This window comes from Henckelia pumila, chromosome 1 (assembly GCF_033568475.1).
Source record: "Henckelia pumila isolate YLH828 chromosome 1, ASM3356847v2, whole genome shotgun sequence".
NCBI lineage: Eukaryota > Viridiplantae > Streptophyta > Magnoliopsida > Lamiales > Gesneriaceae > Henckelia > Henckelia pumila.
In genome coordinates, this window is record NC_133120.1 from 83,426,004 (window position 1) to 83,497,461 (window position 71,458).

The following is a 71,458-nucleotide window of genomic DNA, read 5'->3' on the forward strand; positions in this document are numbered from 1 at the left end:
TTTTACAGTAATCATCTCAACTTTCTCATTTTCTTGCGAATTTTCCTCATGAACAGTTTCTGGAGGAACCAGTGTTGTGTTTGGTGTTGCAACATCAGGAACAACACTGTGTTCTTTGGAGGAAATTTCCAGCAAGCTTTCAGTATCATCTTCAGCAGTTTTTCCCTTGAGATCTGCACCATCATCAAAAACAACATTAATAGATTCCATCATTGTTCTGGTTCTAAGGTTATACATCATATAAGCACGACTGTTAGTAGAATAACCAAGGAACAAAGACTTATCACTCTTGGAATCAAATTTTGCTAGGTGATTTCTATCGTTCAAAACATAACACACACAGCCAAATATATGAAAATAATTAAGATTTGGTCTCTTTCCCATGAGGATTTCATAGGAAGTCATCGAAGTTCCACTTCTCAAATAAACACGATTGGAAATATGGCACGCTGTGTTCAATGCTTCTGCCCAAAATCTTTTGAAGATATTTTTTGAGCTCATCATCACCCTAGCCATCTCCTGCAACGTTCTATTCTTCCTTTCGGCAATTTCATTCTATTGAGGAGTTTTTGGGGCAGAGAATTCTTGTGAGATGTCCTTCTTATCACACAAAGAAGAAAACAATGAGTTCTCAAATTCCTTTCCATGATCAGTTCTAATCCTTGCTACAGTCAAAGTATGTAGGTTAGTAATCTTGGTAAACAACTTCTTAAAAACACCAAAAGTGTCTGATTTTTCTCTAAGAAATCTTATCCATGTAAAACGAGAAAAATCATCAACACATACCAAAGAATACTTTTTACCTCCATAACTTTCGACTTCCATGGGACCCATCGAATCCATGTGCAAAAGTTCAAGACACCATGTTGTCCCGCAGTGTTGTAACACGGGATGCGCAACACGGGTTTGCTTACCTTTTTGGCATGCACCACAAACATATGGAACACCAGTCTTTAGATTTGGAAGACCTCTGACAGCTTCATACTTACTCAGATTCTTTAAGGTTTTGAAATTCACATGTCCAAGTTTTTGGTGCCATAGACTAAACTCATCAACCTTTGAGTGTCTACATGCCAATTCTTCACCGAGTTGGTAGCAGTTATTAACTGATCTTGTACCTGTGATAACACAACGATTAGCATTATCAAAAACTTCACAAGTATTCTTATCAAACTTCACATGCAAGTCATCATCACACAGTTGACTAATTGAAATTAAATTTGCATTAAGTCCTTCAACGTGTAAGACGTTATGAAGCTTTGGAAACCCTTCCACATTGAGTGTTCTTTTGCCAACAATTCTTCCCTTTGCACCACCTCCGTAGGTCACTCTACCACCATTTTGTTCAAGATAGTCCGTGAGGTGATCTTTCAAACCTGTCATGTGCCGAGAGCTTCCACTATCAAAATACCACTTACCTGCAGTGTTAGCTTTCAAGGAAGTATAAATAACAAAACATCTAACATCAGGCTTTTGTATCCAAACTTTCTTCACAGTGGGCCTCTTTCTGCCAGTGTTGCTCTTGGTGTTGGACAACACGGAGGGTAACACTTGCTTAGATTCCCACAAAACATAGTCATTTTTAAGCTTACGACAAAAAGGCCTGATATGACCAGATTTGAGACAATAGTGACATACAAAAGGACGCTTCCATTGTTTTGGCTTAGGAACAGAAACATCCTTTTCAACAATGAGTTTCTTACCTTTTGAAGCAGTTGAAGGATAGTTCAAGGAATCATTTCCTTCCTTCACAAACACTGGTGTTTTGGAACATTCACCAGTTTCAAAAACACTTTTTTTAAAACCAAGTCCAAACTTATCATTCTTACCCATAGTCAAAATGGAATCAAGTTTGCTCGAACTGGAATTAAATTTATCAAGTGTAGTTTTTGCTCTTTCAAGTTCAGAATTCAGCAACCCTAATTCCAGATCTTTCTTACTCATGAGAATTTCCAGTCTAGCCACAGCAGCTTTCAATTCAGTATTCTCTTTTGTAAGAGTTGTGTTCAACTGATTCCTCTTGTTCCAATCACTGTATAACTCTTCATAGAGTTTTTGAATACCTTCTAGAGTATAAGGATCAGCTACCTGTTCTTCATGATTGCTGGAATTGTCAAGGTTAGAAGCAATAAAGCAAACAGATTTTTGAACAGTGTTGCGTCCAGGTGTTGCAACACCGGAGCCAACACCGAGAGGATTAATCTGAAAAATTTTCTTACTCTCCAGTAAAGCAGTAAAAGATATGAGATCTTCCTGTTCAACTTTTTCTTGTTCTTCTTCAGAATCATCATCACTCAGAGAAACATTCATACCCTTCCGAAGGCGATTTGCGCATTCATAAGCATAGTGGCCATATCCCTTACATTCCCTGCATTGAACATTATCAAAATTTTTTCTTGAGGACTGATTCTTACCTTCATACCTTTGACGAGGTCCTCGAGTAGCAGCAGGTTTTTGAGGTTTTTCTGACTTAGGCAGTCTAGGAAACTTTGAGGGTTGTGCATTTTTCACATCCTTCTTTTCTTTCATTACCTTGAGATAATCAGTAAATTTCTTCGAGATCAAGGCAATAGAATTTTCCTCAAGATCAGAATCCTTTACATCCTGTTGAACTTCAGCAAAATCATTGTAAACTTCATTAGATACTTGAAAAGTAATTGACTTACCTTTCGAGTCATCTTCGGCTTTCAACTCCATCTCATAGGTGCGAAGAGAACTAATTAACTCATCCAAACCCATTATAGATGTATCTTTTGATTCATCTATAGCACAAACCTTGATGTGAAATCTTTTGAAAACAGAACGAAGCACTTTTGATACAAGTCTCTCGTTCGAAATAGGATCACCAAGAATAGATGCTTCATTCGCAAGGCTCTTCAACCTTCCATTGTATTCCATGATGGTCTCTTATTCCTCCATTCTCATTTTCTCAAATTTTGAAGTTATGAGACGCATCCTTGTCTTCTTGACACTAGCCGAGCCTTCACAGTGGGTTTGTAGTTTCTTCCAAGCATCCCTAGCACAAGTACAAGTACCAATTAGATTAAACATGTTCATATCAAATGAAGTGAACATAGCATTAAGATCTTTAGCATTATAAATAGCCGTTGTATTCTCATCGGTTGTCCATTGTGATCTTGGCTTTGGTCCTGGTGCATCATCATCTCTCATGGGTGGTGTCCAACCGTCAAGAACATGCTGCCAAGCCCTGGACTCAATGGATTGAATATACATGCTCATCTTTAATTTCCAAGGGCCGTAGTTTGTCCCATCCAAAATAGGTGGACGTATTGCACTTGTGTACGGAGTGTCCATAACTAACCTGTAACACAAACCAGGAACTCACTTAGTAAAGTCAAGTGGTGGCTCTGATACCACGTGAAAGAAACGGTGTACGTGGTTGTTATGTAAAATAAGGTAGTGTTGTACTTCGTGTCATAACATCAAAGACAACACAGTGCAGCGGAAATTTAAAGCGAAAATAAAACACAAGTAAATAATTTTGCACGAGTATAAAAACTCGTGCGGGTGCCTTAGGGCTAAATATTACTAGTAAACGTAAGATCAGTCTTACAAAGCAATCCTAGTAATTTTACGAAAAGTCATTAAATCCTAAATTTCTCAACAAGTTGAGAAATCAAACTTGCATCCTAAATAAATCAGAGTAAAAACAATAGATGCAACTCCTGTGGCCTAAATTTGAAGAGACACAAAATATCTTCGAACAACACTATTCTCACAGTGTTGTCTCTGATGTCTTCAACACGAACGGCAACACGGGGACATGCAACAACGAAGGTTGCAAACCTTGCTTCAGAGTTCTTCAAATTCTTCAACAGAATTCTTCAGAGTATGCGCTGTGAATTATACGTCTGAAGCTCTCTTTTTCTTTGTGCGTGAAAATCTTCTTTTATAGATAAGCATCCAAGTCTTGAAGATTTCCTTTGATAGAGTCCTACATGAATAAGGAAACAAACTTTAGTAGGAATAAACTCTATCAAATCTTATAAATCAAATCTAGATAATATCGGTTTATATTATATCAACTAAACACCTTATCAAGACATGATTTAAACTTGGCAAATATATAATTTAACATAATCGTGATATACACAATATATTTACCAAATATCATAACTTGTCTAGAAAGCAAAATCTTTTAATTTCCAATTAATTAGGGCCGAAATATTCAAGGAATAAAATTCCTTTAAAAAATGAATCATTACGAACTAACAATCTTAAATATTGAAAGTTTTAGATATGGTTTGTGAGAGTTTCTAATAGCACGTTTTTCAATTTTTTTTCTTAACAAAATTTTGTTAAGAAAAAACTGAGAAGTTTTTCTTAAAAATTCCCTTAAATACTACCTTAGTAGTCTAGGATTTTACATTAAATGATATGCTTCTGATTTCTGAATCGGTCAAAAGATTTAAGACAAATCTCATTTTCTCCAAGTACTTTAAGTAATTATTAATGCTAAGACTAGTAACTGCAGGGGGTTGACATTTATGGCCCGATGGAGTTCTCGATACAAACTAATGAGTCGATTACATGACATGATCCTTTCGACTCAATATGCGGAAACAGGCAACCACACATATTCCAGAATTTGGAAGAAACAATAGCTCAGTTTATGTAATATGTAGCAAAATGGTGATAGTGTCGGAGAAATTTATATTAGCTTATAATTCTCTATCTAATCAAGCTAGGAAGGCAAGAATTACTACAGAACCATATCTTTTGCCAAAAGAACATTCTAAGAAATCCTTCTTCAAGGTCACTTCCCTGTACAAAACTGCAACTTTCTTTGTTCTAATATTCGTTTGAAATAATTTTGTAGCATGAAGTCAATATTTAGCGGGGGTGAAAATCAAGGATCAGATGACATAGATCGGGTTCACTTCTGAATCGGTCTCGGATCGTCTCCAAGAATTCGTTCCATGCGTCGAAGACTTCTCTTTCTTCCTCACCCTTCGTTTCCTTCTTGACCTCACAACATAATATGTCATAGCACTTAGAACACTTGCCATTATAAATCCCCCAATTGTTGTAACAAGAATAGCAGCCCATTTATAATGCCTCCCCGTTACTATATAAGACGAGGCGATAAACGCCACCGTCGTGCAGACTGAGGCCAACCACATTAACTTATTTATCACTTCCACAACCCGTCTCTCGGATTTTACCTCCCCTCGAACGACAGTTATTTGTACGACGACGACAGCTAAGGATGTGAATAGTGCCACTGCGTTTGATATGAAAAAGACTTTGAAAGATGGGCTGCTCACTTTTACAGCAACCCCATTATCGTCGTCGCCTCCAGGGACGGTGAAAATGGCAGCAAAAGCTACTGTGGCGAAGAGAACGGCGACCACGGTTACTGAGTTAGTAGCATTATTGATTCCATCTCTGTGGAGTTTCCTAAGCTCCTTTGCGATGCCGTTTACGTTTTTGTTTGTTTTACGAGCTTGTTCGAGCTGCGTATGGATGTCTCTCTTGATTTGTGAGACGGTTTTTCGAATCTCATCACGAGGTTGGTTCAGTTCGTTGGCTCTGACAGCACCACATCTAGTCAAGCACTCTTTAATTTCGAATGTGTCTTCTGATATAGAGAGCCCTTCTGCTATGTCCAGAGCAGTTTTATGATCTCTTGTTAACGCGTTTACGTTTGTGTCCCGAAGCAGCAAGAGCTCATTAACAATCTGCCAAAAGTGAAATCGAATTATTTCTTAAGCTCAAAAAATACCAAAAACCAGAGAGTAAAATTCCCTAATGCATAACTATGAAGTATGTGCAACTTTCATTAAAATAAAAACATATGTGCAACTTTCAAACATGACGAACCTCAGCGCGCTTTTTCCTGGTGGCAATATGCAAAGCAGTGTTCCCAAATTTATCTGGAAGCATCACGATCGCTGCGTCTGCCTGCAGAAGTATCCTCACCACAACACAATTAACACCTTTAACAGCCATGTGCAGGGCAGTCTGCCCTTTCTTATCAGTTCTTCTAGCCAGTTGAGGATCCTTCTCGAGTAAGGCTTGAACAACATCTACATGCCCTTGACGGGCGGCTAAGTGCAAGGCGTTTTTACCATTGGATCTTGAAATTTCTAATAAGCTAGAATCCTTTGAAAGCAATTCATTGACTACCGCAAGATGCCCTTTCGTTGCTGCAGATATGAGAGGAGTTGCATTCGATTGAGCCACTGTTTTGCTGAGCTCCGGATCGTGATGTAGTAGCATCTTGACAATATCTTCAAGAATATCAAACTTGTAATTAATTCAAGTAAAATCAGCATTCACAGCAGAAAACCAATATCAAATATGTAATAACACCAAGTATAATAAAAGAAGCAGTGGACGCGTGGTTGTGTGATAGGTATTGGGGCTAATCTCACTACTTCAATTTTCATGAGTTATAAGTTAGTTCAGTTATTAGAAAACACAGTACCAGAACCTAAAGATTTCATCTATTAAGTCACATTCATAAAATCAAGGCACATGACATTCCAATGAATCTGATCATTACCATGATGGCCTTGACTAGCTGCAATGTGCAACGGATCAAAACCCGACCGGTTTTTGAGCCTTATCCCTTCACTTGTTGTATAAGGCAACAATTCCTTTACCACAGAAGCAAAACCCTTCTCCGCAGCCGTGAAAAGCGCTGTTTCCCCTAATTCATTAACCTCATTCACAACAGCAGACCTGATTTCTGCTACCTCAGCATCAAACTCAGCTCCACTCAGAGTTTTAAGCATCTGCTCATTGATCTCACCTAGTACCTGCCTCACTGCTGCCACATCACCCTTCTGAGCCGCCAAGTGGAGTTCGGTGTCGTTGTGCCGCCCGGTGACTTGTTTGACATACTTCTTTTTGCCCGACTGGTCCATTCTTTTTCCGGAATTTGAAACGACCAATGCTTTACTAGAATTCGAAACGACCAATGCTTTTCCAGAGTTGGAAACCACCAGAGCCTTACTGGAGTTTGACACCGTGAAAGACTTGCTGGAATTCGATACAAATAAGGCCCGTGCACGAGGCGAAGGTGAAGGGGATGGAGATAGAAACTCCATATTTAAGCCCATCTCTAGATCCCTCTCACCTGTTAACATCATAGAAATACTATCACAATCCACTCACATACACGAAGAATTCTGGGTTTCTCATATAATGGCCCAGTTTCTGAAGACTGAATCTTTTTGATCATTTAAGATTCAGGGAAACAAATAATCATTGAATCAAAAGACAGAAACTCGTGGAATTTCCTTACTACTTACAAAACCCAATCCATTACCCATTCAATTAACTAGAACAATTAAGACAACAAAAAATTTCTTGACCATGAATCACATGACCGGAAAAACAAAACGTGCAAAAGAATAGCGACAGGTTACCTCCTTCGTAGATGGCAGCAGCCATGATCGTATGGAATTATACGTCTTCTCGTGTTGTCTTTATTTCATTTTCTGTGGCCAAGATATTTTTCTTCTCTCTGTATTTATTTTGAGGCCGAGAGAACTGTGATCGTAGGCATGATCGGAGAACAGAGATTCAGGCAGAGGAATCGGCGAATGGCGGAGGAGATAGGGAGGCGGTGGCGGTGGCGGAATGGGAGGAGGGAAGGAAATTTAAATGGATCGGATCCGTATTGGGGACTGGGTTCGTTGTCCTTTTTCAACTACTTTTTGAAATTCGTTCTAATTTATGTTTCATTCAAATTTATGTTTAAATGATAAAAGAATTTCATTTTTAAAATATTTTCTTCTAACCCCAATTAGGGATTGCATGGTCGGTTAAAAAAAACACTATTGTATTTATAAAAAAAAAAACTTGATAGAAAGATTTATTTTATTCATCAGTTTAAGTCCATATGCACAACCTGTTGCAAAAAAAAAAAAAAAAAAACAAACATTATTGTATGACATTTGAATTAGACCACGATATTACATATTTATAACAACTAATCAGAGACGATCTACAAAATTCAATTAGAGAGAGTGAAATAATTTATTTTAATATTCATTTATAGAAAATATATAGATCGTAGTTGATATGTTTGTACGAAATAATAGATACTGTTTCTAATTTTATTATAACAAAAATATAATTATAAAAATCTAATTTTAAATTTAATACAACAACAACAATAATAATAATAATAATAATAATAATAATAATAATAAATTAGTTTTATTTTAATTTTTTTATGTTATTAATATAGGAATTAGATATTATATAATGGTTGTATGACAGTTTTTAGATGGTAGTTTAGCAGTCACTAGTAGAATTTTGACATTTTACTTCGGCACAAATTACTTCGGCAATTATTAATTACGAAGTAATATGTGATAATCAACTTCAGTAATAACGCATGCGAAGTAAAAAGATAGATTTTACTTCGGAATTTACAAAAACACGGGCTTCACTTAACTTTTGGGAAAATATTACTTCGGCATTTTTTTTTTCAATGAAGTAAAAATTGAGAAAATAAATTTTTTAATGATAAGTGGTGAAGTAATTGTTTCTTTCTTTCTAACCTTTACTTATCTAGCTCTCAACTTACGATGCGTAAAAACAAAGCAACTTAGTCTCCTTCCTTTCAACCCTAGCGCCGCCGATACAACTCCAGCCGTCCACCACCGCCCGGAGCTGCTGCCAACGGAATAATTCGAAAGCCCAACGTATGAATCCTTATCCTTTCTTATCGATTCAGGTTTTAAATATTTTTGATGATGTTTCTATTTTTTCACATGAATTCAGGTTTTGTTTTGTTTTTGTTTTTACATCAATACGGATTTTTTTTTTATTTTGGTTTTCCATGTTTTAAAAGATGTTTCTTTTTTTTTTGTTTCCTCGAAGAAACTAAAAATAAGCTAATGATTCTCACATTAATTCCTCAGTCATTCGAAGAATTAGCATTACTGAAGATTCATGCGCTTGAGGCTGTAGTGACTATTAGGTATGGTCCTGTGCTTGAGGCTGTAGTGATTATTACTAAAGAATTAGCATTCAAGCAAGCAAAACAATTTGAATGTCTTTACATCAATTCGGGTTTCCTTTGTTTAATTTTTTTTAAAAAAAAATTGTTTCTTTATCTCTAGTTCGCCAAAATTCAAAATGCAATTGCATATATTTAAAATTTTATTAAACCCTTGTTGCACCCCTGAATTGTAAACAGGGGAAAAAAAAAAAAGGAAAAAAATAAAATGAACCATTCACGTTTCTTTCTTCCCAAAAGACAAAAAATGGAAAGCTGAAATTAATTTTATATTGTGGATTGATAGGCAATTTTGATTATTCGTTCATGTTTTGGACTAAAATCTAAACTTTCATGATATCAATGTTTATGACCATGTTTCTTAATGGTTGAAGTTGCCTTAATATGTGTAATATTCAAATATATTTTTCTAGAGTTGTTGTGACAAACTGTGGCTGTGACTTGTATATAGGTCCACTCCATGGGATTCCATACGGGTTGAAGGATGTAATTGTTGTACCCCATTACAAGAGGACATGAGATTCTAAATCTTTTAAAACTCGAGTTCTTGAATTGAAGCTTGGGTTTATAAAAGGTATGTGAGTATAGCCCACAATATATAAGGTAAGACAGTCATTCTAACGTATGTGGATGATGAGTGCAGGCTAAAATCTGTTGGCGCTGTTCTTCTTGCAAAGCTTGTGACTGGATCACTAGCATATGATGATATCTGGTTTGGGGGTAGCTGGTTCATCTACTGGACCAGCTGCCTGCACCTCAGCTGGTAAGTCTTGGCTGGAAATCTGTGTTTTGTGTGCTTTTTTGGCAATGGTAGAATTATTCTAAAAAAAACTATGAATTGAAGAGCCCGAAGAAGCCAAGGACTTTATGAACAAACTTTAATGATTTTATTTGTGCCCAAAACTGATTGTCTTTTATGTATATACGAGCATCCTGTTATCTTTCTTATTTGTACACATGTGCTACTGTGCCAAGTCATATTCACTAGTTTATTTATCCAATTTTCTGCTTGTTTTTTGTTTGATTTTTTTGTGCTTTAGTTAATGTTTGAGTCTTTGAGATATGTTGTGTCATCGTGCAGGTATTGAAATATTCAACTCCAGAAGAGAACTAAAGCTAAGGTTAGTTATTTTCAAAATTTCATCCTCCGTTACTATTTTCAAATTTTCAAATTTTATTGTGAGATAATTCAAGTTTGGAAGTTGTACATTTTAATGGTTAAATAAGGTTTTATTGTGCGAATTTTTGAAGTAATTTGCAAATTGTTTTTGAAGCAACAGAAGCTAAGAAGAATGTAACATGTAAAAATGGCTTCCTGATTTTCTCAACTTTTGTGGCTGACTTTGTATTGGTATAACCGTATAAGTATACTTTTGGTGACTTGTGCTCTAACGAGATATAGATACTTCTCATTTAATATCTTGTTTTTTGCTCCTTTTATCATCTTTTTTTTTTTTGAATTTGAGTGCCACTAACAATGCGTGAAAAAATACTGTGAATTGAAGAGCCGAAAGAATCCAAGGACTTTATAAACAAACTTTTGTGATTTGATATATGCCCAAAATTGATATTGTCTTTTATGTATACATGAGCATCATGTTATCTTTCTTATTTGTACACATGTGCTACTGTGCCAAGTCATATTCGCTAGTTTATTTATCCAATTTTGCTGCTCTTTTTTTGTTTGAATTTTTTGAGCTTTAGTTAATGTTTGAGATATGGTGTGTCATATTGCAGGTATTGAAATATTTAACTCCAGCAAGAACCGAAGCTAAGGTATATTATTTTTCGAAATTTCAGCCCGCGTTACTATTTTCAAAATTTAAAATTTTATTGTCGGATAATTCAAGTTTGGATGTTGTGCCTTAGAATGGTTAAATATAGTTTTATTGTGCTAATTTTTGAAGTAATTTGCGAAGTTCAGAAAATTTTGTTCAAATAAAAACTGTTCTCGTAGGTGCGAACAAATTTTTAATTCACATTGTATTGATACAGATAAGTGTAAATGTAAATGCCATAAGCTTAGTTATTACGATATCGTACGTACGATAATAGGATTAATTTCCAGCTTTTACTTTGCAACCAAAAGTATTTATTCTTGATTTTGAAATTAGTTTTTCTGTATTTGATCTTGGCTCAGTCATATTTGAATTTAAAATTATTTTTTGGAACTATTCCTAGATATTGAAAACTACAGATGATTAGTTTAAATATTTTTGGTCTTTTAACATTAGAACTTTGAAACTACAGATCATAGTTTCCCACTCTAGTTAAAGTACATTACACATTTCCCATAGCGCTCATAGCGCTCAGCCTCTTCAATTGAGCAACAACATATATTATATGAGTTAGAAGAGGATTTTATTTCCTTGTATTGGTTCTTGATCCACTGCACTTTAAATCCCACTTCCATCTTTTTTTCATTAAAAATAGCATTGTTACGCCACTGCCAAATCCACCAACTTCTTGGTGCCTCCCTGCAGCAGCTTGGTTCTCTTTGGATTCACCATTTCCTCCCATTTTTGTTTTCCTTTTGATGATCCTTGTTTTTTGGTGCTTAATTGGTTTGTTTGATGCTTTTGAGTTTGGGAGAGACTAAATGGTGGTGGATATATAGAACACCAAAACCCAGTTCGAAGAGATAGTTGAAAGTGAAAGTTTACATTAATTATGATCCATAGTTTTTACATTTCAGTTTGCAACTTTGTCTTTAATTTTTTTCATTTTAGTTTGCAACTATGCCCTGTTGGTTTACCCGTGACATTCCAATATTTTTTTACATTTCAGTTTGCAGGAACCATCAAGAATCAATGTTACAGCCAAGATCAATTTGATCAAGTTAGAAGTGAATGAAGTGAATTTGTCTACTCCTATGTAGGTGCTTAAATATGTCATGCACGTTGGGATAATACTTTCTTTTGTCTATGTGTACACGTTTTGATTTGTGGAAATATGTGTGGATACATGCATAATTTTGAGTTATTTTGGTGGATGTACTTTGGATTTATGCATGTCGTTTTGGGATGAATTTATTAATCTTATTAGTGTATTTTTATGTTTCAAAAATATATTTATGGCATTATTGTATCTAAATTTTAAATTTAGAAAATGTGTTAAGAATAAACGAAGTAAATCATTATATTATACTTCGATATTAATCAAAATACCGAAGTAAAACAAATTCTATTACTTCAGCAATTTCATTAATAGACGAAGTAGAAGAATTCATTTTACTACGGTAATATAGAAAATTAACGAAGTAAAATATATTATATCACTTCGTCTGTTAACAAAATTGATGAAGTAAAAGCTATTCTATGGCTTCAGTAATTTCATTAATAAGTGAAGTATAAGCATATGTTTGACTTCGTAACTTATGAAATGAGCGAAGTAAAATATATGTTTTTACTTCGGCACCGGTCCAATTCTGCCTCCAAAAAATGACTAAAGACTTCGGTAATTTAAGGTATAAGGCTTCGGCGATTCAGCGAAGTAAAAAAGTACCCTATTACTTCACGTGACACTACTTCGGTAATTAAGTTCCTACGACTTCGGTTATTAACCGAAGTCTTAGGCGATTTTTCTACTAGTGAGTTATTTTGTTATGCAAGTAACGTGTATAATAACTACAATTGATGTATTATTTTCAATTCAATTCAATAAAATTTTCTCTCTTATTTTCAAGTTTATCTCCTTGAATCTTAAGAGTTTTCTGATATTCATCAATGATGATCTTTATAATGGTTGTGCTTAATTCTTAACATGGTATCAGAGAATTTTTCTTCCGCATCCAATTTCATATAGATCATCATTTTCCTAATTTTCATTCATGGCGAATACTTCATCGATGATTGGATTCAACGATCCGCTTTACTTACATCCATCCGATTCTCCAGGTGTCTCTTTGGTTCAAGATCCACTCATTGGAACCGAGAATTATGGTGTATGGAGTAGGGCAATGTTGTTGGCTCTCAGAGCAAAGAATAAACTTGGATTTATTACTGGATCTTGTCCTCGACCGGCAGATACGCATCCATCTCTGCATCAATGGGAGAGATGCAACGCTATTGTCCTTTCTTGGATTATGAGTTCTGTATCCAAAACTATATTCAGTGGCATCATTTACTGCACTGAAGCATCGCAAGTTTGGGCCGATTTGAAGGAACGGTTTGATAAAATTTGTGGTTCCATAATCTTCTCCTTGCATAGAGATATTATGCAACTTTCACAGGGTTCTTCTTCCATTTTAGTTTATTTTTCAACGATGAAAAGATTATGGGATGAGTATAATTCTCTAGTTACACTCTCTTCTTGTGCCTGTGCCAGTGCGAAATCACATCTCGAACATGAACAACAACAAAGAATTCTTCAATTCCTCATGGGATTGAATGATAGCTATGGAGTCATTCGAAGTCAGATTCTCATGATGAGTGCTCTACCATCTGTAAACCAAGCATACTCCATCATAAGTCATGAAGAATCTACTCGACATGTGTTATCTTCTCAGCCCATCGCCGATATACCCGCTGCCGCATTTTATTCTTCTTCCCTCAAGAAATCAGATTCAATATCGTGGGAGAATTGTCACATCAAAGGCCACACCAAGGATAATTGCTTTCGATTAATTGGTTATCCACCTGGTCATAAGTTGCATAAGAAGTTTACCCAAGTTAAATCTTCAAAATTCCATCAAAGAAATTCCAAGATATCTGACCATAATACTGTCATTGATTCGGTTTCATCGTCTATTTATTCTGAAGATCCCAAGCCCTCAACTTTGATGCCTCATACATTCACTGATGCTCAGTATCAACAACTCTTAAAACTTTTGGATATTTCACCTGCCTCTACTGAAACAACAGCAAATTTTGCAGGTAACTTCACGAGTTTGATGAGCATATCAGATAATAATTCATGGATTTTAGACAGTGGTGCAAATGCTCACATTGCAAGTACTTTAAGTTGTATGCAAAATCCTCAGTCTTGTGATTCCGCCACTGGATCGGTTAGGCTGCCAAATGGTAATACAACTCCTGTCCTTTCTAGTGGTTCAGTCTCTTTATCACCCTCTTGTAATCTCCATAGAGTTCTTCATGTTCCCGATTTCAACTTCAACCTCTTGTCCATTTCACAGTTTACCAAAGACCAAAAATGTTTCGTAGTTTTCTATCCACGTTTTTGTTTGTTTCAGGACCTTTTGACTGGGAAGATCATGGGGATTGGTAGACAAAGGCATGGTCTTTACTATCTTGTTCGTTTTTTGTCTGCCTCAGAATCTGCTGGACATAGTAATCTCAAATGTAGTAATCAATCAAGTTTCTTTTCTCATTGTTTGGACTCCTGTAACCTTACTGCTCATAACAACATCGATATCGATATATGTCATAAGAGATTTGGTCATTTATCTGTCTCTCGGCTGCAATTTTTACCCTTTATTACACAAAAAAAACTCTCCAAACACTGTAGTGTATGCCCTATTTCGAAACAGGCTAGAACTCCATTTCCTAAAATAAAAACATCAGCCTCTCCTCATGCTTTCCATCTTTTACACATTGATATATGGGGTCTTTATCACCATGTTACGCATGATGGTTTAAAATATTTTCTCACTGTGGTCGATGATTTCTCGAGATGTACTTGGGTATTTCTCATGCATTTTAAATCTGACACATTACAGATTTTAAAACAATTTTTCACCTATGTTTCGAAGCACTTTGAAAAGCCCATTAAAAACATCCGGACAGACAATGCTGGCAATTTTTTTAACACCTCCTGCCGTTCTTATTTCGCATCTTTGGACATCATTCATCAAAACTCATGTCCCTACACTCCTCAACAAAATGGCTTAGTTGAAAGAAAACATCGTCACATACTAAATATTGCTCGAGCAGTAAAATTTCAAGCATCGATTCCTGACTCTTATTGGGGTGAATGTGTTTTTCATGCTGCATATTTGATTAATAGAACACCCACTCCGTTATTATCCAATAAGACTCCTTTCGAGGTCTTATTTAACAAATCTCCTTCATATGCTCATTTAAAAGTTTTTGGATGTTTATGCTATGCCTCAAATCTTAAGCACATCCATAAATTTGATGTTCGAGCGAAGCCATATGTTTTTCTTGGTTATCCACTTAATCAAAAAGGTTTCAAACTTTTAGATTTATCCAACAACGAGTTTATTGTTTCTCGAGATGTCATTTTCCATGAGGATATTTTTCCTTTCTCTTCACAACATTCAGATAGAGCCATCTTTCCAAAGTCTCCAGTTTTTAATATTGATGATATTCCATCTTGCTCACTGAGTAAACCATCACTTCCACCTCACCATACTTCTATATCACCATCTCTTACTCAACAATCCATTCCAAACACTAGACATTCTACCAGATTATCGAGACCCCCAATTTGGAGCAAAGACTATATTTGCTCTAATACTTCTTCCATCCCTCGTTCATCTACACCACATGATATCTCAAATTCTATCTCTTATACCAATTTGTCTCCATCATATCAATCTTTTCTAGCATCCATTTCTCATATTTCCGACCCTAAATCCTACCATGAAGCATCCTTGGATCCTAAGTGGTGTGATGCCATGGCTGCTGAAATTGCTGCCTTGGAGGCCAACAAAACATGGGAAATAGTTCCTTTGCCTCCGGGAAAGAAAACCATAGGATGCAAATGGGTTTACAAAATCAAGTATAAGGTGGATGGAAGCATCGATAGATTTAAAGCCCGCTTGGTAGCCAAAGGGTATACTCAAAAATTTGGAATTGATTATCATGATACATTTTCTCCGGTTGCCAAGATAGTCACAGTCCGCTTCCTACTAGCTATTGCTGCCGCAAAGAGTTGGTCTTTACATCAAATGGATGTGACCAACGCATTTCTTCAAGGTGATTTACATGAGGAAATCTATATGTCCATACCTCAAGGATTTGATAACCAGAGGGGCAATCATGCTTGCAAACTTCTCAAATCTGTTTATGGTTTAAAACAAGCATCACGACAATGGAATGCAAAGTTTTGTCAAGTTATGAGTCAAGCTGGTTATGTCCAATCATTGCACGATCATTCTCTTTTTTTGAAGAAGCAAGGCGACTCCATTACTATGCTTCTACTCTATGTTGATGACATAGTAATTACTGGAAATGATGTTGGAACAATTACTGCTTTGAAAGAATTTTTACATAATCGCCTTGACATCAAGGACCTTGGGACACTTAAATATTTCTTGGGCATTGAAGTGGCTAGATCAAAAACAGGGATTTGTTTGAATCAACGCAAGTACACATTGGAATATTACTATCAGATGTTGGAATGCTTGGTTGTAAGCCGTATGATACACCAATGGAGCAACATTTGAAACTTACCAGTCTCGACTATGATCAAAGTAACAATTTTTCCAAGATGACTTCTGATTCAGATTCTTTATTAACAAATCCATCAAGCTATCAACGATTGATAGGAAGACTCATTTATCTCACGATTACTCGTCCTGACATATGTTATGTTGTACAGAACTTAAGCCAATTCATGCAGTCACCAAAACAGTCCCTCATGCGTGTAGTTTTTCGAATTCTCGGTTATCTCAAGAAATCTCCAGCCTTGGGTATTTTTCTCTCATCCACAAGCGATTTACAGCTCTCTGCCTATTGTGATTCGGATTAGGGCTCTTGTTTAATGAGCCGCAAGTCAGTGACTGGATTTGTAGTTAAACTTGGTTCCTACGCCATCTCTTGGAAGTCAAAGAAATAAAATACGGTATCTCGTTCATCTTCCGAAACCGAATATCGATCCATGGCAACTACAACGTGTGAGATCACATGGCTACGTGGCCTTCTCACTGATATGGGCTTGCATTTTCAGACACCGACAGTCCTTTATTGTGACAATCAGTCTGCTATTCATATTGCGGCAAATCCTCTTTATCACAAGCACACAAAGCATATCGAAATTGATTGTCATTTTATACGCGAAAAAATACGATCGAATGCTATCACCACTTCACATGTGCCAACACATCAGCAACCAGCTGATATTTTTACAAAAGCCTTGGGATCTGACCAACATCACTATCTGTTATCCAAGCTTGGCATATTAGACATATTCCTAGCTTGAGGGGAGATGTTATTAATATAGGAATTAGATATTATATAATGGTTGTATGACAGTTTTTAGATGGTAGTTTAGCAGTTATTTTGTTATGCAAGTAACGTGTATAATAACTACAATTGATGTATTATTTTCAATTCAATTCAATAAAATTTTCTCTCTTATTTTCAAGTTTATCTCCTTGAATCTTAAGAGTTTTCTGATATTCATCAATGATGATCTTTATAATGGTTGTGCTTAATTCTTAACATTTTATGAAGAGAGATATGCAACCGCTATTATTCGAGTGTAGTAAAGAAATCTCCGAGCTAACATAATAATGGATAAACCACGTTAATGAATTAAATAAGTCATATACAACAAGTTCGTGCAAAAAGTTGTTCGTAGAAAAAATTGAACTGTTACATGTTAATCAAATGTTGATTTATACTACCAACTCAAAGAGGTCTTAACACACTTTAGTTTTAAATATAACAAAATACCAATTTGAAATTTCTGGAAAATATACAACTTTCCCGTGCGAGACGCCGAGATGTGTATCCAAGTGGCCATTGACGTGCCTCCGATCAATTAATTTAAAATTTATTTAATAAATAAACTCTTGAAAATGAAAAAGAATAAAAGGATATTTCATCATTCATTATTATTCAATCACAATCAATTAATTAACCATCGTCCAAATGGGAAATCGCCATGGCCATTTCTCGAATCACGGGCACCGACGAAACCCAAACCCTACAATTCCCCCTTCTCAATTCGAAAATTTAGCTCCAAAACCCTCCACTCCAGCTACTGCGAATTCGAACATGGGCTTGTGTCTGCCGTACGGCCACGTGGATTCCAGCTTGCGGGCTCTTGCTGGGCAAGCTGAGGGCTTTGGCCGATTCGCCGTCGGTGGTCTGCACGGCGCTGTTTGTTGTGTCAGCACTCTCGCAGGTGAGATGATATCATAGAGGTTGGAATTTTATTGGATTTGGATTTATTGAACATATTCTTTTGCTGCTGATCGCTTCTGGAACTTGGTAGAATATGGCTTTTGGAAGTTGGTTCGTATAATGAAGATTTAAAAAATGTAATTTGAATTATTGATTTAAAATTTTAGATGAATTGAAAAGTTTGACAAAGAAATGAATTCACTCTGTGGAATATTGTTGAGAACAACTCCGCCATTGAAATGTGGAAGTCAAATTATTTGAATTACTTTGTTAGCATCTGTCATGGCTTTTCGTATGAGTGCTGGTCTGCTGGATCCTGTGGTTCTTCCCGTATTTCTTTACGTAATTTTGGTTATTTTGCTTTCAGTTTTCAATTGCATTTCGCTAGTCCTCGTTGGGCGAATTCCAATTTTGATAATGACCAATTATTTGCGGAATGTAACATGATGACATGATATTATTTGGAAAGTAAGGAGAGATTGTCACCAAACAATGTGAAAAATTGAGGATTGGTAATATTAAGTGTCATCGTGTTTCTAGAAGAATTTTGATTTGGGGAAATGTAGTGTGTCGATATACTAGTATATACAGTTGTTGGTGCCGTGCTCCAATGTTTTAAGCCTTAATGAATAAATAGGAATTTTCATTTTTATCCCTAAACTAAATGCTAATTTGCTGAGCTGGTATCCTGACTTCGCATCTTTTTTATAACGATTTTCTTGTTTCTCAACCCAACTCTATGTGTTTCTAGATGACGGACCTGGTTCACTTCGGGATGCATGTCGTAAAAAAGAACCGTTGTGGATCATCTTCGAAGTTTCAGGCACCATCGAGCTCTCGTCTTATTTAAACGTGTCGTCTTATAAAACCATTGATGGGCGTGGTCAAACAATTAAACTCACTGGAAAAGGTTTGAGGTTGAAGGAATGTGAACATGTAATTATTTGCAACCTTTTATTCGAAGGAGGAAGGGGACACGATGTTGATGGTATTCAAATTAAACCCAATTCAAAGCATATCTGGATAGATCGATGCAGCCTCAAGGATTACGACGACGGGCTGATAGATATTACTCGAGAAAGCACTGATATTACCATTTCTCGGTATTTATGAATTTTTTGAACGACATTCGATTATATTTTATTGTGACACGTTCTTGACTTCTTTCATTTCCCACTTAGATGCCATTTTGCGAGTCATGATAAGACCATGCTTATTGGTGCGGATCCTTCTCATATAAATGATAGATGTATTCGGGTCACCATTCACCATTGTTTCTTTGACGGGACTCGACAGCGACATCCTCGTGTCAGATTTGGGAAAGTGCATCTGTACAATAACTATACTAGAAATTGGGGAATATATGCTGTTTGCGCCAGTGTGGAATCACAGGTGTTGAATTGCTTGAATATTTTTCTGAATATGTACATTGTTGTACACTATTTACTTACTAAACAGTTTTTTTTCTTTTTGCACTACATAAAGATATACTCTCAGTGCAACATATACGAAGCTGGACAGAAGAAAGTGGCCTTTAAATATTACACAGAAAAGGTAAATGTGATATTTATTTATTTATTTTATCATAATGTGATATTTATTTTAGTTCATGTAGCTTTGCATAACCTAACCCACAACTTGTATTTTCTTCTCTTTTACCTGTTACATTTTATGCTTCATGAAAAAAGTGATATTTTTTCGTGAAGTTGGGTGCGTCTGTTGTGTTCTTTTCTATTTTATTATCCTGTGCCTTTATACCTTCACTAGTTTAGTCATTTTCTAAACATTTCATTACAGATCCATTGTGTATCGTCCGTGGTTAAAAAGGGTTATCGCAATGCTTGTTCAAAGATCAATTTTGTTTTGGGAAGGTTGCTCATTTGCATGAACAAAAATGAAGCTTAATTTTGACACCATTGTGTTTTATCTCTGTTAAGTTCTTTCTCTAGTCGGTAATATGAACGACTCTTCATGTTCTGTGTGTTAATGAAAGTTCTCGGGCTTGCTCCACAGGCAGCTGACAAGGCGCAAGAATGTACAGGCTGCATAAAATCGGAAGGTGATTTATTTCTCCCCGGTACTCAACCAGGCTTGACTCCTCTCCAAAGCGAGACGAGCGTATTCCATCCCTGCGAATTTTACGAGACCTGGACCGTAGAAGCTCCTACTGCTGAAATGAAACATTTTCTCCAACACTCTTCAGGATGGCGGAACATCCTACGACCTGCCGACTTGGCTTCTTCATGAGCTTATGATGTTTATATACGTGTGGTTTTGAACTGTTACATTTGTTGTTTATATAACAGCAGCAACACTCACTTACTGTTTTGTTGTCAGAATCTTGAACATAATAATGATAATAAAATGTAACTTTTATGTCGGTTGAAAATTGGAGAAAAAAAGTGAGTAATGTGGATGCACTAATTTTAAATTTGTAAGTAATGAGGCCAAAATTGTTGAAAAAGAAATAACTTGCTAAACAAGGTACAAGGATTTCATCCAAGAACTGAATTGACCAATTCATATGCATTGACTTTGCCTTTCTATGAGTAATTTTGGCAGGTACGGTCAAGGAACGTGGCATAATTATTTTGCTACAGCTGAACCAGTAAACGTCATTTTGGTAGAGCTAGACAATCAAACCTTATACATTTCTCCAGACTAGAAATTTTGCGGAAGAGAAGGTAATTGCCGTAGAAGAAGTTGTGTGAGAAAAGCTTGCTCTTAGAGAAATAAAATGCATGCATGTGTGACCAAAGAAAATTAAAGTCAGAGTCCAGAGTAAAGAAGCAACTCAAGTCTTGAGAAGAAGTGATTAATTAAAATGCATGAATGAATAACTTATTGGTTTCCGGTGGTTGTAAGCTGCCGATATCGTGCCAAACAAAGGACAAATTAAACGACTTGCTCATTGACTTAGGTAATGTTTGGAAAAGTTACTAGTAAACACTTCTTTATTGTATATTAAATCTTACTGTACAAAAAATTCAATAAAATAATTTAATCTATTGAAATCTCACGACTGCGATAAAATAACAAAATCGTACGATATTATTGTTTGTAAATATCGTTATACACGATATTTATCGTACATATAGCATTATTTTTTAAAAAATCACTATTTGTGGGATGTATTCCGATATATTTCAAATTGTCGGACCATAAAATGGTTTCAATTTCAATTAAAATTATATTTCCATCGAATGCCATTTATACCTCGAAATTTCGAGACTTAAAATTAAATGTACTCTCAGACCTCAGTTAGATAATTGCTAAGATATTTTATTCTTTAGACTCGGATTTACCTTTTTCTCGACATGAAACATTGCACAAAAATTATAAAGAAATATAATTTTATGAACTTTCAATTATATAGTATTTAAAATATCTCAAAAAATTATAATTTGAAAATATATAAAATAATTACACGTGATTAATATGTCTGACATTCTTAAACACCGCACTTTAAATCATGTACGGACCTAAAAAATAATAAATAATCTAGCTACCTTTTCAACGAGCTGCATGCTGCCTCACAGGCACAGCAGATGAATTAAATGACAAAGAAGCCCCTAGTTCAACATTACCAAAGAACAAATCCGACAATCTATGCCCCACATCATCAGGGGTAAATCTGACCAGGACCGCCGAATTCCTATCCCCGTTCATGGTACGCACGTGAATGTCATAAAACTCGCGATACGAACAAAATATCTTTCTCCCGAGTGACTCCTTGATATCGTCTCGTACCCGGTTATCGGTCACGACGCAAAGGGACTGCTTGCTGCAAGCCTCGTCAAACGTCAAGTTGAAGGTCTTGAATGTTTGCTTGACTTGTTCGAAGCTGGTCACGGAGGATGGATCCGACGGCAGAGATTCGATGACGTGGCTCCATCCCAGACGCTCGTAGCTCGCCGCGAACTGCTTCACTTTGCATTCGTGCAGCGCAAGCCATTTCTCCCCGAGCATGTGTAGGAGATTCGACTCGCGCACCTTTACGACGACGTATTGGAGGTTGTTCGCTAGGAATAGATAGGATAAGGAAACTTCTTTGTAGAACTGGGACTTGGTGTCCAGTTTGCAGAGTACGGCCAGGACGATCCACGCGATTTTGACCGAAATCGGCGGCGGCGGAGGGTCGTCGGGATCGGTAATGAGACCCGAGTATGATTCCGGTAGTAAGTTAAGTTCAGGCGGTGGTGATTCTTGGAAGATTTCGTTCAGTATGTTGCGGTGATCCGCGAGTAGTGATAGATAGTTCATCGCGTTGATTGTTAGGTCGTGAATTCCGGCGCCGGCCGTCGGTGTTTTGGACGATTCCTTCTGGATCACCGACTCGAAGTCGTTCAACGCTGCTCTCACGTACTCGTTGAGGGGGGAGAGTGAATTCAGCGCCTTTGATTTGATGTTCGCCGTCGAGTCGAACGAGAAGATGGACTCGATCTCCGGCAGGTGGTTGGATATCGCGGCGTACATGTCGAGTGCTCGGAAAACTTTTTCCGGGAATTTCCTGCTGTTTTTTACGATGTTTTCCGGGAATCCAAACAAAATCATAGCTCCTCCCCTGGCGACTTCGGTGAAGCAAGACTCTCTGATGGATTCCGAGCTGGCGAAAACGTGATCGCAGAGCATCCTCTCTCCGTCGAAGAGAGTCTTGACTGCGGTTTCCAGAGCATTGAGCCAACTCTTGATCCGTAAGTCCAACGCTTCCCAATTCATCTTACGAATGAGGGAAGGGTTCGATATTTCAACTCCGAGCCTGTAAATACCTTCGTCTACTATCGATTTACGAATGATTTTGTACACTTTCACACACTCCTTTCCGTAACCGCAAGAAATCATGCATTCCGCGATCAATCTCAAATCCGCCATTGCGATTCTGGAGGCGTCTTCAACTTCAGAAATCGACCGGTTCGCGATTCTGCTATGATCGTCGTCGTCTTCTTCTTCACAACCAGACGTGCTGGCCGACCTAGTCGAAAACCGTGACGACCGGGTGGAAACCGATTCAGGATCCAGATGAGCCCGATTCATGGACAGAATCTGGTAAAACTCCTTCTGCAGCCTTTTCATGGCGATCTGCATCAGATCCTGCGCGCGCACCAGCTTCTCCGGATTGGTATTTTCCATAACCACGAGTCGCATTGCCTTCTGCAAATTGTTCACCCATTGGATCAACTCCCCTGCTTCCCGGCGACTCTCGTAGAACATCGAAGTGACCGCGACGATGGTGGTGGTCTCAGGATTCCATTTCATGATGATCGGCTCGGCCCTCCGGAGAGTCCGGCTCATGACCGAATCTGCGAAGGTCAAGCGAGAAGAAGAGGATCCGAATGGGAACCGAGAAACGGAAGATGAAGAAGAAGCAGAGTCTTCCAAGGAACAACACAGTTTTCTCATTTCCCTTCTCTTCTGTGGGGATGAAAGCCGATTTGTGTTTTCATCCTAGCTAGATAAACCTCTCGTCTGCACAGTAGACTAAAACATCTTATTTCAAGGCCGCGTCCATGCTATAAATAGAGCCATAGACGAATATTTCAATGCTAGCATATGAGTAGTGACATATAAGTAGTGTCTGTGTGCTACCTTATATAGACGCTACTAAAAAGCCAATATCAAACAGCTCATAAACAGAACCGGTTGGATTGATAACACCGAATTCCAAATATTTTGATGTATAAGGTGAAAATGGGTGCATCATATGTGGAAACACAAATTTCAGAATGCATATCTATATATATTTGCACTTGATTGTATGGACATGAAATAATGAACAAAATATAGGTTTACGTAAACAATAGTTTTATTTCTTCATTAAATGTGAAGTAATTAAATCTGATACGAAAAGAAGCTAATAAATGACTTTAGACAAATTCAAACATTTTACAAACCTCTCTTACCTTCGAAATTCAAGCGAGAGTTTGAAAGGTGGTTTGCATTAGTTTGAAATAATTAAATAATAATAAAAAATCTTAACCGATTGCCCTTTGCCGTATAATAGTAAAGATTGCATTTTACAAACTTTGCTAATTTTGTCATGTTAATATACTTTTCATAATTTACCAACTGTCTTTTTATTTTCTTGAAAAGTCGTACGATGTCCGCATTTTCGTTGCTTGAATCGGAAGGGACTGTGAAAGGGTCAGGTTTTGCCACGTGTGTTATACGAACAATTTACACACATGAAGTCCTCGAAATATTGTATTCTAATTAAAATTACTCGATATCATTACTTGGATACAAAACAATGTTTAGTGTTCATACCGTCTGAATAGTAAATTGCACCCATTGTACTTAAGTTGATAGAAAAATATTCGGCAATGACTTCGAATTATTATAATAACAATAATAATAGGTTAAAAAAAAAGCCCCAGACAATGACATTTCATATTAACATATTATAACTCTATAATTATAATATTTAGCTCCATGTGATACAATTTAATGGTCGTATCTGTCATGTTTATAACTATTATGTGTCCAGTGACGAAACTAAAAATTTGATACTACGTACATAGGTTAATTTTTTTTTAACAAAATACAAAATAATAAATATTGTCAATTAACTTCGTAGCAATTAGATTTTCTATACTAAAATCTTAATATTTCTGGGTCTGTTTTTTCTTTTCCCATTTGGCTAATGGCTATCTAGACAGCTGGACTAGAATAATATTTTTTTAAAAAAAATAAATCACTTTTCTGGCATCTTGTGGAGTTGTGGTCTTGCCTTTTCAGCTTGGGATACATGGCCTAAATACAAGTTGAGCTAAAATCTCAATGTAAAAGAAATTTAAAAATAGAAGAGGATACGTGAGAGTCTTGTCCAATAGCGCCGAATCACCGAATCAGGTTTTTTAGTATACATGAGCTAAGTTTTAAGATTTTGAATTTTTTAATATTTTGAATTAAGCTACTCGAACTAATATCAAATTAATTCAAAATTATTTAAAATTTGTATATACAATTTTTTTTAAAAAAATAAATCGAGCCGCCAGGTACTGGGCATCAATGTGGCTCCGCCATTGGTCTTATTAGAGCCGTCAATGTGGGTTAGGCCCGTCCCGCCTCATAATTAAAGTGGGTTGTGTTGATTTTTTTTCAATCCAACTAAAGGTGGGCCTAGGTGGGCTGACCCGCCTAGGCCCGCGACCCGCACGGGGTAGCCCGCCGTGGGCTTGGGTCGGCCCACGGGCCTAGAGAATTGTTATTATTTTTTACTTTTATTGTGATATATGCATTTTTTTAATGAAAGTTGTGAATTTTTTTTGTATTAATTACTTTATATAAAATTTACACGTATAAATCAATAATTAAAAATTTTATTAATATGTTTCTATTAATATTTATATTTATAAAATAAAATTTATAATTAATTATAATGATTTTTATTTATTTTTATTTATAGTGAGCCAACCCGTGGGCCGGCCCGCCTAACCCGCAACCCACCTTGGGTTGGGTAGGGTTGAAGATTTTCAACCCGTCGGGATGGTGGGCTGGCCCGCCCTCGACCCACCAAACGATGGATTTTTGGTGGGTCGGCCCACCCCGCCTTGGGTTGGCCCGTCTGACATCTTTAGGTCTTATCCTTCAATATGCATTGGATAAACTATGGATAACACAGTAGTTAATACATAAATCACGCTAGTTAATTAAACCATAGTGGACAAACGACATGCGATAAACTCACTTGGAACACTCTTGACAGAAGGAATTGAAATCCTAACTATTAGTCAAACACTCATGTATTCTATCTACACGTAACTAGGATTAAAGCTGTTAGACGGGCATGCCCGCCTCGCCCCGCCATGACTCGCGGTCCATTTGTTTTGGCTCATTTAGCCTCCAAACGGGCCATAAAAACTCCAACCCAACCCACCCCGCCCGCCTCGCCGTGGGTTACGGGCTATGCGGACCAACCTGCAAAAATTTTAAAAAAAATAAAAAATAAAAAAAAAACAAAATTAGTAATTGAGATTGAAAAATATATATCAACAATGTTACATAATAACAAATAATAAATGTCACACTCAAACAAATCATGTAAAATTTTGATGTTAACTATTATATTTTGGATAAAAAATCACATTTTTAAATAATGTGAATAATATAAATAAATATTTAATCATAAAAAATAATAATGTAAGATATGAAAATTATATTAAATACTAGTTTTAAAATTTTAAAATCACATTATTTAAAAATAAGTGTTTCTAGGTCCATAATTAAAAAAATTAAAAATTTTATTTTTTTAAAAAATTAGGCGGGCCGGCTAGTCCCGCCGCGCCTCAACCCACGGCCCGTTTAGGCCCGCCTCCAAACGGACCAGTAAAACCCAAACCCAACCTACCAATTTTTCATGATGGGTGGACTGGTTCGACAAACCCGATCCGTTTTGACGGCTCTAACTAGGATGGAGAAAGTGAGAGATTGTATTTGATATAGGTGAAACCGATGTTTTCATAATCGGACCGGTGATCGAACCGATCTACTTTAAAAAAAATGATCCAACCGGGTCGATCGTTTTAACCGGACGGTCGGACCGGAAAACCGTTTATATAATATAATATAATTAATAATATCTTTTAAATTTTAAAAATCTAAAAGATGTATATAAATAAACAAAAATATATTTATCATAGTTTAAAAAATAAATAACTATCTAAATATATTTAAAATATTAATTATAGTTATATATAATATATTTTTAAAAATAAATTAATTAATTAAAAAAATATAATAATAGAAAAATAATATTTTTAACGAAGTATTAATTTCAAATAATCATGTGTATATATATAATAAAATACTAAATTAAGATTTTAAAATAAAAAAACAATTTAAAAAAAATAAAAAATTCGAAAATCGGTTGAACCGGTTTTTTGGCCGGTTCTTGGGACCGGTTCTTGGCCGGTTCAACCGGTTTTGAGCGGTTCTTAACTGGTTCTGAGCGGTTGAACCGTTAAAATGGTTTTTAGGGATATTTCGGATCGGACCAGTGATCGGTTCCCGGTCGAACCGGCCGATCCGGTCCGATTTTTAAAACACTGGGTGAAACATGATTTTTATATGATATTTTATTTTATTCGGTCTCTGGCCTACAATTCCGTCACAAAATCGTCGCTCTCTATCCTCAATATATATTTTATGTAAATTTCTTACGCGTAGAATAAAATACTATAACCATACAATCAAACTACTCTAATGATCATGAGACAAAATGATAAATGACATACAAATTCGGAAAATTCGATCCTACACGAAGACACAGCTAGCGTTGGGTCACCCATTATCTGGAGTAAAAACGCGTGATAATTTGTAGCTACGTTATTAAATAGGAAAGTGAGATGGAAAAATGTTTAATTTGTTTCTTCAAATAATTTGTTCGATGTTTGTATATTTGTAACAAAAGCTTATTTAAAACAGACATGCATACGTACATTATTTATCAAACATTCACCCCTTAAAGTTGTAAATCTTTTTAAACAATCCAGTGAATGGAAAAAACAATCAATTTTTATAAATTTTCCATCCACCGATGATTATTACCTCGATTTTTTTATTGTTCAAAATTTTATTCGTACTTTTAAATTCGTAAACAAAGTTTAATTAGAACGTATTAATAAGAATAAATTTGATAATAATTTTTTTAATTCATACCGTCTCGCTTTAGAATTAAAGTAGTCTCTATAGACATAATTTGGTACACGTGATAAGAGAGTGATTAATAAATTATCCTCCTCCATCTCATGCTTGGTACATTTTTAAAAAGCAATGATAAGTCAATGAGCCCTTGATAAATGCTTTGACAAGAGGACTATGTATCCCTTTGATTTGGTGTGATAAATTTAATACAACTAACAAAATACTACAAAAAGACATGATTACCCTCGACATATAAAAACATCTAAACTCTAAACACGCCTCATTCTCCTCCACATTACGGTAGGGTTAATTTTGTCATTAAAATCAAATATATAAATTTAATCACTCTTATTAAAATCATACCAAACATTCACTATAGTATCTTATCATTTTACTTATCCTTAATTTATCATTATATTATATATCTTATATTTATCCTATCTTTGTACCAAACTATGCCATGGACTATAGCCCTTACTTTCCACACAAACCGGCCTACTGCATCGCTATATACATGATACGTACATAGTGTGTTTATTGGCAAATCACGCAATTTTTTTTGTTGGAATTTTCTAAGAAAAATGATCTGCGGCAAGGTCACGATATATGTAAACGCATTAACGCACGGTTACATATATATTACTTGTAAAATTATAAAGTTATCATGGATATAATACCCAAAAAAAAATCTTATTTCGGATAAATTATCGTATGTGTAATTATATATGTATAGCATTTTCCAAAAAAAAATATAAGCTCAATTTTATTTTTCTGACGTATATTTTAATCATCAGAATATCAAAGTTCAAACCAACAATGCCAAATCGGAATATATCTTTTTAATGGTGTGGAACATTTTCAAAAATTGTAAATATATTTGAAAAAAAAATATAATATATAAATTATAATATTTAAAGAAATTCTCTCTGGAACATAAAAAAAATATTTTTTTTTATAATTTGGGATGTAAAAGGATAATATAAATACATTTTATAAAAAACGTACACTTGAAGTTGAATATGTAATTTTATTTGGAAAAATAAATGTGGAAAAAAAAAACTAGAAAATCGAAGCAGCTGTACTCATGGCGTTTGAATACATCCGTTTAGTGAATTAATAGGAAATTAATGGATAATTAATAATTATTTACCAAATGTTTGATTAATATATAGACTTATATTTGCGTACACACCTAATGCGTGTGATGAGATCCTAGCATATAAGTAATACTCAAATCATGCATCCAACGGTTCTTATTTTTACACATAGGAGTAATTAATTATATATTGTTGATGTGGCAAATCATGGGACATTAGATCTATCATTGGGGTATTATTCATATGCTAGGTTGAAATATACCCGCATTATTATGAATACGAACATCTGAATATCTGATCGTACAATTGAGGTCAAAATCGGAAGTCAATAAATTTTATAATCGTCACTACTATATTTGAATTTGCATTTACAATCCAAGGCCGTATTAATTTGTCCTTTGACGTTACCATCATACATCAAAATCAAAACAAAATAAATATGTATTTAAAAAAAAAATATATATAACTTTAATGGAGAATGTGTTAAATTATTATTTCTACTGATAAATTCTAAATGAAAATTATAATTATATCATCATCTATCATGCAATATATTAATAAGATTAAAGAGTTGGGAATAACTATCTCATTTGTAATTTATAGGTGTTTATTCAATTCATATTTTTAATGACTTTTAATAACTTTTAAAAATGACAGACTTGTGAAGTTGCTAGATTTTTATTGGCTTTTATAGAATGTTACAGAATTGTAAAAAGAATTCTATATATGGATTCCTGCAGACTTTTTGACAGACTTTCATGGACATTTTTTTTAATGAAATTCTATAGATTTTGATTTATAACTTGAATGGTGATGAAAATAGAGATAGTTAAGTATTTACAAGCAAGTACAAACTTTTTAAAATTATATAATGTATTGACTAAAGTAATAAATCTATTTATCATAGTATGTTTATTTTAAATTATAATAATCGATATATGTTTACGAAAATTATTTGCTATGAATCCATCAAGCAAACATATCCATAAAGAAAATTCTTAACGCATTGCCTGAAAACAAAAAAAATATATTTAAAAACAATAAAAATTATATTAATTAACATTGTTAATACATAACAACACAATTAAACTCCGGTGAAGTAATATCTTTTTATTACAAATTATTAGCATTTAACCAACTAAAAAAAGCGATAAATAATATATTTTAAAATAAATTACTGAACTTTTCCGATTACTTACGTAATTAATTTAATAATGTACATAAGTTTAGATAAAATAGAGAATATTAATATAATATTGTACGTAATATAATTTTTAACGTAAATATAAAATATTTTTGTTAACGTAATAGCAATTAACGTAAGTTTACTATTAATAATAACAATTAACGTATATATTTTAGATTAGATAAAATAATAGCAATTAACGTAAGTTTATTATTTTATATGTTTTCATGATTTTATTTTTATGGTTTTATAGAATTTTAATAATAAGAGATATATATGTTTTTTATGTTTGGAGAAAAATAATGATTTATATGTTTTTTATAATTAAAAATCTCTACAAATCTTTGACATGAGTAGTGGAGAATTTTTTACCTTTCAGAGTTGTACCTAAGGTTTCAAAATTTGTACTAAATAATTAATAGAAGTCAATGGAGATTTAATGACATTTTGGATACCTATAGACTTTTGTAGAGTTTTAAAAAGTCATGTTTGAATATCACATGACTTTTAAAAACTCTATGAAATTTCATGTTGAATACCCTTAAACTTTTTTAGAGTATGTAAAAATCTAGATTGAATACATCTAGATTTTTAAACTCTACAAAAGTCATTAAAAGTTATTATTTCTCCTTAGTTGAATACTTAGTTATAATTACAGTCTCTTATCATCTTTTAAAAAATTTAAATTACTAAATATTATTTTATATTATATTATATTGATATAAATTTTGAAATATTTAATTAGTCGATCATTATAAAATTAACAAAAAAAAATTATTAACACGAAAAATTTATATATACGCTCACATCTTATAAACATTAAATATGCATGCAATTAATCGTATCAAATTAACAAACAAATTAATTAACACAAAAACATTATATATACATATATATATATATCTATATATATATATCGTGCGCAAATTATGGCATGGGTTTTATATATAAAGAATTACATAAATTTAAAAGATACTTAATTATTTTAAATATCGTTGTTTTTTAAAAAAAGTACTTATATTAACACTTTCACAATAGTATTACGAGATGTAAATTATCTAGGGATGGTTTGGTACGGTATACCGCGGTATTCAACAAATACCGTATACCGTACCAAAAATTTCGATAATTTTCGATACCGATATCTTATCGAAAATTTCGGTATACCGACATGAAATTTCGGTATGACATAAATCCATACCGATACCGTACCCAATACCGAAATTCGGTACGGTACGGGTATACCGATTTTTTAAACTGTTTTTTTTTTTAAAATATCGGTATATGCGGTATCATATCGATACCGTGTATACCGACTTTTTTTCGGTATACCGAAAATTTTGATACCGTACCGAAATTTTCGGTATATACGTTTTTTTTTTTGGGTACCCCAGCCCTAAAATTATCCCTAACTAATAAAATTAAAATATTTTACGTAAACCCAAAAAAATATTCACAAATAAAATAATAAAATAAAGGCATAATTTTATATACAAGGACTTGACGTTGGTTGAATGAACAAAGTTTTATTGTTTAAAAAAAATAAGACTTTACCAGTAATAGCTTATGCTAAAATAAGATGGTGAGATACTAATGTTTCTCTATACGCGTGGTGTATAATCATTTTTTTATAACTTATAAGTACATTGATTCTAAAATAAGAATTTAATTTTTTTTAAATATTCTGATTTTTAATACGTTTTTGGAATTTTCTAAAAATAAAGTTAATTTCTCTGAAAAAAAAGGTATTTTAGTGATATCCATAATTTTTATGATTGGACCAATTATCATCATATGATCATTCAAAACTATAAATGATGGTTCAATAATAGCTAGCTTGTAGCCCACCGGGGCATAGGCGAGTTGATAAGACCTGCGGTAACGTGGGAAGAAATTTCCCAGCGTTGCGGGTTCGATCCTCGTGTGGAGCATATTCTTTGCTGAAATATTGTGGGGTATGCTCTGGGGATTGGGCCATGTGCTTTCTTCTTCATGTCCCTGTCGCTCGTGCACATCCCTCGATTTACCCTTCGCATGAGCCAATGGGTCCCCTTCGGAATCAACCCTTTCGAGAATAATAGGTAGCTTGTAGCTTTCTTCACTCTCGACCCTTCTCAGATGTCATATTCTCTTGCCTCTTAACAATTTTTTTTTTCTCTTAGGGAAAATTTATTGTGATTTATTATTTTGACTCTTGGTTTTCTTCGAATCTATATTTCGATTTTTTTCATTACTCGTGAATCTTTTTAGCAATTAAAAGCGAGTTTATACTTTATAGAAGTCGTAGGTTAAAAAATATTGAAATAAGTATAATTTTTCAAGTGGTTATATTAATATATATATATATATATATAATCTAAATATATATATATATCAGAAGATTTGATGTTTCAATAAATATTGAAAATGTTTTTTTTAAATTTTTTTAATTAAAAAAAGGATGTAATGAGCCCAAAAGCTAAAAATTTTATTTTTTTTAGAGTTTGGAAGGTATTTTAATATAATGTTTGGACAACTATTTTATATATATAAAAGAATTAATTTTGTTTAACCCCGGTTTTTTCCTAAAAACATTATTAAATCAATTGTTATTTCAAAATTATACTAAGAGAACACTTGTTTTTTAAAAAATAACTTTCACTGATATTTAAAAAAAATTTAACACATACTGACATACTTAATAGTTTTTTTTTTCATTTATAAAATACTTCTCCAAAGTCCAAACAAAGCTAAGTGTTTTGTTTAGAACAATTATTGCAAACAAACACTAAAATTTTTAAGAAAATAGTTTTTTTTTGGAAAAATACTTCTAATCAATTGACTTCTATAATCAAACGAACACTTGAATTTTTTTTAAAAAAATACTTTTAGTCAATTGACTTCTATAACCAAACGATCGAACACTCGATGTTATTACAATTTTAGAATTAAGGCTACCAAAACTATTAGCAAGTTATCACTTATCATGCACTCTTTGTCAATCAGTCATGATTCAGACGATGAACAAGTTATCGACCAAATTATGCACGCATTATGGGTAATCTGCAAAAAAAAAAAATCAAATAGACTTTACTAGTTTTTATATTATTTAAATAAAAACAATAATAACATATGAACATCCAATGACCGCATAGCGCAGTGGATTAGCGCGTCTGACTTCGGATCAGAAGGTCGTGGGTTCGACTCCCACTGTGGTCGAATATCTTTTTTTTGCTAACAGTTAATTGTCTGACGCCACCATGGACTTCATCTTCCTGGGCCCAACACTGTCCGTTACTTATTTTTTGCACAGCCCATTTTGTTTCTTTTTCGCTTAAAGATTCATGTTTAAAGGTTTCGCATCCCATTCTTTAACTTAATAGATAACTAGCAAATCGTGACACTTGATTTGATACACACACATTTGCACATATGTTAAATTTTAGTATACGATATATAATTTTTTAAAAATAAATTTTAGTCAATGTTTGAGTTTGTACTTTGTTTATGCTTAGTTATTTGATTAAAAGATGTGGTGTCATGAAAAAAAGAATAAGCATATTGGTGTATTTTCAATATTAGAAACAACTTATATAGATAGAGATATAAGTAGTATTTGATAATTACTTAAATCATAAAAAATAGCTAATCCAAAGCGAAATTTAAAACAACAATTTAATATCATTGTTTCCCAAAACTTGATAAATCTATACATAATCGTGGGTTGAAAAACGCTTGGACAATGACGAGAAGTTCGATTACTATATGTGTAGTATTCAAATCATTAATTTGAGACACATATGCATAATTAATATTATAATAAAATATAAGGACTAAAGTTTCATTATCGTAACTTAAAGAGGCAGATACCATCGTCACCAAATTTCACTGAATTCAAATCCATATTGATTCCCATGGTCTCCTGCTGATAAATTCTGTATTTGGAAACCAGCAATCTCCGAGCAAATCCCTTTCGGCCATGAAGCAATTGTACAAGCAATCGAATGCTCGAAGAGATGAAGATGTACCCCTTTCCGATACTCCACCATACTCCCCCAAAGCCTTGAAGCACCCTCGATCTCTCCCAAGATCCATCAATTACATCCTCAAAGAGCAGCGCCTCCTGTTCATCCTCGTCGGTATCTTAATCGGCTCCTCTTTCTTCATCATCCAGCCCTCTCTATCCCGTGTCTCTACCTCCTCTTCCGTCGATCCCCGCAACCACATTTCCACCCGAAGCAGCGAATCTGCGCACGATCCGAGGGAATTAGGACAGAATTATGGGAATTGGGATAGCGGGAGTAATGGGTATCGTCCAAATGGGGTGGGGAGGGTGCCGGTTGGTATACGGGGGAAGAGGAAGAGGATCGTGGTCACTGGTGGGGCGGGATTCGTGGGTAGTCATTTGGTGGATAAGTTGATTGCTAGAGGGGATGATGTGATAGTGATAGACAACTTTTTTACTGGGAGAAAGGAGAATATCGTTCATTTGTTTGGGAATCCGAGGTTTGAGTTGATTAGGCATGATGTGGTTGAGCCCATTTTGCTGGAGGTGGATCAGATCTATCATTTGGCGTGCCCTGCGTCCCCGGTTCATTACAAGTATAATCCTGTCAAGACCATCATATCCTTCTTCTTTGATGTTATGACCATTTCTCGTTATAATTGAGTGTAACAATGTGTAGATGTTTGTGGGTAAGTGTGTGTGCTGGTGAATTTGTGTTAATATATGTTTCTTCCTGCGAATTGGCTTACACAGTTTAGATCATGATCCTTGCAAGATGGAGTGGATGTGCGTGTGTATTTCTGTAGGTATTCCTGTATAAATTTATAAATAAATATGAGTTGTCATGCTTGCAAATATAATCATGTTTTTAAGTATGTAAAATCTTATGAAATCATATCTATTGCCCTTAAGCAAATAATTGCATTTCCCCTAATTATTACTATTTGAGTGTGTGAATGCAAAATGTACTTACTGTGTGTGCTCATGACATTATAGCCACAAGGGTCCCAGTTGAAGTAAGGTTTTTAATCAGAATTGTGTTTGTAGAATATAGTTCGATCTTTAAATTCAAGTTTGTCTTTCCCTATGGCATTTTGAGTTGTTTTTATAGGATGTTTTAATTTTTGTGATCCTTGACGGTGCTTACAAGACAAATGTGATGGGTACCCTGAATATGTTGGGCCTTGCAAAAAGAATTGGTGCTAGGTTTCTTCTTACAAGTACAAGTGAGGTTTACGGTGATCCTCTTGAGCATCCGCAGAAGGAGACTTATTGGGGACATGTGAATCCCATAGGTGAGTTCCATCTTTCTGAATGAATCCTGATGTGTTTGTTTATCATCATTATACAGTTTCGTTGTAAAGAGTTGTGACAGAATAATCTTAAATCATCAGGTGTAAGGAGTTGCTATGATGAAGGAAAACGAACGGCTGAAACCTTGACTATGGATTATCATCGCGGTGATGGTGTTGAGGTATTTAGCTTGTACTGTGCTCTGACTCGTTGAATTCTGAGCTTTACATTCAGAATTGAGTATTTATGGATATTAAAATTTCCTATATTTATCATTACTGAGTAAGGTATCGGTGTCAATGGAATAGCTTTTGCATGTCAACTTATGCTATATTATGAATGACCGAGCAGTTGATTTGAAGGCAAACATTGCATAGTTATTGTTTTTGTATTGTGTCTGCCAATTTCGAACAACCTCAGTAGGAGAAGAAATAACTTACATCTTTTGCTTGCATCTGGCCAGCTGAGTAGAGCGATATTTGGATGTGTCTGAAGTTCCTGCTAGTGCTTATCAGATTGGCATGTGAAACGAGTACAATTTTTTTATCACTCTGATGAGTATCCCATCTCTAACAACATGCGAAATTAAAGGCATCCATATAACCAACTGACTTTTATTGCATTTGTGAGCAATTAATTGGATGCTATGAATTTTTCTATATTTGTAGCAAGAGCATTTTCAGCCACTAAGAGCATCATTTGAAGGAAACTTGATAAAAATATGTACTGACATAGAGTCTCTAGCTGAGTTCTCAAAGACTGATGACAGCAGTGGTATCATTGATTTTCTGTGTTTAAGGGTATTCAAAACCTCATTGTCTAATTACCATTCTCACTCATATAGGTGCGCATTGCCCGCATTTTTAATACATATGGGCCTCGTATGTGTCTAGATGATGGTCGTGTTGTCAGCAACTTTGTTGCACAGGTTTGTTTTCCATGTTGTTTTTCATTATTCAACAATGACACGTCAATTTATTCGTTCAGCATCCATGTTCTTATGGCTGTAACTGAATCATGCAGGCCATACGGAAGCAACCAATGACAGTGTATGGTGATGGGAAACAAACTCGAAGTTTCCAATATGTATCCGACTTGGTATGTCATCTTTTCATGTTTCTGTGTATAACTAACACGAGTATTCTGAGAAGTTTGGTTTGAGGAAGTGAAAGCCGAATAATTGGGAGAACTTTATGCCTTAATTGCATCATTAATATTGTCTGTCAGACATCCTACCAGAGTCTGTCTTAAGAGCAGTGTCCTCATAAAATGAATTCCATATGACTGATGTGAAGTGAGTTTTTAATGCTCAGCTCAGCTCGCGAAACATAAATATATTCGTGGAATAAAATACTACGATTGTCAAGCTTGGTGTGGTATTAGAATATACAGTAACATAATCTTTATGAGGATACTATATGCACTTTCGGGATGTCAGGTTGATGGATTGGTGGCTTTGATGGAAGGCGAGCATTTGGGGCCATTCAACCTGGGTAATCCAGGAGAATTCACAATGTTAGAGCTTGCGGAGGTTTGGTCCAGATAATTAGTTTCATCTACATTTCACAAGTTTATGTCATATAACATTCCTTGAGTATGTTTGTTTATTTGGAATATAACAGGTTGTGAAAGAAACCATTGATCCTAGTGCAACCATTGAATTTAAACCAAACACTGCTGATGACCCTCATAAGAGAAAACCAGACATTACTAAAGCAAAGGAACTTCTGAACTGGGAACCAAAGATTTCCTTGCGAGAAGGGTTGCCTCGAATGGTCACCGATTTCCGAAATCGCATCCTGAATGAAGACGAAGGAAAGGGAAACAAATGAGAATACAACGGTGTTGGTATACATCAACCGAGACCATGTTGTGTATATTGTTTGATTTATCATACGAACCTTATTTTTCTTTTTGTCCCGATACACGTATCGGAAGTGCCGGCAATAGGCTAAGTTGTATCTGGCTACTAGTGGTTTTGGGTATTGAGAATCTTCATCATTGGACTAGTCGTTGACAAGAATACGGGCAGTGCGTCTGTATGTTGTGATGTAAAATGATTTTTGGTATCAAGTGAATGCATAGAACTGGTCCAGTTTCGAGTATAAATATTCATATGGGTTTATATGCTTTAGATTTTACCTGTTGTATAATTCTTCAGACTTCCCTCTCATTGTAAAATGTGATCACTGTAAGTTTCAGTTTCACAGTAAATTTTGCTACAATAAAGGCCAACGGACAGTTGCGTTTCACCCAATCTGGTTTGTGTGGAAGCAGACAGAGAAATCATATTAGGATGTGTGAAAATGAACTGTGAAATGGAGTGTTTCTTGGACTTATATAGTGAATTTATGGAGGCTCACATGATTTTATTCAGATTCATGGCATTTCCCCTACATTGTGGGGGACCCAATTAATAAATTTTGTTACGGAATTTGGTGACTGCTTAGATAAAAATGGGCATTTCATGTTTACTGATAGTGAGCTTGAAATTTCACCACCAACATGAAAAACACAGTAAATTTCAATGTAGCGTAATCATTCCGGTTAATATAATATAATATGTTCTATAATAAATTTATTGTGAGACGACTTGATCCATATAAATAATGAAAAGTAACATAAAAAATAATAATTTTTAATTTGAAAGATTTATTTTACAAAATTAACATGACACACCTACTCAAATAAATCTTTTATGTATGTACTAATTTATTAATTTCTAATAAGTCACAAAATTTGATTTTATTGGGCACAAAAGGCATCAGATTCCATTGATTTTCGAACCAAACCAAACTTCTGAGGATACACAAAGTGTCTACGTGTCTCATTCATCCATTCAGCATGTAAAGAAATATTCCCACGGTTTTCCACTCAATAAACGTAAATAGTTTTTTATATGATTCTTGTTTCACCTTGACCAAAGAATCTTGATTTTCGTCCCATTTTCGCCATTATTAGAAGCAAATGAGATCTATTTTTTTTTTTGTTTAATTTCTTATCCATAGTTGTTAATGTTAACTACATCAATTTGAACCCTCTAATTCAAAAATATCACATGAGACATAAATCTCATCTCATATTTGCGATTAAATTTTCTTCAACATAAATATATACAAAAAAACAGCCTCAAGTATTGCCGAATTGCTTAAATTCCAAGGCACAAAAACCTCCTTTTGTCTATCAATACTTGCTAATCAAGAAGAAAAATTGAAACTCACTCATCCAATTTTAGAGCATTGAACAATTTGAGGTGAAAGACCACTTGAAAACAGACAAGAATCCATCAATGGCAAAGTGGAGCCAACCTGAATTTTCAAACACACCCCTGTACTTAAATATATTTCAAGAAACACCCCCGTAGGGCTTTACAAAATCATGTGTAATGAATGAGGCAGAAAGTGAATAAATAATTTAAGTAACCGTTGCCTTTGTCTCATACATTGTACAGTATAAGGCTATTAAATTCTAGGTACAGTTTTTACCCCTGAAAATTCCATTTAAAACTCGTCAGAAATGATGTTCTCGCCAACTGCTAAAAATTAAATTTTACAGCTAGTGTGTTTATACTTTATACATGTGTTTAAAAATATATATATATATTATTCAAGAAGATGCCGCTGAGTATTTCAGGAATCCAATCCACGAGTGTCGCACATATTAATTTTTTTCCACCTTAAAATTTTACGCACTCCCATGCCAATTTTTACCAACCCATTTTTCCAAACAATGAATACATGAGTGATGATGTGGCATATATATCAAGTAGTTCATAAAAAATATTGTGTGTCCACGTTCTTGTAATATAAGATTTGATGAATAAAAAGTTATATTTACAAAAGATTAAGTTCGAATCATATCGCGAGATCGAACTAATTAATGTCGTTTTTTTATATGATATATAGATGTGTATTCAGCTTAGCTAAACCTTGCCAAAAAAATATATGTTCAAAATATCAAGTTAATTTTGTTAGGTAAATTTTGCATGCGGGAAAATTGAGAAGAAAACAAGCTTTCGGATAACAAAACGTATAGAATATCTTGGGGTACAAAATTTGACGGGTAGGAAACAAGAAAAGTGTGCTAGTTTTCTTCTCTCTTCTTCCTAGTCATTGGAACTAAACCATTCACACCAAGAAGAATCTCATCTTCAAATCAAAGAATCCCAAACTTTCTTCTATCCCTTAGCTGATTTCTTGGACCATTATCTCTTCATTCAGCTCTCCGGAAGATGAAGAAAATGGATATATTCTGCGCATCACAAGTTTCGACGGCCATTTGCCTCAGCATGGAACAAAAACAATCATCATCATCATCATCATCACCTTCACCGTCGTCTCTTTTACTCGGTCGAGCCCTCGACCGGCACAATCCCATTATCCGTGACTCGAGAAGAATCCCGAAATCTCTCCCTCCTTGCAACATGTCTCAGCCACCTGTCTCCCCCAAGCCAATCAAGAAAAAGAATGCGAAAAACCCTCCAAAGGAAAATCACGATCAAGCCGAGATCTTGAATGGTCTCGCTACAAAAAGAGCTGATGAAAAGGTCTCGAATGATGATGGTGGGAATGGTAATAGTAAAGCTGCTGCTGTTCTTGCGCCGAGGAAGAGCTGGAACTGTACCAGGCCGGGTGATTTCATCAGCCCTCCTGGTTCTACTAGGTATTTGTTGAGTGATAAGGCTGCTCCCAGTGCTGATCCCGAACCGGGATTGAAGCAGATACCAGCTGAAATTTCAAAGTCTGAAGAGTTGAAAACAGAGGAACCATCTTCATCTCCAGAGCAGGTTTTCTTTTATGTACACATAATGTATCAGTTCGTGTATTTTTTGCTTAAAGTGTTTATCTTGATTCTTGTAATCCATCGCATGTTTAGGATTGTAGACTCTTGAGCAGTTTGTTGGTTGTGTCAGTTCATAAGATTAGAGTTTTTTCTTGAAATATTTTTATTTTTATGGCCTTTTTTTGTCGCAGGTGGTGGTTCTGAGAGTGTCACTGCATTGCAGAGGATGTGAGAAAAAAATGAGGAAACATATCTCTAGAATGGAAGGTATGGATGCATATGGTTAATGCAAGCTCTCTTTTTGCCCCTTCCATTCACTTCTTTATGAGCAAATGTGTTTGGTGTCAAATTGTGTAAACACAAATGGTTTAAAATTCTCCATTTTCTCCAACTCTTAGGTATTGTTTTCTAGAGCTTCTAGGAAGCACTTTTGAGCTTTTCTTTAACAAAATTTTCAGTGCTCTCTCCCAAACACTGCCTTATTCTGCTCTTCCTCCCATTTTTTCCGGATTATGTTGTCATTGGCGTCGATTTCTCAAGAGATGGGCGATGTTTCATCTCAAATATTTAGGAGTTTTTTCTATCTACCAAGCTAGTATTGCAGCGAAACTATTGTACCAGTGATTGTGCTACCAAAAAATCTTTTTTCTCACAGCTCAAAAAACTTAACAGCTTAACTGCTGGTTGCAGACATAGGTGAAGGGATGGGAGGTTGTTTCTTGATTGAAGTTTAATAAATTTGCAACAACCAGTTGACACCTGCAATCCCCCTCAGAACTTTAAGTCAAGAATTTTATAATGAGCGATATCTTTGTAATTAGACAAATCTTGCAGGAGTCACATCTTTCGACATAGATTTTCTAGCAAAGAAGGTGACTGTTGTCGGGAACGTTACGCCATTAGGCGTCCTATCCAGCATATCTAAGGTGAAGAATGCTCAACTCTGGCCTCCTACGATACCTTCCTCAATCCCACAACTCTATTTGAGTGGCTCAGAACTGAAGAAAGGGTATAAACTAGCTGGTGAATGAATCGGAACTCGGCGAACGACTCTGATGGATATTATCTTGAAATTTAGAATGATGTAAATTCTCTATCAAAGTACTGTTTTGTTCGTGAATTGAGAGGTTAGGAAACTGGATTCTTCACTGTATTTTAACACGTTGGTACTGATCGAATATTTAAAACTTCTTCGTTTGTAATGATATTCTGTGCTCGAGCAAAGCTTGATATTGAATAGCTAGATGTACAACCCAAGACATATATAATGTTTTAAAAGAAAATGAAAAGATCATGTCTCCAAAATATGTTTGAATCCAACAGGAGTTTGATCAACTAACATCAACAGCCACTCATGAGATATTTAGGATTAATTAGCTAGACTCATTGGTGCCCCTTCCTCTCGGGCACCAAGACAAAACATACATTGGTGAGTCAAAGTTTCCGAGTGCTATCAGCATTCAGCAACGTTTATTTATGATTATATAATATTTTACTAAAGCCATATTGGTTATTGAGAATGATGCTATACACACAGCTTTTGTCCAAGAGTAAAACATGTAAAAGGCCCAAAATTTTGGGTTTGATAGCCCAACATTTTGGGTCTTCTAGCTACCCCAAAACACACAATAAAGACGGCTAACTATTGTCTACACCTGAATTCTCTTTTGGTTCATCGGAGACCAAATATTTAAATTTGTAACGAGCTCTTGAGTTTTGAGATTCAACGGCAACAAACTCTTCGTTAATTCAGAAAAATAAAAATAAAAATAAAATTTGTTGCCTACATGGCTATGGACAAACAGAGATGAGGCCACTTCAAGAAACTTCATTTTTAAAGATGTTCAAAACACATGTCAACATACATTCGGAGGCAAGGAAAAAGGACTCCTAAAAGTCATATAGAAAAATATAACTTGACACGAAAACAACCTCGTCGCAAGAACCGGGACTTCATTAATGGTGGCAGCAATATGTGAATGTGAGTAAGAAGGTGATCGCACAAAAAAAGAAAATAAAAGTTTTACAATAACAATGTTCAAAGTTAGTATTTGAGAATGCTTTTACAAAAAAGCTTGAGTTTTTCCTTCACAAAATCTACAATCACAAAAACTGCCTAAATACAATTAAACCCTTCAAGTAATACTCCAACATAATGACTAACAATAGTTTTACCAAGACATGTTGTTGTCAAAATGCCAACAAGTATATTACATTCATTCATGTAGACTCAGCTTCTAAGCACTCAAAAATTTGTCAATGCCTACAACATTCTGAAGCATGATTATGATCAAACGACAATCAATTTGCATCGATTATAGTTCACTTTTTCCTTCAATCATAGCATATTTTCGGAAATCATTTCATAAAATCTTTAACATTACTACTGATCATTGCCTTCATATATTGAGATAACCAACATGAAACCGAGAAAAAAAAAAACACAAGCCCTACCACAACCACCACCAAAACCAGAATAAATAAACATACAACCTATGTTCCTCAATTCTTAGCCATAGCTCTTTCATTCTCCAACTTCTGAGCAAAAACTTTGGTGGCAATCATATTATCATCGAAGTAACTTGCGTATGGGTGCCCTTTCGGAACCAATCTCCGATACTTCTCAAAGCTCTTCTCTGCCTCAATGTTCTTCCTCAAAAGAGTATAGATTATGCCCTGACACAAATAAGGCCTAAAATCCCTAGGCTCCTCCTTCACCAATTCTTGATAAGTTTTCAATGCGGTTTCATATCGCCCCTCAAGAACCCGAATTTGCGCAAGCAAAAGCTTAAAGTCTCTCATTTCACTCTTTTTATTCTCCTTTTTACATAGCTTCATTGCATCCTCTACTTTCTTTTCAATGGTCTCCAACTCTTCACTCGACTCGCCCTGCGAGGCCACAGTCACCAGACCATGATAAGCTTCCACGCTGAAAGGATCCTTCTTCAGAAGCTCGGTGAACCCATATTTCGCCGATTCTGTGTCCCCACTATATGCATACAAATGGGCTTTCATCATTGGCCATTCTTTCTCGTCAGGCTCAAGATCGATCAACTTATCAATAATTTCAATACCTTCGGGGATCTTTTTGCTCTTTATCTTGATTTCCATCAATTCTTTGAGACCATCAATATCATACGGGTTGGAGAGCAAGTGTTCTTCAATCGATCTCTCTCTTTCTTCATCAGCAACTGCATCTTTCGTGGAGGATTCGACAGAGGAAGGAGGAGAAATCGGAGCGGAAATGGCAGGTTTCAGCACCAGATGGAAGTGAGCAAAGAAGAGGGTTGCGGCAGTAACTGTAGTGATGATAGTGGCTTTGAGTGGGGCAAAAATTGAATTCAACGGAATCCCGGGGCTGATTTGGGATTTCGAGAAGTGCTCAGGGTTATCGGGATTTCTGCATTTCGAGTGTTGGAAAGCGGCTTTGATAGGGGCGTGAAACAAGCGAGGAAGAGGGGGAGAAGGGTTTCTGAAGGAGAGGGAGGAGAAAGGCGTGGTGAGAGATGAAGGGCGTAGATTGACGGGGGTGATTTGCGGCTGCTGACGGCGGGTTGCTTTAGCGGCGGTGAGACTCAGAGTGGCCATTGTTAGGGTACAGAGCTCTAAACCCTCTCGATGACGGAGGAGGGTGATTGTCTCTGATTATCTCCAATTTCGACTGAAGTCGCATTTGTGTTAAGGGAAAAAGCGCTATTCAATTTTCCAAAAAAAAAACGCTATTTACTAGTTTCTGCCGGGCTTTAAGAATTTGGGCCCGATTATACTAATTTTGGTCAGACTGATGCTTTAGGCTTCTACTGAACTTTCATGCCAGTCCATTGCATGCTCAAGAAAAGACCCCAAACACATGTAAATCTCATCCACACAGTGATGTCTCTTGTCCCCTGTAACGAAAACATGAATCTTGCTTCTAATATCCACCCAACTGCTTCCAGGAATCCTATTCAATCCCTTCTCCCTCATCTCATGCCTGATCTTCACTACACTAGGCCATCTTCCAGCCGCCGAATGCGCATTAGATAGCATTACATACGAAGACACGTCTCCAGGCTCCAACTCCAATATCTTTCTGGCTGCAACTTCCCCCAATTCTAAATTTGAATGAATCTGGCAGCCTCCTAGCAATGCCTTCCAAAATCCTATTCCAGGATCAAAAGGCAAATCATGGAGAAATATTTCAGCTTCCTCGAACCTCCCTGAACGGGACAGCAAGTCAATCATACATGCGTAATGCTCTGCTTTTATCAAACTTGTGTCATCTTTCGCCTCCTTGAAGTACTCGTAACCTTTGTCGACAAGTCCAACATGATCACAAGCCAATAGTAAACAAAGAAGTGTAACACTATTTGGCTGAAAGCCCATTAGCTTCATCTTCTTGAATATTTCTATTGCATCGTTTCCTTGTCCGTTTTGCGCATAGCCACAAATCATAGCATTCCAAGAAACTACATTTTTTTCGGGAATTCTATTGAAGACCAACAAACTGTCGTCCATGCTTCCACATTTTGCATAGAAACTTATTAGAGAATTTGCAAGAAACAAGCTAAATTTACCCAAGAACTTCATTGCACAAGCATGAATACTTCTCCCCACGCCTAAGGACCCCATATTGGCTGCTGCAATCACTGCACAAGGATATGTAAACTGAGTCGGCAACTCGCCTGCTCTTAACATCTCAACAAAAAAATTCACAGCCTCCTCGTTTTTGCCTGTTTGGCTGCATCCACTGATCATTGTATTCCAAGAAACACCATTTCTTTCTGGCATGGACTGAAAAATCTCCACAGCTTCATCGAATCTACCTTGTTTGATATACCCACGAATCAATGTCGTGTATGAAACGACATTAGGCCTATGGGTATAAACAAAAGCTCGTTGGGCATCCTCAATGCAGCCGAACTTCACATAAAGATCCACAATCGCGCTGCCCACGTAAACATTAGAATCAAGGCCAGCTTTTATGGAGAAACCTTGAATCTGCTTGCCCAAACGGAGGTCTTTTAGAAGAACAGAAGAGTGAATTAGCGCGCCAAAAGTGTGCTCGTCGGGTCTGATATTCACATGGAGGATTTTTGAGAACCAAAGAAAGGCATCTTTATGGAGGTTTTGCTTTACCAAGTGGCGGATCACTGCTGTTTCAGAGACCACATCACGTTTACGCGTTTCATCGAGCAGGCGGCGAGCGTCTGAATTTAGATCAACATACTCATATCGTTGATTTATATATTCGCCAGCTCGAGGGAAGAATCCCCTTCGACATTGGCTGTTGGTGATGGGATGATAATGGCGGCTGCATGCGGGGAGTTTCATAGGTAGACAAAAAAAATCATCGTGTTGAGTGTTGACATTTTGCTTTGAATTTGAAATGTTCTTGTTACCTTTTGAGTCTCGTCCTAGTTTCAAGTTAAATTTTTTGGAAAGAAAAATAAATAAATAAATAAATAAATGAACTTTTTTGGACGCAACAATTAGGTTCATTTTCTTCCAACTCATCTTTCGTCCGGGAGTGGAAATTTTCCTGTTAAATCTTGTAAGTTGTATCTAGTGACATTATCTCACAGTAATAATAGTATAAGATTTTCTTAATAAAAAAAAACAATTAGGTTCATTTTGTTGAAAATAATTGTCTTGAAAATGTTGAAAATATGTATGAGATGATGTATGTGATTATGTATTTTTGGACTAATTTCCAATCATATTCTATAAATATGTGTCTCCATTTGTGAAGGAGAACACAATTGAGTGGAGAAAATTTTAAAAAAGTGTGTAGTTTGAGATATTTTGAGAGTTTGAGAATTTTACTTTTTAACGTAAATTTTTACTTTTTACAACACGTTATCAACACGAAGTTATAAGGTTTTTCATATTTTTCCAAACTCTAAAATACAAGGAAAATGTAAAAATATTCAAAAGTAAGAATATTTATTTTATTTCTTTATTTATTGTGTATATATTTAATATATATCATGTTATTATATAAAAAGGTTTATTCATAAAGTTTTTAGTGACATGATGCATTGTAATTCATGGAAGATAATACTCGCTTATCAGAGGAACTATCGCCATGATTCATGTATTTTATTTTATTATATATTGGCTTATATAAGTGCCAAGTGGGAGAATGTAAGAAAAATATGGCACATATCAAACGAGATATCTATGATGACGGAAGCGGTGATGACCGATGCCGTCATCCTTGACGAATTGTGCATACGGCGTCTCACATTTAGAAAAGTGAAACACGCAACGCGCACTTATTTTGAAACTCGTGCTCCCAAACACTCATTGATGGTATGAGATTTGCCTATAAATATTGAGGCTCTTGAGGTCCCTAAACACACAACTCATAACAACACAAATACATCATCTACGAGAGAGTTGGAGTGTTAGAAGACTTCAACCAGAGGAAAAACAACATACTTACACATTATTCGATGGCCGGAGGTAACGCTCGATCTTGCTTCCACATATTGTTTATCATGTTCATATAATTGTATAAACATGATTATTGAGAAAATTCTAACAAGCTGGATTTGCAATATGCGTGCATTGTCTATATTCTCTGATATGTGAAATGGATCTCATCTCGTCCCAAAGTTCTTGAAAATTCCTCTGTTTTTTAGTTTTTTGGTCGTTTGATCAACCTTCATAATCTGTATTTTATCTGTCATCCCCTGAATCTCAGTGGTGAAGGTGGGTGGTTTTTTTTTCTTTTGTTAAGAACTTCATTGGTTTCTCGGTTTCAATCCTTAAATATTATGTGTATTAGTGATATAGAAGGTTATAATTGCCAATGTCCATTGCAACGTGCTGTAATGGCTTCACCTAACGCGACGCAAAATAAGTCTCCTGTTGTTAAAGATCCACCTCTTGATGAAGAAATGCTCTTCTCCGTCTCCAGAAAAACTGTTTCCGCACATCCATGGCATAATCTTCCCGCACGTAATAACTTACTCTCTATCATCTTGTTCAGAGAGTGAAAACATTACTTTAATTTGACTTCTTTTCTTTCTTATTTTCCGGCACAGGAGGATCTGAATTTTCAACTTATTTCAATTGCATAAAAATATCAAATTTATTTTCGTTTTTTGGGTTTCTTCCATTGATGGTCCAATTAAGAAAAAGTTTTCACGCGTGAGCCGAATATGTGAATTCTCACTTTGCATTTTTATCCATAAGTACGTTTAGATTATTAAATTTCTGAGTACTATTCTTTGATTTATAAATAAATTTGTACTCTAGTTGATATCTAAGCTTTTCTCCTGTGCAGGATTTAATGTTTTCAAGATGTCTTTCAAGTGCAATAGAAGTTAAATTTGTTTTAAAACATGTTAGTTAAGTGATTTTTTATTCATTAGTTGGAAACTTTTTACTGTGTATATATCTATTCGCTGCTTCGAATGCTTTCCATTGGCATTTGAATTTTTCTTCTATTTAAGTAACGCTTTACAAGTTATTTCCTTTTACCCTTTCTCCTTTTGATTAAGCACCGCACATATTTTATGTGCTCTACATTACCACGTTTGTTGAACAAAATATGTTTAATATTGCAGGTGATTGAGATAAGTAAAGGAAGTAACGTGAAATATGAACTTGACAAGGACACATGTATAATCATTGTATTGGCCTTTGGTTCAATAAATGTGGATCTCAAGCTATTTTTGCTTATTGTAAGGTACCAAAATTTACTTCCATTTGTAGGTTGACTGTGTTCTTCACTCATCAATTGTAACGATTTAGTCGTAATTAATCAAGTAATCATGTTTAAGAGAGGTAAAACATGAACAAGGGTGTTGGGTTGTGAAACACAAGCAATCTTGATTTTGATGATAACAAAACTTGTTATTATGTTTCTAACATATTTAATCAAGTGTTATAGTTAGTAGATCAAAGTTGGAAATATTTGAGCTGGAAATCAAATAAATCAATCTGGCGCAGTTCAGTAAATCGATCATATCTCATGGCTCGGTGATCCAAATGACTTGAGGATAAAACGGTTGGAAATCTTACTCAAATATCTACAAGTCATATCTCAGGCCAGATGAGTTAATTCGGACGTTATCAAGGCTAAATGGTGGTCACAACATCGAGCTGGATGCAAAGTAGATCGAAGTTACAACAACCAGATCAAACAGACCAGTCCTGGTATTTTGGCCATAACTTACAGCTCGCTTATCCAAACGGAATGATTCAGTATGATTTACGAAGCTAAGACAATGATCTACAAATCATCTTCAATAAGATCAATCTGAATCGGAGTGTAAGAAGCAGATAAAGCAGGATGAAGTTTCGAGATCTGCACAGAAATTTTATAGAACAGAATTTCTGACACAGCTTAGTATTTCGAGTATAACTCTCACATACAAACTCAAAATTGAGCGATTCTTGATTCCGTGGAAAGCCAAGAGAAAGGGCTACAACTTTTATGTTCATTACCTTGCCCATAAATCAGTGAATCAAGAGCTATAAGCAAATGAACAAATCAAATCAAACATGGCCAAACCAGATCAAGTGAAAAAGACCAAATCGAAGTTTCTCTAACCAGATCAATTGAACCAGAACAGATCAAAGCTCGACCAGATCAAAGTTGGACCAGACCAGATCAAAGCTTGACCAGACCCGATGATTTTGACCATATCAACGTCAGATCAAATCAGACTGGACCAGACCAGACAGATCAAACAACCAGATCAATCAATTCATCCAAATGAACACTTCATTTGGAATCACCTTTTAAGGGGGAACAAATTCAAAGAAATTAAGAGCAGATCAAAGAACGACTAAAAAGGAAAATATCATCAGTTGATGCGATTGTCAAAAAGAGGAAAAATGACAGATAAATTGCTTACTTTTATCAAACACCAAAGAGGGGAAAATTGTTAGGAATTCAAGATCTAAGTTTCGGTGTTTGAAAAATTACCTAAGTCATCAATTGAAGAAGAAAAAGCAGAAGAAGCAAGGAGCAGATCAATTGAAGAAGCAGAAGCAGAAGAAACAAGTATCAGATCAATTGAAGATTATCTCAACAACCAAGGAGCTTTTTGTGTTAAAAGACAAAAGACATTAAAAGAAGATTTGAACATTACTAACAAAGAACCAGAAATTCAAGATCTGAGAGCAAATTAAGGAGACTTGTTAGACACCTTAACGGATACTTTCTGAAGGCTATAAATGCAAGAGACAAGCAAGAAAAGAATGAGAGAGCTACAAAAAGAGAAGAGAATACACGATCAGAAATATCGAGTTGTAAGATTATATCAGATCAGTTGAGTGTTCTGTAAAACACTACCTTTGTAACAAGAAACAGTCAAGGGCTGTGTTCTTGAGTGTCTAGGAGTTCTGAGATAGGCAGAGGTGTAAGTCCAATCTAGGATCGGATCTGTGCAAATTGCTTGTATAAGATCAAAGTCTTCTATAAGAGAGTGAATCCTTCCGAGGTGGAAGAAGGGGTGACATAGGAGACTGAGCTCCAAACATCCAGAAACAATTCACCGTGTTATTTTCCTTCTGCCTAACACGTTCACTCACTTCACAAATTTAACCAATCCATTTGAAGAGTGTTCGATCTGTTAGTCAATCTCTTCCGCACTGATTTAAGTTGTTTGATTAACATAGACACACGAGAAAGACAAGAGTTCATTTACTAACTCATCTGAACTCCATACAGTTGAGAAAGACATTTTCGATCCTATCAAAGGGATTCAAATGGGTTTAAGGAGTTCAAAAATATATCCAAAACACTCAAAAATAGCCTGAAGGGTCCCGAGTATTCGATGGGAATGGCACTTCCAAACAGAGATCGGATCCACCAATCGAGTGCAAGTTCGAAAGCATAGTTTGTGTTCAGAAACCAAGGCGATCGGAAATTCCGATCAGAGATCGCTTCCGATCTGCTCAAGCCAGCTGTCCGTGATGAGGTCAGCTTGATGATATCATGGGTGACGTCGGGATTGGAAGACTGGAGCTTCCGAAGGTGTGATCGGAGCTTCCAAACAGCAGTCAGGGAAAATTGTCTAAGAACCTTTACACGCAGCGCACACGCAATGATCGGAGCCATCGATCAAGCGGATCGGAGCTTCCGATCGTGCTCTATAAATATGAGGTAGAGAGGTCTCATTTCTTGCTCATTCCAATTCCTTATTTATTTGTTTCTAAGGGTTTTTAGGGACTTTTTTTCCATAGTACCCGAGGATCGGGTGGTAAGGAAGTGTCCCGGAGTCGTAGGGGAGTTGTGCCTAAGTTTTGAAGCAGTCGTCATCAGCGAGCTGACTACGGACGCAAGTATAACTTTGGATCCCTAAAAATATTAGGGAACATGCAATAGTTGATACATGGGTATTTTTCATTGTGTGCTAGTTGATAGGCTTGGAACCTATATAGATGCTTCTAGGACTGCCTTAGTAAGGTACATAAGTAGTGACTGATATTGCCAGCGGATATGCATGCTTCTGTGTTGCATTTATGTGTCATGATTTTCATGTTATTGCATGGATATATTATCCGACATTTGCATATCATATTGTGTATGTACATTTTTTAAGATAAGCCAGTTGAGTAGGGTCGCTCAGCCCTGTTGGATGGTTGGGGCATTGAGAGTCATTCTGACTGACGAGTCATGCAAGCTCTAGTGTTTCTGGGGACATCCTAGATCCACATATATTTAGGAGTGAGTGGTTGGGTCCAGCGGTTTGATTCTCAAAGGCTACAGCTCATGTACTAGGCGTCAGTCTGATCAGGTTGATACAATATATCCCAGATACGGATACCCAGACATTCATATTGCGCGCATCATGTTTGTATGTTTACTCATACTAGCATATTGCGCTTTAGCGCTCACGTCCAGTGTTTTCTGAACACCGCATTCGACGAGGTAGTTACATGTATTGCACCAGGACTTTGGGATTAAGTTGGTGACCAACCAAGAGCTGCAGGAGTATTAGTTTGGATATTGAAGTATTTCAACTGGATTGTATTATTATTGGATTTTATTTTACCGGTTGTATTCTGCCGGTCTAGTTTTTATTTAAGTTTCAGCAATTTATCTCAGATTATTTATTGCATGCTTATTTAACTATTAAAATCTTATTAGTAGTGGATCTAGGTTGGGTCGCTACATCAATTGTGTACCCACAAAACTATGGTTTCATTCCTTGTTTTGTTTGCGAAGACAATGACACCATGGACGTGTTGGTCATGATGAAGGTCTGAAGTTCTGTTATTATAATAAAACTCGGTAATTTTTATGTGGTTTGACATGAAAAACACAACTAACATAACTTAAACACACATTGCTACAATTCTTTATTATTCCTGATTAGGAATGGCAATTTTCCCCGCAGGTTCTGGGGAGTATTTATTGGTATGAGTTCGGGTTTTGGGATTTTTAAATATCCCCACAAGGCCGCAACATATTGGGACGGGTATGGGGATGTTATCCTCATCTCCAAACCCGCCCTAATAATAATAATAATAAAGCATCAACATTTAACACTTAACATAGTGGCAAAGAGAACTAATTATACACAAAATTCTCCACACAAATCATACCTTCATTCACCAGTACTGTAAAAAAAATTAGTGATTCATCAGAAAAAAATAAGAAAAACCGTAATTTTTAGAGCTTCCCACCAAGGAAAAAGCAAGAATCAAGAAAAACCCCACATGAGATCTGCCAAAAAGACAGCACTTTACCCCATTGGAGGCTTTGATCCATAGTAATCATTAATTTCTATTTGAATTAGTTTTTGGATTAAGTTAAATTCAATTGCACGATCTTAACAATATGATATATATCAAAGTTCAGACCTATCATTATGTTAGACGATTTCATGGATCACTGACTACTAATTTTTGTAAACTTCCTAGGTCCACCTTTACATGTTGTACAACTTTATAAGCCAATGATCCTATAAGGTGCAAAGCGCAGTTAAAAGAGTACTACAATGAAAAGCATTTTGCATGCGTCCATGCCATATTTTTTCCAGTCTAATTCTAATATATATATATATATATATATATATTCAATTATTAGCATTGATCCAAGAATATGTATGTGTAGCTAAAATAATGTGGCAAGCTAAAAATGAATGAACAACGAACTTACTTGAAAGAAGGTGGGTTGGATGGCCAGTCATTTGAAATCTCATTCATTTTACGTACACATATAAACTATTTATATTAATCTATGTAAATTTTTATTTATTTTGATAAATTTAGAAATCATATATAATCTTAATAAATTTTTTATACATAATATTTTTCTAAAATAATAATTTTGATTGATAGAAATATTTTTTATATAAAATATTTTTATTAATTTTAAAAATTAATATTATAATAAAAAACTTTACCCAAAAAATTTTATATTTTTATCATAAAATTGAATAATAATTTTTATATTTTTATATAATAAAATTTACTAATATCGTATATATATTATAATAAAATTTATTTATAATATATATTTTCGGGTATGAGTACGGGGATGAGGACTTGGTCCCCATGGAGATGGAAATGGGGAATCTGCGGTAAGAAATTATAGGGATCGGGGTGGGTATGGAGATGAGGTTCGAATTCGGGGACGAGGATGGGGAAGTACTCGCCCCATTGTCATTCCTATTCCATGTTGTTGGGGTTTCATTAGTGCTTGTTCTAAAAATTCCATCATATAAAGAGATACATTATTTCTAAAAATGAACTGCTAAATATTATACAGTTTACCGTTTTGGCAACTCTAACTCTTGCGGTGTCCAATTATGTATACATAATCCTCTTACTCTTTTCCAAAGGAGACATTCAGCGTTATTCATTCCACGGAATTGCTAAATATTATTTAACTGTTAAACTCTAATTAGTAATTGATCCAGATTGGGTCGCTACATCAATTGTGTACCCACATAAATATGGTTTAATTCATTGTACTGTTTGCGAAGATGACCGGTTATTTCGGTATGAATAAATTCTACTGGCAAGCGAACCAGGTCAAATTATAATAAAGTGGACAAAGGTCCAGATGTCGAACCCACAGGGACTGTAAAAATATGATTACCAAAATCTATTTATTTTTACTTAATCTAGACTAATGAAAAAAAATGATTTCAGATTTTAAACTAATGAATAAAATTGTAAATAAAATTAAATTAAATAAAAACGCAACAGAAAACTTTGGATTACTTAAAATTTGGGAAAAGTTCGATCAAGGACACACGTAGGTACCAGACAATTCATGCAACAAGCAATCGATCTAAGATATCAGACTTAATCTTAATTTACGGGAATTTTCCTAATTTATTCCAAGGTCTATTTCTAGAACAATCAAACCTATTCAAATATTTATGAACTAATCTTTCGTAATTCTAATCAAATTTGAATGCATAAATCACCGTGAAAATTCAGTAGACACCTAAACCGCATAATGAAACCGAATTCTATTTCTAGTCAGCTTTACACTATGTTGAAAATCAAAGTGATCGAATTCGAGACCTCCTCTGTCGACTTAGACTCGATTAACAATCAAACAAATAACTGGCCAAGAAATTTGTAAGACGAAGATAAATTTGATAATCAATAAAATCAATTAAGTCTGAAAATCTCAAATAAACAAATCAAGTTTTTACATAAACTGTCTGGCCCAATCACGTGGCCTTGATCGAAGAAAAGAAACTACTCACTAACAAACATGATTCAATAAATCAAGTTTAAAAACATAAAATAAAAATACTAGAATAGAAGAAATTCTGAAGAAATTCGCTCCACAGCCGCCGTAAGCTTTGCCCGTACTCAAAAAGATCAAAAGTCCTTGAAAAGAGCATAAAAAAATTCTATTTATACAGCCGCGCCAATTGGAGTCCTTTTCAAACTTAAAAAAAACTCGAAATTAGGTTATGCGGACACGCGCGCGCGCCTAGGAAGTCTCGCGTGCGCGCAACGTAAACAAACAGTGCATCCTCGATTGTCTCGCGCGCGCGCGGCTTCTCTGTAACTCTGTGGACATCTCTTCGGCGCGCGCGCGCGGCATGAGCTCGCCCGCGCGCGCCTCTTCTATTCATGCTCTGGATTTATCTTCTGCGCACGCGCGAGCAAGGGTCTCGCGCGCGCGCGCCTTGGACGAACATAATTCCCATTTTTTTGCTTAATTTCCTACAAAATTCAACCAGGTGAGTCTAATGCAAACACATAACAAAAGACACTAATAAAACTTACGAAATTAACCTAAATGCATGCAAACTAAATAAAAAATGCTATAAAATAATGCATACTAAACACACTTATCAGAAGACAATGACCCCATGGACGTGTTGGTTATGATGAAGGTCTACAGTTCTGTTAGTATAATAAAACTCGGTAATTTGTACGTGGTTTGACATGAAAAACACGACTAACATAACTTACACACAGTTTCATTAGTATAATAAAACTCGGTAATTTGTACGTGGTTTGACATGAAAAACACGACTAACATAACTTAGACACACATTGCTATAATGCTTTAATATTTCAGGTTAGAAACTATAATTTTCCACGCGGGTTCAATGCGGGTTCGAGGAAATATTTATGGGTACGGGTTCGGGGATTTTTAAAAATCTCCGTAACATATTGAGACGGGTATGGGGATTTTTAAAAATCCCATCACCGAACCCGCCCCAATAATAATAATAATAATAATAATAATAATAATAATAATAATAATAATAATAATAATAATAATAATAATAATAATAATAATAATAATAATAAATATTTTAATTTTCATATTTTATTAAATCTAAAATATTATAAAAAAATTAAAATTTAAAATACTATTATTATTTGCTTTATATATATTTTTTATGCATTACATATAATACATATGTTTATTATAACGTAATTTTTTATAATATAAAAATATTATTTGAATCTCATTCGTTTTACATACATATATAAACTATTTGTATTAATCTATGTACATTTTTATTTATTTTGATAAATTTAGAAACCATATATAATCTTAATAAATTTTTTATACATAATATTTTTCTAAAATAATAATATGATTGATAGAAATATTTATTATTTAAAATATTTTATTAATTTTAACTGTTAATATTATAATAAAAAATTTTACCCCAAAAAATTTTAATATTTTATCATAAAATTGAATAATAATTTATATATTTTTATATAATAAAATTTACTAATATCATAAAATTTACGGGGATGGGGAATTGGTCCCCGTGGAGATGGGGATGAAGAATCCCCGATAAGAAATTATGAGAATCGGGGTGGGTATGGGGATGAGGTTCGAATTCGGGGATAGGGAAGTCATCCCCGTACCCTCCCCACCCATTGACATCCCTATTCCATGTTATCGGAGTTTCATGAGTGCTTGTTCTAAAAATTTCATCATATAAAGAGATACAATTTTTTGAAAATGAACTGCTAAATATTATACAGTTTACCGTTTTGGCAACTATAACTATTGCAGTGTCCAATTTTGTATACATAGTCCTCTTACTCTTCTCCACAGGAAACATTCAGCATTATTCATTACATGTATAAGTAATAATTGTCAGTACATATACATTTATCATTTATATAATAAGGATCATGGTCTTGAAACCATTTATGAGGCTATGTACACCATCATAATTCATAATTGATTTCAATGGTTAAACTACATCATATCGGTTGTGAAACTATGTTGACTCATCCTTTCATATGCCTAAATCTCTTAGTGTAGTTACAAACTTTGTTTTTAACATTACTGTAGTAATAAACTTGAAGCCACAATTTTGAATATCATTGTGCACTCCTAGTAGTTAAGCTTAACTCTTCACCATTTGTGTATAAAGCTACCAATTTTTCTCATGTATTGAACATGTCCATGAATGTAAACAGGAAAAAGTTATTCTAGGTTGTGTTCTCAGGGCTAGAGCAATAGGTATTTTGCCAATGACTGATGAGGTACAAACAATTTAATATTTAGGACATATTGATCCAAAACTTTGGAATAAAAATATTTTGTTCTGGGAAACAGGGAAAGAGAGATGACAAGATCATTGTTGTATGCGATGATGACCCTGAATCTGAAGACTATAACGACTTTAGTGAACTTCCAGAACATCTTTTGAGGGAAATCCAATGTTTTTTTTAAGACTGTATCCTTTGTAAAAAAAAATTAATGATTAGATTTTGTTGGTTTTAGATGTGCTGTGGAATTTAGCCACGGATAGTTCATATTTACTAAACGATTATGCATTATTTTGTTTTCTTAATCATTACTCAAACAAGAAAAATAAGGGTAAGACAATCATAGTAGGTGAGTTTTCTCCAGCCAAGGACACTCTTGACGCTATCAGAGGTTCCATGTAAGTAAGATTATTTTTATTCAACATTAACCATGGGAATCGATATCATATCCCACATCTTATCATAGCATCGCATTCTTTGACTAGTTGTTCATTTGATTTTTCAAAATGTTCTTGTTCATGCAAATTATGGAGAGGATTGCGGAAGTCACATAGTGACACAATTTTGGCATAATGTTAAATCATGCAAAGAAAAACTCAGTTCAAATCTTTTGCCCCTGCGAACAAAAAACTGTGGATATATAACCTTCAAAATGAACTGAGATGAATACGTGAACTCTGTATTATTTTTTTGTAATCTTCGAAAAACTTTTCTATCCTTCGAAAAATAGATTTGAAGTAGTGTGCTTCAAGTAATTATTTCATCCATCATTTGTTGAGGAATAAACAGGACTTCGATAACTCTAGCGAATTTATATGTGACACATGTTTTGTGCGTTCATATTTTGTTGACCTATGTAGGAAACTGTATGGACGTTGCATAGCGGAGATTAAGAAGAGGAAAAACTCACGGAGATGGATTAACTTATTGTCACATTTTATCATGTGTGATTGTCTTGAATCGGAAACCGGTACACATGTTTAGATCATTAAATTCTGAGTTCTATTCCTTATTTATAAATCAATTTTACTCTAGTTGATATCTAAGTTTTTCTTTTGTGTAGGATTTACTGTTTTCAAGTTTTCTTTCAAGTGCAATAGAAGTCAAATTTGTTTTAAAACATGTTAGCCAAGTGATTTTTGATTCGTTATTTGGAAACTTTCTACTTTGTATATATATATTCGCTGCTTCGAAATGCTTTCCATTGGCATTTGAGTTTTTCTTCTGTTTAGGTCTCGCTTTACAAGTTATTTCCTTTTACCCTTTCTACCTTTGATTAAACGCCACACATATTTGATGTGCTCTGCATTACTATGTTTGTTGAACAAAATATGCTTAATATTGCAGGTGATTGAGATAAGTAAAGGAAGTAACGTGAAATATGAACTTGTCAAGGACACGTGAATAATCATGGTATTGGCCTTTGGTTCAATAAATGTGGATCTCAAGCTATTTTTGCTTATTGTATGGTACCAAATTTACTTCCATTTGCAGGTTGACTGTGTTCTTCACTCATCAATTGTAGTGACCCGAATCCAAAATTAATAATTTAGTGGTAATTAATCGAGTAATCATGTTTAAGAGAGGTAAAACATGAACAAGGGATTTCAGATGGGTTTAAGGAATTCAAAAATAGATCCAAAACACTTGAAAATAGCCTGAAGGGTCCCGAGTATTCGATGGGATTGGCACTTCCGAACAGAGATCGGAGCCACCGATCGAGTGCAAGTTCGGAAGTATAGTTTGTGTTCAGAAACCAAGGCGATCGGAAAGTCCGATCCAAGATCGCTTTCGATTTGCTCAAGCCAGCTGTCCGTGATGAGGTCAGCTTGATGATGTCATGGGTGATGTCGAGAGTGGAAGATCGGAGCTTCCAAATGTGTGATCGGAGCTTCCAAACAGCAGTCAGGGAAACTTTTCTAATACCTTTACACACGCGGCGCACATGCAATGATCAGAGCCATCGATAAGGCGGATCGGAGCTTCCGATCGTGCTCTATAAATATGAGGTAGAGAGGTCTCATTTCTTGCTCATTCCAATTCCTTATTTCTTCGTTTCTAAGGGTTTTAGGGACTTTTTTTCCATAGTACCCGAGGATCGAGTGGTAAGGAGGCGTCCCAGAGTCGTAAGGGAGTTGTGCCTAAGTTTTGAAGCAGCCGTCATCAGCGAGCTGACGACGGACGCAAGTATAACTTTGGATCCATAAAAATATTAGGGAACATGTAAAATCTTATTTAATATTTTTAGATCATAGTAGTTGACACATGAGTATTTTTCATTGTGTGCTAGATGATAGGCTTGGAACCTAGATGGAAGCTTCTAGGACTGCCTTAGTATGATACATAAGTATTGACTGATATTGTCAGCGGATATGCATGCTTCTGTGTTGCATTTATGTGTCATGATTTGCATGTTATTGCATGGATATATTATCCGACATTTTCATATCATATTGTGTATATACATATTTTAAGATAAGCCAGTCGAGTAGGGTCGTTCAGCCCTGTTGGACTGTTGGGGCACCGAGAGTCATTCTGACTGACGAGTCATGCAAGCTCTAGTGTTTCTGCCTTCTGTGGACATCCTAGATCCACATCTATTTAGGAGTGAGTGGTTGGGTCCAGCAGTTTGATTCTCAAAGGCTACGACTCATGTACTAGGCGTCAATCTGATCAAGTTGATACATTATATCCCAGATACGGATATCTAGACATTCATATTGCACGCATCATGTTTATATGTTTACTCATACTAGCATATTGAGCTTTAGCGCTCACGTCCAGTATTTTCTGAACACCGCATTCCAGGGGGTAGTTATAGGTATTGCACCAGGACTTTGGGATTAAGTTGGTGACCAACCAAGAGCTGCAGAAGTATTAGTTAGGCTATTGAAGTATTTCAATTGGATTGTATTATTATTGGATTTTATTTTAACGGTTGTAGTTTTCCGGTCTAGTTTATTTAAGTTTCAGCAATTTATCTCAGATGATTTATTACATGCTTATTTAACTATTAAACTCTGATTAGTAGTGGATCTACATTGGGTCGCTACATCAATTGTGTACACACAAACTATGGTTTCATTCCTTATACTATTTGCGAAGACAATGACACCATGGACGTGTTGGTCGTGATGAATGTAAGCAGTTCCATTATTATAATAAAACTCGGTAATTTGTATGTGGTTTGACATGAAAAACACGACCAACATATATAACTTAAACACACATTGCTACAATTTTTTAATATTCCAGGTTAGGCATGATAATTTTCCCCGTGGGTTCTGGGGAGTATTAATGGGTATGAGTTCGGGTTCTGAGATTTTTAAATATCCCCGCAAGGCCGCAACATATTGGGACGGGTATGGGGATGTTATCCCCATCTCCGAACCTGCCCCAATAATTATTTTCTGGAACCAGGAAAATATAGATAAAGAATTATTATAGGATATTACAAATCATACATAGGATATTACCAAATAATTTGATTATCAATTCTCAAAAAAATCGCTCGAAAATGCCTAAACGCCTTCACACGGCTAAACGGCTAAAGAGCTAAAAGAGAACTTTTTAATCAAATATTTGAACCTGTGATTTAACCTATAATAACTTGATTTATGTTTTTATGAATCTATAAACAACATAAGAACCAAGTTATAAATAATTATATTGTCAGATCATGATTTAGTACAAAATAGATTAGCCTGCCATTCAGGCTAAATACACAAAAATAAAAAAAATTTAAATAACAAAATAAAATTTAAAGAGAACAAGGAAACTTACAATAAAACCAGAAGAAGTTTTATTTCTGAAAGCTTCAAGAGTGTAATTACAAGAGAGATTAAAAGAGAGAGTAGTATTCTAAATTGCAGTGTACTTACAACACTGAAAACTATCCTATAAATAGAGGAAAGAGCCGGACATGAAACCCCGGATTCCAATTTAAAAATAAAACAGTATTAAAAATAATACAACTTTACTTTATAAAAGTAAATAATTCCAAACTACTTTATTAAATTAGTGCACCAATTTCTTTGTGGTCCTCACCACTTTGAGTGGTCTTTGATGGCCATCATAACTATGCTAATATATTACGCAAGCCATTATTATGGCAATCACATCATGCCATCACATCATGTCTCTTGGTAGTTGTTGATGAATGCATTCAGGAGTTTCCGGATATTTCTTCATACAATGCTGAAATTTAGCATTATGATATTTTATTGATTTTTTGGTGTCTTTGAGAATCCTCTTCCTTTGTAGATAACAATAATTTTCTTTAATACTCTTCTGCCTCTTATTATGGCCTTTAATAATGATTTGATCAAAATTCTTTTTCCACTGTATGTAGCAGAAACATCTGGGACAGATATCTTTGTGTTCATCCATTATAATCCACTCTTTTTAATATTCTCTTTTAATGACTCTTTTAAAGAATCAAAGACTTTATCAATGGAAAAGTCTATAATTTCTTCCTCAGGATCTTGTGCATCCTGTAACATTTGTCGATGGAATTTTGTATCACTTGATTCCGATGTCATAGAAGTGTCTGATTTTGAATCTGGGTATGAAAGATTTCTGCAAAGATCTTGCTTCATTTCTTCAAGATATAACTCAACCATTTTTTCTTTGGAATAAATCTCTGAATATTTTTGGGTAATAATTTAGAAAGGACTAGGAGTCTCTTTCTCTTTTTTATTTTCCAAATCATGCTTATAAGCTTTGATTTTCTCATTAATACTTTGAATAGTTTCATCACCATACACTTTTCTTGTCTCTGGGTCTTCTCTTATCATTTTTTCCCAGAATTTTGTTAAACTTTTTCTCCATAAACAAGGGATTCCTCTGTCTGTATAACCAGCTTGGGGTTTCCATTTCCAAATCCATGGAATACCGAATTCAATAAAGAACATGCAAGATGTCTTGACTTCAATAGTATTAGAAGATAATTCTTGAATTTTTGGAGAACAGCCAATCCATTCTTCCATTAATCCTTTAAGGATTTCAGGCAAAAGTTTTGTCGAGGGACCAAATATCTTCCACCAGTCTAAAAACCAGTTAGGAACTGGGTGATGAAAAACATTTTCGCAGACTTTTAAAAACCACGAATGTTTTCTTTTTTGATTTTCATAAAATAAGGTTTTATTAAAACCTTCTACATAATCCCAATAATTGAATTTAAAATTCATTTTATTGTATGAAAATTCTTTTTCAACTAGTGGAGATATTCCCCATTCTTCAATAGATATAATCTTTTTGGCAATGAATTTTGAGAAGTTATAAACTCCTTGCTGTTGAGTATTACCAAAAAAATGAGTAATTTCCACGGTATTAGTGGACAAAAGGAGATTTTCATAAAATCCTCTTTGTTTATGAGATCCATTCACATATGATGTGTTGGATAAATATCTTTCCATGATAGTCCACGGAGTTTCCATCCATTGGATGTCTTTTTCTTCTATAAGAAGAATCAAGTCTTGATATTCACTCTCAATATATTGAGAATCATTATCATTTTCTTTTATAATATTAGCATATGATGCCGATGAATCTGGAATATTACCTTCTTTTTCTTTTTTCTGTTTCAAGAATTCTTGAAACTCATTATATAATGGATTATTTTTGTCTGGAGTATTACTCCCCGATGAACTAGAAATATTCTGAGCTATAAGCTTTTTATTGCCATGTTGAGCAATTATTTGAGGAGATGCTCCTCTTCCACCTCTTCCTCTATAAGAGGAATGATTTCCCCTACCAGGATTACTCATACCTGTAAATATGACAAGTATTCTCAAGTTAAGAAATCAGGCAGATTATTATCTTTACTTTTTTTATAAATAATTTCAAAATCAAAAGGCGCAAAATGAGCTTGCCATCTAGCAAAAATTTGCTTAGAAACATCATGTTTAAAATCTTTTTGAAACATAAATTTAGCAGATCTACAATCTGTTTTAATTATAAATTTTTGATTATATAAATCATCTTGAAATTTTAAAACACATCTAACTATAGCAAGAATTTCTTTAGCTATGGTAGCATAATTTTTCTGAGCACCATTCCATTTACCAGAATAAAATCTAATAAGATATTATTGTTTGGTATCAGGATTAACCTGTTTAAGAATTCCTCCAAAACCTATATCAGAAGCATCTGTTTCAATAATTTTTTTCCATTAGGGATTAGCCAACATAAGACAAGGAATATTTTTAACCTTTTCCTTTATTTTTTCTAACAGCCTCAGTATGTTCTATAGTCCAAGGAGGGGGATTCTTCTTGAGTCTATCATATAAAATAGCAGAATCATTAGTAAGATTTTTAATATAGGAAGATATATAATTAAGACTTCCTAAAAATCTTTGTAACTGAGTTTTATCAGTTATTTCATCAGAAAATTTAGAACCAAATTCTATACTTCTTTGTATAGAAATAATTTTTCCTTTTTCTATCATATGACCAAGGAATCTAATATTGGTCTGAAATAAAGACATTTTTGGTTTTGATATAACAAGACCGTTTTGAATAACTACTTTTATAAATATTTCTAAGTGTTTAAAATGAGATTCAATGTCTTTAGAAAAGACTAGAATATCATCAATATAAACAATGATAAAATTACTAAAAGGATAAAATATATCATTCATAATTTGTTGAAATTCTGAAGGGGCTGTAACACCCGGTATTTTTAAATACGTAAATCCGCCTGCATAATTAGGATATTTAATTATTTAAATTTATGATTTATGGGTTAAATAATTATGTGAAATATTTATGCATGATTTAATTTATTTTTAAGCATTTAACCCATAATTAGTAATTTTTATGATTTTTAGTATTTTTATTATTTGATCGCGTAGACGGGGCCGTGGACGGACGAGATGACGACTTTCCACCCAAATTATTTTATGAGCCTTTTTGGAGCCTTAAAATATTATTTTGAGCTTTATTATCTCAAAATTTTAAGTATTTAATTTTATTTAATTTTAGGGGTCATTTTTATCCAAAATTAGTCAAAATATTGACTTTTTAATATTTTTAAAATTCCCCTAAACTAATATTTCGAGATTTATTTTATGTTTCAGATTTTTAAAGATTTCTTTTAGAGTTTTAGTTAAGTTATATTTTATATATATATTATATCCTTAATTATATATTTAATTACCCTATTTTCTAATAAACTAAAACCTAAACCTATCCCTACCTCCCACGTTTTCTTCCACTCAGCCGACACCCACCTTCATCTCCTTCTTCTCCATCTAGCCGTCACCCAGGGAAGCCATAGCCAAGAGTTTCGAAGCTCCAAAAGCCCGTATTTTCGTCCCGTCGTCCCGGAACCGTCCCACGCTCGTGTTTTCTCGTCATCTACGGTGAAAGGCATGAATTCTCTTCTATTTTTCGTACAATACCAGTGTATATGCGTGTGTGTGCGTGGGCATCAGAATATTTTTTTAAACTTTTCAGAAAACAGTCGGATGAAGGTTTGTATCATGTTATGTTGGATTTGTTTCTTATTGCATCGTTTTTCTTGAGCCATGATGGGTTCTAGCTGCTGGTTCAAGTGTCATAGGATGCCTCAGGGTCCCTAGAGTCGGCTGTGGTCAGGGGATCGAGCCAAGGTAGGGCTGGACAGGATCTACATCAGCAGATGGTGGAGACGTGCGCAGATTAGGTTTCGGGAGAAAGAGGTGGTGGCTCGGAGGGCTGGGCTGCATGGGGTTGGACCACCGAGCAGGTTAGGTCCGGCAGGACCTTGGGAGGGTCCTGCCGGCGATGGTCCGGCCAGGGGTGGCCGGACTGGCGCGGCAGCAGCCCTCGAAGGGCTGCTGCACGCAGCCGAGGGAAATTGGGAGAGGGGGCCATCGGGTTGGGCTGGGTTTAGGGGCCTGGGTCGGGTCTGGGTGTCCGGGTCGGGTCGGATAGGTCTAGGGTCGGGTCAGGTGGTTCGGGTCCGGGTTTGGTGGGCCGGGCTTGAGTCTTTTTATTTTTAAAATATTTTAAGAATTATTGGGTTTTTGAGTCAATTTAATTGAAATAAAATTATTTGGACTCCCAAATAATTTTATTTGAATTTTTAAAATTTTAATTAAGTTAGCCCATTAATTTTATGGGCTTTTGGGCCCATAAAAGTTAATGGGCCAGTCTTTGGGTTTTTGGGCCCATTGGGCCAGTTTAAGTGTTATTGGGCTTAGTGTAATTTTAATGGGCTTAATTATTTTAATTGGGTTTAGATTAATTAATTGGGCTTAAAGTTTAAGTTATTGGGCTTAAGTATGTTAATGGGCCAGATTTAAGTTAATGGGCTTGAGTGTAGGGCCAGCAGTCCAGAACCATCCATGAGAAAATTGCATGTGTCCTGATTATATATTTAATTATTTTTATGCATTTAAGTTATTTTAATATTTATATGTTAGTAAGAAAATTAAATTAAATATATATGAAGGACACACAATTTATTTAAGTACATGCATTCATGAAATCAATTTTTATGCTATGATTTAATTTCTATGGTTGAGCAAATAAAATATTTTAGGTGGAAATTGAAGTAGTGTGGCCATTTATGTATGGACAGTTTCTGTCATTTATGTATGGGCAGTTTTCTGCCATTTATGTATGGGTGGTTCGCCACCAGCCTCGTACGATGATTTCTTAGACTGATCAGTCGCACTATGGGTCACACTTACGGATAGGACCATTCGATGTTAAGAAAATAAATGCTCAACAACTCATGTATGTATGATATTATGTATGTTAGGTATTATGTTTATTTAAGTAAGTTATGTTATGTAATTTTTAAGCATGCGCATTCATGTATATGTAAGTATTAGTATTAAATTGATTTAAATTATTTTAAACCCTTGTTAGTATGCATGTTGGGCCTCTAGGCTCACTACACTGATATGGTGCAGGTGAGTACGTAGAGGAGCAGGTTACTCCTACCGGTGGTGAGGACGTATGAGCAGCGCTGCAGTAGCCCCGTGACCGTGACAGCTTCTGAGTCACCATGCATGAGTGTCATGATACATTTTAATATTTTTAGGGGTTGAGGTTTTTGAATATTTTATTAAATATTTTTAGTGCATGCACACTTTTTATTTATTTTATTTATGCAGTATATTTTTAATTATAGGGTTGACTCAGATATTTATTTATTTCAAAGAATGCATTTTTCTTAAGTATTTAATTGTTTATTTATTTAGTCATGTATTTATTTTAAATATTTTATTCTGTACATATATGTATGGGCATATATGTACATATTTTATTTAGTAGTATAAAAAAAAAAAAAAATTTTCCGCATATTTATTTATTATAGAGTTAGGGTCGTTTCAGGGGCATTCTTCAGTTCAAATGGCATAACTGTCCATTCGTAATGTCCTATTGGAACATTAAAAGCAGTTTTGTATCTGTCAGATTCTTTTATTTGAATCTGCCAATATCCTGATTTTAAATCAAACTTTGAAAATATTAAAGCATTAAAAAGTCTATCTAATAAATCTTTTTTGTTAGGAATAGGATGCCTAATCCATTTCAAAACTTTATTAAGAGGTTTGTAATTTATTACTAACCTGGAAACTCCTCTTTCCTTCTCTGAATGTTTATTAACATAAAAAGGAGTACAAGACCAAGGAGACTGAGAAGAAGTTATCAACTTCTTATCTAATAAAGATTTTATTTCATTCTTACATAATTCTAAATATTCAGAATTCATTTGACAAGGATGAGCCTTGGTAGGAATGCTTTTTTCATCAAAAGTTTCCTCATAAGGAAGAGAAACAATATGTTTCTTTCTATCCCAGAAAGCATTGGGATGATCATTACAGATTTCTAAAGAAAATTTATTATGAACAAATTGAATTTTTTCCTGTAATTTAGGATTCTTCAATTTTTCTTCAATAGTTAAGGAACTGACTTCCTCTTTTAAAGAATTTATATGAAAAATCTTTCTATCAATTTTATCCTGCAACTCATTTAAAATTCTATTAATAGGTTTTGTAATGAACTGAAAAGAAATAGGTTTTCCTTCAAAGGTACCTGTGATACCTTTTTCATCTATATGAGTTAAAGGATAAATTTTATAAATAAAAGGAAGACCAAGTATAAGTTGGCTAGAAATATTTTTAGCAAGTAAGAAGCTAGTAACAATACAATTCTTATCCTTGCAAATATAAGCTTTAGGTAATTTATAATTTATATCAAGGGGTTCTCCACCTGCATGAGATAAAGAGTGAGTAGTCTTATTAAAATATTTTGTAGGTATAAGACCTTCTTGTATAACATTTAAGTCAGCACCACTATCAATCATAGCAACAAATTTTTTTTTATAAGAGTTATCAATTAAAAGGGTAATATTAGTATACCACTTTTGAGATATAATCATGCTCAAAACAGAAAGATGATTGTCATCAAATAAAGATAATTTTTGAAAATAATTCTCCAGATCATAATCATTTTCAGTATTCTGAAAATTTCTTTGATCATAAACTTTTTCTTTTCCTTTCTCAATTTGATTAATTATTTTATGAAGAACTAAATTATCATTTTGTAAAATTTTTACTTCTTTCTTGAGATTATTAATCTCATGAACTAAATCCTGAATAGTCACCGGATTTTGGTTCTCATACTTCTGTTTAAGAAGTTTTTTGACTTCTGTCATAGAATAAGTAGGATTAATAAGACTTTCTGTCTTATTATTATTAGATGGATTACTATCCATTTTATCAATGATACTAGAAATTAAACTAGGATCCTTAATCCTCTTAAGAAATTCTAAAATATTATTATTATCGAGAAAATTAATATTAATATCCTCAAATTGAGACATAAGTTTATAAAACTCATCATTATCATCTTTCCTAGTGCATACTTGTCCTTGAATACAAGCATTACAATCCTCAGTATCGGAATTTGAGATAATCAAATCATTTTCTAAGGCATTAATATCCTCAGAACTATAAGATTCTTTTTCTGAACTATTTTCAGAATCAGAAGTTAGAAAGATATTAAATAATTTTTCTTTAATACTATTATCTATATCAAGATTTTTAATCTTTTCTTTTGTCCAATACTTATTAGCATAATGACCTTCTTTACCACATTTATGACAAATAACTTTATATTTTTTCTTGGGATATGACCTTTTCTGTCTACGTAACTCTTTACGTTTTTCTTTCTTATCTTTTTGTTTTTCAGATAAGTGACGATGTTTTTTATAAAATCTGTGAGATCTATTAGATCTACTAGTCTCAAGTAAATTATTCTTATCTTTAGGCATATCAATACCAAATTGGTCACAAAATTTACCAAGTTGTCTTTTTTCTAATAAATTTTGTCTTTTTATTTGTTTATCTAGCTTTAATTCATTACAAAGAGCTAGACCTTCTTGGATACAAGTGCTAATAAGTTTTTCATAAGTATAACTATCATAAGGAATAGACAAATTATCTTTTCTTAGAATTTTTCTAACTCTTTCAGCAAATAAACCTGGAAGACCATCAATAAATTTGGTTTTCCATTGACTAGTATTACAGTCATGTAATTCATAAATTCTAGATAGAAAAGTATCTTTATACCATCTAAAATCAGTAAGAGTTTTGCAACGTAAATTACTAAGCAAAATACGAATATTCTCACTATTATCAGTAAATCGACCTGTAAAATGATCAATCATAGTCATGATTAAAGTATATACTGCATTCTCAGTGGGAATATTATTCTCAATTTTTATAGTTCCTAAAATTTCATCTCTATGAGTTTGAGATAAATAATTATCCCACCAACCTTTAAGTTGGCCAGTAAAGCCTGTTGTAAGCATTTTAGCAATATTTTTATTAGTATTACCATTATTCTTACAAACAGTGCTATACATAAGCATACGGTGAGCAATATTATAAATATGCTTATCTGCAAAACCATCAATATTCCATTCATAAATGCTTTTCCCATTATAATTATTAGAAATAATATATTCTTGTTCTTCATTAAGAACATCCATAGGAGTAGGTCTACTATAATAATATTTATTATGAGTAGGTCTATCAACCCATTTTAATTTATTTATTTCATTATCCGAGATAGAAGAATTATCATCCATTTTTCCATCTAAAGTGGAAACATTAAAAATTTTAAATTTTTCTTCTATGAATTTTTCTAATTCTGACATGGAAGATTTTATTTTAAAATTTTTGATATCAGGAGGAGGCTGAATAGAAGAAGAAGCTATGGAGACAATGTTGGTCTCTTCCTTCTGTTGTATATGAACATCTGGTTTAATCAGAATTATAGCAGAAATAATCATTTCAATTCTATTATGTAAAGAATTAATTTCTTCTCCTAAAATAGTCAAATAAAGATTAGTGTAATTTTGTTTTTCCAAAATTTGGTTAATATGTTTAACAGTAACCTGCAAAGCATCATTCTCAAACAATTTAGAAAAAGAAGCAAAACTTAAAATTTTATTATTCTTTTCAATTTGAAAAGATTGCTGAGGAGGATACAAAGATTTCTGTATAGAACCAGAAGAAAGTTTATAAGTTCTTTCAATAACATTGATATAATCAATCACATAAGTTCTAATAAACCAAGGAACAAAAGGAATTAATTTATTATGTTTTTCGCAGAAAGAATAGAATTCATATCTTATGATATCATATTCTTTTTCAGAAAAACTTTGAAAATACCAATTTCTGAAAAGATTCCATTTTGAAAGATAAAATTCAGAATTAATCTTTTGCCTAGCAAAAGATCCTTTAGAAAAATCAAGTTTGGGCGTACTATCCATAAAAACAACTATATAAAATTCATTTCTGATATTGTATCAGTGTCTCTAATGTTTTGAACATTATGAATACCATGAACAATATTATTTTTGTTGATAATTAATTCATCAACTACATCCTCTTTAGAGGATTGAGATCCATAGTCTTCTCTTATTTGAGAAGTGGATGCTCTAGATGATTGAGGTATATCAATCATATAGTCTACAGGATAAATATGAGAATACATAGATCTCGTTCTGGAAAGTGATCTAGCAGAGGAAGGCAATAATCTTCTTTGTTCATTATGAAACTGTATTTCTACAGATCCTTCATTATTTTGAACAATATTTTGTAAATCACTATTTATAATAAGATTTCTTGGAATAGCTTGTTCAATTTTCCAATTTTCAGGAAATATAATTTCTTCCCATTTGATAGATCTACGAGTAGTGATCTTAGATCTACTAAAATTTGTCTCTATAAAAATTGTTTCATTCAAATCTTTATCTACTCTTTTACACATAGGATTTAAAGTAAATAAAGGTTTAAAATATATTCTATAACAGATACATATAACTTCTGTTCCAGGAATATAATTATAACCATGAGTTTTAACATTTAATATCAAAGCATCAAGAATATTTATATCAGATAAAGATAAAGAGAGATTTGGATAAACATCAAAATAGACTGGTCCATGAGCCAGACTAGACTGAATTATTTCCATAAGGGATTGTTTCCAATTTAAATTTCTACCATCATGTAAAGCTGCTAAAAAGCTTTCTGGTAGTCCTTCTAAAGTAAGAGGTTTAAAAGCAATTTGCACTAAACCTATATGTAAAAACTTATGAGTTTTTTGAAAAGATAAAATATCCTTTTTGTTTAATAAACTAATTACCATTTCATTTCTATGAAGAGGAATAGATTATTCAGTAGTTTTTACTACTTGTTTTAAACCTAATCGTTCAAAAGTTCCTAATTTATAAACCAATTTTGGTTCTACTTTAGGAATAGTCCATTTGTTCAATAATTCCAAATTATTAGGAATATCATATTCTTCAATAATACTGTTTTGAACAGTATCATTTTTGATCTTAGAAAGATTCATTTTTATGAAACTTTTGTACTAAATCAATCACTAAACAATACATTATTTACCATGGCTCTGATAGCATTCTGGAACCAGGAAAACATAGATAAAGCATTATTATAGAATATTACAAATCATACATAGGATATTACCAAATAATTTGATTATCAATTCTCAAAAAAATCGCTCGAAAACGCCTAAACGCCTTCACACGGCTAAACGGCTAAAGAGCTAAAAGAGAACTTTTTAGTCAAATATTTGAACCTGTGATTTAACCTATAATATGGTATAGTACGCCCAAACTTGATTTTTCTAAAGGATCTTTTACTAGGAAAAAGATTAATTCTGAATTTTATCTTCCAAAATGGAATCTTTTCAGAAATTGGTATTTTCAAAGTTTTTCTGAAAAAGAATATGATATCATAAGATATGAATTCTATTATTTCTGCGAAAAGCATAATAAATTAATTCCTTTTGTTCCTTGGTTTATTAGAACTTATGTGATTGATTATATCAATGTTATTGAAAGAACTTATAAACTTTCTTCTGGTTCTATACAGAAATCTTTGTATCCTTCTCAGCAATCTTTTCAAATTGAAAAGAATAATAAAATTTTAAGTTTTGCTTCTTTCTCTAAATTTTTTGAGAATGATGCTTTGCAGGTTACTGTTAAACATATTAACCAAATTTTGGAAAAACAAAATTACACTAATATTTATTTGACTATTTTAGGAGAAGAAATTACTTCTTTACATAATAGAATTAAAATGATTATTTCTGCTATAATTCAGATTAAACCAGATGTTCATATACAACAGAAGGAAGAGACCAACATTGTCTCCATAGCTTTTTCTTCTATTCAGCCTCCTCCTGATATCAAAGATTTTAAAATAAAATCTTCCATGTCAGAATTAGAAAAATTCATAGAAAAAAAATTTAAAAATTTTAATGTTTCCACTTTAGATGGCAAAATGGATGATAATTCTTCTATCTCAGATAATGAAATAAATAAATTAAAATGGGCTGATAGACCTACTCATAATAAATATTATTATAGTAGACCTACTCCTATGGATGTTCTTAATGAAGAACAAGAATATATTATTTCTAATAATTATAATGGAAAAAGCATTTATGAATGGAATATTGATGGTTTTGCAGATAAGCATATTTATAATATTGCTCACCGTATGCTTATGTATAGCACTGTTTGTAAGAATAATGGTAATACTGATAAAAATATTGCTAAAATGCTTACAGCAGGCTTTACTGGACAACTTAAAGGTTGGTGGGATAATTATTTATCTCAAACTCATAGAGATGAAATTTTAGGAACTATAAAAATTGAGAATAATATTCCCACTGAGAATGCAGTATATACTTTAATCATGACTATGATTGATCATTTTACAGGTCGATTTATTGATAATAGTGATAATATTCGTATTTTGCTTAGTAATTTACGTTGCAAAACTCTTACTGATTTTAGATGGTATAAAGATACTTTTCTATCTAGAATTTATGAATTACATGACTGTAATACTAGTCAATGGAAAGCCAAATTTATTGATGGTCTTCCAGGTTTATTTGCTGAAAGAGTTAGAAAAATTCTAAGAAAAGATAATT

The 71,458-nt window shown here is 34.2% G+C and overlaps 8 protein-coding genes, 1 long non-coding RNA gene, 1 other non-coding gene and 1 pseudogene across 12 annotated transcripts; 6 read left to right on the forward strand and 5 right to left on the reverse strand.

The window, feature by feature from the left end:
* Positions 1-2,907: 2,907 nt before the first annotated feature.
* LOC140866702 (uncharacterized) lies at positions 2,908-3,315 on the reverse strand. The gene has a single exon (XM_073271739.1). The coding sequence runs from the start codon at positions 3,313-3,315 to the stop codon at positions 2,908-2,910; it is 408 nt and encodes a 135-aa protein (XP_073127840.1).
* A 1,473-nt stretch (positions 3,316-4,788) lies between these two features.
* LOC140875722 (ankyrin repeat-containing protein ITN1-like) lies at positions 4,789-7,623 on the reverse strand. Its single transcript, XM_073279494.1, has 4 exons — positions 7,398-7,623; positions 6,530-7,105; positions 5,845-6,254; positions 4,789-5,702 (listed from the first exon to the last, which is right to left on the reverse strand). The coding sequence occupies exons 1-4, from the start codon at positions 7,420-7,422 to the stop codon at positions 4,878-4,880; spliced, it is 1,836 nt and encodes a 611-aa protein (XP_073135595.1). The 5' UTR covers positions 7,423-7,623; the 3' UTR covers positions 4,789-4,877.
* Positions 7,624-8,550: 927 nt separating this feature from the next.
* LOC140876136 (uncharacterized) lies at positions 8,551-12,050 on the forward strand. Of its 2 annotated transcripts, XR_012148686.1 has the most exons (7): positions 8,562-8,684; positions 8,904-8,962; positions 9,453-9,575; positions 9,645-9,764; positions 10,083-10,122; positions 10,739-10,777; positions 11,789-12,050. It is a non-coding gene; the product is annotated as an uncharacterized lncRNA (long non-coding RNA). The 2 variants fall into 2 exon arrangements; XR_012148685.1 differs by lacking the exon at positions 8,904-8,962 and having other exon boundaries at positions 8,551-8,684.
* A 5,712-nt stretch (positions 12,051-17,762) lies between these two features.
* LOC140875138 (probable pectate lyase 4) lies at positions 17,763-20,441 on the forward strand. The gene is made up of 5 exons (XM_073278696.1): positions 17,763-18,055; positions 18,806-19,157; positions 19,236-19,446; positions 19,540-19,608; positions 20,068-20,441. Exons 1-5 carry the CDS (start codon positions 17,800-17,802, stop codon positions 20,299-20,301), a joined length of 1,122 nt encoding a protein of 373 aa, XP_073134797.1. The 5' UTR covers positions 17,763-17,799; the 3' UTR covers positions 20,302-20,441.
* Positions 20,442-21,478: 1,037 nt separating this feature from the next.
* LOC140875062 (exocyst complex component EXO70H1-like) lies at positions 21,479-23,737 on the reverse strand. Its single transcript, XM_073278605.1, has one exon. It carries the CDS (start codon positions 23,452-23,454, stop codon positions 21,568-21,570), a length of 1,887 nt encoding a protein of 628 aa, XP_073134706.1. The 5' UTR covers positions 23,455-23,737; the 3' UTR covers positions 21,479-21,567.
* A 9,366-nt stretch (positions 23,738-33,103) lies between these two features.
* On the forward strand, positions 33,104-33,177 carry TRNAR-UCG (transfer RNA arginine (anticodon UCG)). The gene has a single exon. It is a non-coding gene; the product is annotated as a tRNA-Arg (tRNA).
* A 626-nt stretch (positions 33,178-33,803) lies between these two features.
* On the forward strand, positions 33,804-37,398 carry LOC140891764 (UDP-glucuronic acid decarboxylase 1-like). The gene is made up of 7 exons (XM_073262327.1): positions 33,804-34,600; positions 35,115-35,259; positions 35,359-35,438; positions 36,102-36,185; positions 36,281-36,355; positions 36,696-36,788; positions 36,880-37,398. The coding sequence occupies exons 1-7, from the start codon at positions 33,938-33,940 to the stop codon at positions 37,087-37,089; spliced, it is 1,350 nt and encodes a 449-aa protein (XP_073118428.1). The 5' UTR covers positions 33,804-33,937; the 3' UTR covers positions 37,090-37,398.
* A 1,896-nt stretch (positions 37,399-39,294) lies between these two features.
* LOC140879706 (protein SODIUM POTASSIUM ROOT DEFECTIVE 2-like) lies at positions 39,295-41,241 on the forward strand. Of its 2 annotated transcripts, none has more exons than XM_073294642.1 (3): positions 39,295-40,043; positions 40,231-40,306; positions 40,730-40,867. In XM_073294642.1, the coding sequence occupies exons 1-3, from the start codon at positions 39,489-39,491 to the stop codon at positions 40,771-40,773; spliced, it is 675 nt and encodes a 224-aa protein (XP_073150743.1). In that variant the 5' UTR covers positions 39,295-39,488; the 3' UTR covers positions 40,774-40,867. The 2 variants fall into 2 exon arrangements, with proteins under 2 accessions (XP_073150743.1, XP_073143700.1); XM_073287599.1 differs by lacking the exon at positions 40,730-40,867 and adding an exon at positions 40,874-41,241 and having other exon boundaries at positions 39,300-40,043.
* A 1,093-nt stretch (positions 41,242-42,334) lies between these two features.
* On the reverse strand, positions 42,335-43,627 carry LOC140886370 (protein SLOW GREEN 1, chloroplastic-like). The gene has a single exon (XM_073292923.1). It carries the CDS (start codon positions 43,625-43,627, stop codon positions 42,542-42,544), a length of 1,086 nt encoding a protein of 361 aa, XP_073149024.1. The 3' UTR covers positions 42,335-42,541.
* A 201-nt stretch (positions 43,628-43,828) lies between these two features.
* On the reverse strand, positions 43,829-45,426 carry LOC140886364 (pentatricopeptide repeat-containing protein At5g42450, mitochondrial). Its single transcript, XM_073292911.1, has one exon. It carries the CDS (start codon positions 45,350-45,352, stop codon positions 43,829-43,831), a length of 1,524 nt encoding a protein of 507 aa, XP_073149012.1. The 5' UTR covers positions 45,353-45,426.
* Positions 45,427-46,857: 1,431 nt separating this feature from the next.
* LOC140866722 (soluble inorganic pyrophosphatase PPA1-like) lies at positions 46,858-57,515 on the forward strand (annotated as a pseudogene).
* The last annotated feature ends 13,943 nt before the right edge of the window (positions 57,516-71,458 follow it).

Coding starts and splice junctions, on each gene's coding strand:
- LOC140886370 (XM_073292923.1), bottom strand. CDS start 43,627: ATGGCCACTCTGAGTCTCACCGCCGCTAAAGCAACCCGCCGTCAGCAG.
- LOC140875062 (XM_073278605.1), bottom strand. CDS start 23,454: ATGAGAAAACTGTGTTGTTCCTTGGAAGACTCTGCTTCTTCTTCATCT.
- LOC140879706 (XM_073287599.1), top strand. CDS start 39,489: ATGAAGAAAATGGATATATTCTGCGCATCACAAGTTTCGACGGCCATT. Junction 40,044..40,230: donor CATCTTCATCTCCAGAGCAG/GTTTTCTTTTAT, acceptor TTTTTGTCGCAG/GTGGTGGTTCTGAGAGTGTC. Junction 40,307..40,873: donor ACATATCTCTAGAATGGAAG/GTATGGATGCAT, acceptor CAAATCTTGCAG/GAGTCACATCTTTCGACATA.
- LOC140875722 (XM_073279494.1), bottom strand. CDS start 7,422: ATGGCTGCTGCCATCTACGAAGGAG. Junction 7,106..7,397: donor TGCTGCCATCTACGAAGGAG/GTAACCTGTCGC, acceptor TGATGTTAACAG/GTGAGAGGGATCTAGAGATG. Junction 6,255..6,529: donor AGCTAGTCAAGGCCATCATG/GTAATGATCAGA, acceptor ATATTCTTGAAG/ATATTGTCAAGATGCTACTA.
- LOC140886364 (XM_073292911.1), bottom strand. CDS start 45,352: ATGAAACTCCCCGCATGCAGCCGCCATTATCATCCCATCACCAACAGC.
- LOC140875138 (XM_073278696.1), top strand. CDS start 17,800: ATGGGAAATCGCCATGGCCATTTCTCGAATCACGGGCACCGACGAAAC. Junction 19,158..19,235: donor ACTGATATTACCATTTCTCG/GTATTTATGAAT, acceptor TTTCCCACTTAG/ATGCCATTTTGCGAGTCATG. Junction 19,447..19,539: donor GCGCCAGTGTGGAATCACAG/GTGTTGAATTGC, acceptor CACTACATAAAG/ATATACTCTCAGTGCAACAT.
- LOC140891764 (XM_073262327.1), top strand. CDS start 33,938: ATGAAGCAATTGTACAAGCAATCGAATGCTCGAAGAGATGAAGATGTA. Junction 36,186..36,280: donor TCAGCAACTTTGTTGCACAG/GTTTGTTTTCCA, acceptor TGAATCATGCAG/GCCATACGGAAGCAACCAAT. Junction 36,789..36,879: donor CAATGTTAGAGCTTGCGGAG/GTTTGGTCCAGA, acceptor GGAATATAACAG/GTTGTGAAAGAAACCATTGA.
- LOC140866702 (XM_073271739.1), bottom strand. CDS start 3,315: ATGGACACTCCGTACACAAGTGCAATACGTCCACCTATTTTGGATGGG.